The sequence below is a fragment of the Rutidosis leptorrhynchoides genome, chromosome 8 (genome assembly GCF_046630445.1).
Source record: "Rutidosis leptorrhynchoides isolate AG116_Rl617_1_P2 chromosome 8, CSIRO_AGI_Rlap_v1, whole genome shotgun sequence".
Taxonomy (NCBI): domain Eukaryota; kingdom Viridiplantae; phylum Streptophyta; class Magnoliopsida; order Asterales; family Asteraceae; genus Rutidosis; species Rutidosis leptorrhynchoides.
The window spans coordinates 289,030,217-289,102,305 of record NC_092340.1 but is presented as its reverse complement, the minus strand read 5'-3'; the positions used below and the strand labels follow the sequence as shown (position 1 = coordinate 289,102,305).

The window sequence follows — 72,089 nt, the reverse complement described above, 5'->3', positions numbered from 1 at the left end:
GTATGCTATTTGAGTTTAGTACAAGTTGGTTTGCGTGTATTGTACATGTTGGTTGCATGTATTTTAAAACAGGGGTACTTATTATATATATACGTTAAGTTTAGTTACCAGGGTACTCAATTTTGTAGAATATTTTGATAAACGTTTTGGATGAAATAACTGAAATTTTGTGACCCGCCTTTATATATAGAGTATGCGCAATATTAAAACTATGAACTCACCAACCTTTGTGTTGACACTTTTAAGCATGTTTATTCTCAGGTTCCTAGAAGTCTTCCGCTGTTTGCTTATACGTTATACAAGTTATGTGCATGGAGTCATACATGCTTTATTCGAGAAAACTTTGCATTCACAAAATCATCACCATGTATCTTATTTTGACCGCATTGTCAACGGATGTATTATTATAAACTATTATTTACGGTGATTGTCTATATGTAGAAATCATCAGATGTCGAAAACCTTGGAATTAGATATTCATTTATGGTGTGCCTTTTCAAAAGAATGCAATGTTTACAAAACGTATCATGTAGAGGTCAAAACCTCACTATGAAATTAATGAATAACATACCGCGTCAATAGCGATTTTGACGGGTCGTTATAAGGTCTATTGGGCATCGGTCTTTATTCTTCCGGACGCTATTATTAAGGATATCGAGAAACACCTTCGGGGGTTTCTTCGGTGTCAAGGTGATTTGAAAAAGGGGAAAGCCAAGGTAAAGTGGGACGATGTGTGTCTTCCAAAAGAAGAGGGTGGTTTGAGCATTAAGAGATTAAAGCATTGGAACATCTCATTGAGCGCTACTCATATATGGAGGATTTTAGCTAATAAAGATTCGTTATGGGTGCGTTGGATCCATACATACAAGTTGTTCGGTAAGAGCTTTTGGGATGTTTCTGTTTCGGCTAATGATAGCTTCAGTTGAGGAAAATGTTGTTGGTCAGACCTACTATTCGAAAGTTTATTATATCGAAGGTAGATAATGGTCAGTTAACAAATGCATGGTTAGAAAATTGGACTGGTATTGGCCCGTTTGCTGATTTTATTTCTCGTCATGATATGTTTGTTGCGGGTTTCTTAGACAAATCGTTGGTGTAGTGACCTGAACTTTTCCATGATTATATATTATATGTGATCTATATTTACATGATTAAATGTTTCCAACATGTTAAGCAATCAAACTTGTTAAGACTTGATTAATTGAAACGAATTTTGTGTTAATGTTTGACCACCTAGTTTGTCCGATGATTCACGAACGTTATAACTTGTATATGACATGATACTATATATATGAACATATATATATGTTTAACATGATGAAATGATAATTAAGTATCTCATTATGTATATTAACAATGAATTTGATACATAAAACAAGACTACTAACTTAAGAAATTCAAAATGATATCTATACGTAACGATTATCGTTGTAATAACGTCTTAATATTTATATATCATATTAAAATATATTAGTACATCATGTTATCATGATAATGTAACAATTTAACATATCATTAGATTTAATAACAATGGGATTAATTACATTGAATGAAATCGTTAATTTAAAGGTTCCGAATCAACATGTACATGTAACGACTAACGATGACTTAACGACTCAGTTAAAATGCATATACATATAGTGTATTAAGATGTATTAGTACACTTTTTAAATACTTCATGACACATATCAAAGTACTTCTACTTAACAAAAATTCTTACAATTACATCCTCATTCATTTTCATCAACAATTCAACTCGTATGCACTCGTATTCGTACTCGTACAATACACAGCTTCTAAATGTATATATACTATTGGTATATACACTTTAATGATCATATCTTAGCAGCCCTCATTTAGTCAACAAACATGTGAAACCATCATTTGGTAACTAGCATGAATTATTACATTAAAAATCAAAATAATGGAACCTTATATGCAAGTTGAATATCACGTTTTCATCATTCATCACAAACACATTCATTTTGCAACTTCCATGCATCAAACTACTCTCTCTCAAGTTCTCTTTTGATGTTCTAAGTATTCTTCATCATCTTCATCAAAATCTACATCAATCTAGTTCAAAAATCCTAACTTATAACAACTTACAAAACAACTACTCAAGAAAACTTCAAGAACACTTTCAAGTTTGCAAGTCTACTTCCAAGCTTTCTAATCCATTCCAATCAATCATATAAGATCAAGAAACCTTTGTTATTTACAGTAGCTTATCTTTCTAATTCAAGGTAACATTCATATTCAAGCTTTGATTCAATTTCTATAACTATAACTATCTTAATTCGAGTAGTAATCTTACTTGAACTTGTTTTCGTGTCATGATTCTACTTCAAGAACTTTCAAGCCATCCAAGATCCTTTGAAGTTCTAGATCATTTCTTGTCATTTCCAGTAGGTTTACCTACTATACTTGAGGTAGTAATGGTGTTCATAACATCATTCGATTCATATATATAAAACTATCTTATTCGAAGATTATAACTTGTAATCACTAGAACATAGTTTAGTTAATTCTAAACTTAATCGCAAACAAAGTTAATCCTTCTAACTTAACTTTTAAAATCAACTAAACACATGTTCTATATCTATATGATATGCTAACTTAATGATTTACAACCTGGAAACACGAAGAACACCGTAAAATCGGACATACGTCGTTGTAGCAAAACCGGGGGCTGTTTTGGTTTGGAAAAAAAAACTATCTTAATCTTTGAATTTGAAGTTTGTTTTCTGTAAAAATGATATTTCATATGAACATGATACTATATCCAAAAATCATGGTTAAACTCAAAGTGGAAGTATGTTTTTCAAAATGGTCATCAAGATGTCGTTCTTTCGACGGAAATGACTACCTCTTTCAAAAATGACTTGTAACCTGTATTTACGACTATAAACTTATATTTTTTCTGTTTGGTTTCATAAATTTCAATTCATTATGAAACCATAGCAACTTGATTCACTCAAAACGGATTTAAAACGAAGCAGTTATGGGTAAAACAAAATTGGATATTTTTGCTTGTTTTAGCTACGTGAAACTTTGTAATAAATCTATACTAATCATAACTTAACTAACTTATATTGTATTATACATGTAATCTAACATATATTATATAATCTTGATAGACCATAGACACGTATACAATGTTTTGACATATCATATCGACGTCATCTATATATATTATTTGGAACAACCATAGACACTCTAAATGCGGTAATGCTCGAGTTAGCTATACAGGGTTGAGGTTGATTTCAAAATAATATATATACTTTGAGTTGTGATCGAGTCTGAGACTTGTATACACTGGGTCGTTGATTGATTCGAGATAATATATATTGATTTATTTCTGTACTACTAACTGTGGACAACTAATTGTGGACTACTAACGTTGGACTGTTAACTTAACAAATTTAAATCGTTAAAACGTAATAAAAAATGTTGTTAATATATTTCGATCATACTTTAATATATATGTATATATTTGTTATAGGTTCGTGAATCGACCCGTGGCCAAGTCTAATTCTAGACGAATTGATAATCTGTGAAAGTGAGTTATAGTCCCACTTTTAAAATCTAATATTTTTGGGATGAGAATACATGCAGTTTTATTAATGTTTTACAAAATAGGCACAAGTACTTGAAACTATATTCTATGATTGAATCATTATACCGGATATCACCCTTTTAGCTTGGTAGCCTAAGAATTTTGGAACAGACCCCCAAATTGACGCGAATTCTGAAGATAGATCTATGGGCCTAACGAACCCATCCAAGTTATGGATGCTTTAGTACTTCGATTTTTTTATATACAGATGAGTGTACCTGTATATTGGGGATATTCTATGTGACGACCCGAAAACTTCCGACCAAATTTAAACTTAATCTTTATTTGATTTCGACATGTTAAGCAAAGTCTATTAAATTGAATCTCAAAATATTGAACTGTTATTATACTTTCAATTAACCTTTGGCTATTCTCGACGATTCACGAACAATAAATTGTAAATAGATATGTGTTTATGTATATATAAATAATAATTCGAAATATAATTTGAAGTATTATATATTGTTGTTATAAAAAAAATTAATAAAATAAAAATAGGATATTATAATAATTTAAAATATATCTCTATATATAATTAAAGTATATTAAAAATAAATATTATATTATTGTAATACTCGTTTGATGTTTCGATTGATATTAAGCAAGTTAAATTCAAACTTATGTAATTTTAAAATAAACGGTGATACGAAAATGAGTTCTATAAATTTTAGGCTTATTAAAAATGTATTTAGGAACTATTTGTTAAGTTTTAACACTTTTTATATTTCACCCATAAAAGAGAGGGACAGTTGATGTAATTTTTTTTTAATAAATTAATGATCGAATTTTATACCATAATGACCAAAATAAATAAATATAATTAATTTAAAAATATGAGATTTTTCTGAACACTTTTATCCGCCATTGATTAACAACGGACCACGATATATAACTCCGTAGAAAACTGTCGGCACAAAGATTTAAACTAGTTTCACGGATTATTTTTTCCTGTAACTTTTCACATACTTTTTCTTTCTTTGATTGTATGAAATAAATTATTTTATTATATTATATTAAATTATTATATATAATACGGGTACTGATATGAATTTTGAAAGGACACCACTTTTCATATATCAACCCCACTAGTGCATTTATTTTGTACCTTCCACATGCTCTTTCTCCATATATATCTATCTCTTCCACTAATACAACTTGACAACATATTTATCTCTTCTTACTATATAAATCTATATCTGTGTGTATCTATTTATATGATACATATATTCATTAATACATATCTATAATCTAAACAATCAATCCTTAAACTCTCGATCGATTTTTATTGCGTTTATCACTCTCCTAAACTCACTCACATATCAACTTCCAGTTTCACAATCACCATTGAGAAACACCACCATCATCAATCGAAAACCACAAAAAACATCAACCACTTGGTGCTCGAACTTTACTACCTCCAGCTATTTCTGTTCCAGGCTGAAAACGACAACATCAAACCACCACTTCGAGCTTTGTGGTTCGTTTGGCATCCCCACTTACACACCCCTGAACGCAACACCGTAACTAGCCTGAGGACTGCTGCTAATCATCTCTATCACTATGCAAGTAAAACGAGTCACCTACTACTCGATATCTGGTTTTATTACCTGTTTTGATACGAACATGGAAGTACGTGTAGGTCTGTATACTTGCATGACTTGAGAATGGGTTGTACATTTCATCCATGAACAATAGGTTTGTAACCCATGTGCATGTTTGTAATCTTTTGGTCGATGCTTTTTCAGAATTTTCTATATATAATAAGTTTAGTGGTAGTATTAGAATAAGCTAAATTGAATTGTGGGGTAGTGGGTCATGTATGTTTCCAATACCCTTAGTGCATATTATCACTTAATTAGTACGGAGTAGTACTTTATTTGATTAGGTGGTAACCATAGCTTTCATTGGTATAAATATGTACTTCATTTCCATGAAATGAATGATGAAGATAAAAAAAAATGATGGTGATAATGAATGACGATGAAGTAAATGATGGTGATGCTCGATGAAACATATATTGAGTGATGATGATAATTATGATCGAATAAGAAAAAGAATTATAGATAATGTTGATCGGAAGGTGATAATGATGATGAGCCATGATGTTTAACAGCGATAAAGATGATGGTAATGACGAAGTATAAAGATGATGAATTGGGTTTTGATTTAAGAAGAGGAAAACAGACAGATAGAACGGGTTATATAGATTAAATTTAGGATATAAATTAGAAAAGTTCAACAGTGTGGATGGTTGGGTACGTTGCTAGGTTAACAGGAGGTCATAGGTTAACAGGAGGTCATGGTTGGGTACGTTGCTAGGTTAACAGGAGGTCTTAAAGAGTGTGAGACTGTTGGGCCAAATAACTTGATTATTGGACTTCCGTATTTGATCTAGTTGTATATGGACACCAAATAATTGGGTTTAGCTACTTGGGCCGATGTATTTTATTGTATAGTGGGCCGAAGACTTGTTTTGTTGTTGGGCCGAAATGAAGCATAAACGGGTTAAATAAATATGGCCTGCGATTTGAGTCAAAAAAAGTAAGGAGCAAAGGAGTGGTTTGGAGTGTTTGCCTTTAGCGAGAGGTTGTGGGTTCGAACCCTATCTGGGGCATTTTTTTAGAAAAATCTTTAAAGGTAGTAATCACTTCTACTACTACTACTATTATTATTATTATTATTATTATTATTATTATTATTATTATTATTATTATTATTATTATTATTATTATTATTGTTATATTAATCAATGATATTAATATCATCATTTTTATTATTATCATTAATATAGTTTATATTATTATTATTAAAATAAGTATTATGAGTATTATAAAAAAAACTATTATCTTTATTATCATTTTTACAAAAAATATCATTTTCATTATTATTATTAAAATTATTATTATTAGTATCATTTCTATTAAAAGTAAAATTATTATCTTTATCCTTATTAAAATTTATACTTTTATTATTATTATTATAATTATTATTATTATTACTATCATTATTATTATTATCATTTTTACTACTAGAATTATTATTATTATCATTACAATTATATAACTATTACCAATACTACTATTAATATTATTGTCAATATGACTATAAAAATTAGTCATATAAAAATATATTTAACAAAACTATATTAATATTTTTACTTCTTTAAAGTATATAAAATAAATACATTTAATTAAGTTACTAATGAAACACCTAACCTACTAAGATAACACTTATAATATATAAATCGGTTCGATTACAATTAGAGGTGTTAATATATATATATACTTAATATAGGTCCGTGAATCCGAGGCCAACCCTGCATTGTTCAGTCTCTTCGCATGAATATTTTTACTACAAAATATTAGATTGTGAGTTTCATTACTCCCTTTTTAAATGCTTTTGTAATATATATTTTTGGGACTGAGAATACATGCGCTACTTTTATAAATGTTTTACGAAATAGACACAAGTAATCGAAACTACATTCTATGGTTGGATTATCGAATCGAATATCACCCCTTTTAGCTTGGTAGCCTAAGAATTAGGGAACAGACACCCTAATTGACGCGAATCCTAAAGGTAGATCTACGGGCACTAACTCCCCCCATACTGGAAAATGGTATGCTTTAGTACTTCGAGTTTATATTATACAGATGGATTTCTGTTTGGGGATATTCTATATGCATTATGTTAATGTCGGTTACCAGGTGTTCAATCCATATGAATGATTTTTAAACACTTGCGAGTGTATGATTATTGAATAAAGGAAATCTTGTGGTCTATTAAAATAATGGAAATGATTGTTTATGATAAACTAATGAACTCACCAACCTTTTGGTTAACACTTTAAAGCATGTTTATTCTCAGGTATGAAAGAAATCTTCTGCTGTGCATTTGCTCATTTAGAGATATTACTTAGAGTCATTCATGACATATTTCAAAAGACGTTGCATTCGAGTCGTTGAGTTCATCAAGATTATTATTAAGCCAATTATAGTTGGATATATTATGAAATGGTATGCATGCCGTCAACTTTCGATGTAATGAAAGTTAGTCTTTCAAAAACGAATGCAATGTTTGTAAAATGTATCATATAGAGGTTAAGTACCTCGCGATGTAACCAAATGTAATGTATTCGTCCAGATGGATTAGGACGGGGCATTAGAGTTGGTATCAGAGCGGTGGTCTTAGCGAACCAGGTCTTGCATTAGTGTGTCTAACTGATAATTGTTTAGATGCATTAGTGGGTCTGGACTTCGACCGTGTCTGCATGTTAAAAGTTTTGCTTATCATTTAGTGTCGAAAATTATTTGCTTATCATCCTTAAAGTCTAGACAAGTCTTACTGCCTCTATTGCATAGAAAGTGTATAGATAAATTCATATCTTAATGTATCTGTTATTGTTACCTTTGCCTGACAACTTCCGTAGATTCCTCCGTAACTTATGAGATTTTAATATTATATATGCATATGTAAATTATGTATTGCAGGGTACTAATCTACATCCTATAATCTATTTCTTATCGAAAATCCTTCATCTGATCGTACGAGATGAATCCCTCAGCCAGTTCGAGTCCCTCAGATTTCGATAGTTATCCCGACAGCTATTCCGACACGGATGTTCACCTAAGCTCCGAAAGCAGCGTCACCAGAATAAATCAACCAATCAGCCATCCTCAATTCATCTGATAAGTTCATAGGCTATTTAATCAATGGAGATGAGAAGAAAGCGATCCTTTCCACCAACCAACTTCACCTCTTGGCGATGAACCTGAAGCACTTACTGGCGAATCCATTCGAAACACCATTTTCACACTCATTTTCCGAATATCTCGCCACGATTACATTATATCTAAAATTCTAAACCTTATTCATCCGCTCGTTCCAACCGACAATCATCCCAGAATAATGGAAGAAGTCAACGAGCTTCGCGCCCGAGTTGTAGCTTTGGAGAATATGGTGCAAAATTTACCAGCTTCAGTGACACCACCGGCACCAACAGTACCAACAGTAACAGCACCAGTACCATCAACAATCCATGTCTCAACATCTCATTCTGTACCTCGAGCATAATCATTGTTCTACATGACGTTCTACATTATTTATCTTCGTTCGACATGGCAATTATGTAATCTCTAATATTTTAGAGATTATATATTCTTGTTCTAATGGTAAATCAAATGAATTTAATATCATATTAACTCATTAAATCCATGATTATATCTGAAGAAAATATATATGTAAGTATATTTTCATAAAGATTATAATTAAAAATTCTTTTGTACAAACTGTTAATGGTGAAAATATTTTAACGGGTAGGTAATACCCGAGAAATATTTAGATTTCACATTAATAAGTTACACTGTACATTCTTCGAAGCTGATTCAACAGTCGTTTACTATCCTACTTACATCCACCGATATACGAATCCGTTCACCACAGAATAACCATTTTCATTCAATTTCATATTTAGATTTTGACCTATCAGAATCCAACAAGTGGCATAATGAAGAAAACATTGGACAAAAATAAAATTTGTTAGAAACAAACAAATTAACTATGAGAAATTTTGTTAAGAATCCACGCTAACTGTTCCTAGCTAACTGTTCCTAGCTAACTGATTACATTTTATTTATCGCAATTTAATTATCGCAATTTAATTATCACAATTTATATTCTCGCAATTTTATTTATCGTCATTTAATTTCTGTTATTTATTTTACGCACTTTAAATATCGGGACACGTATACAAGGTTTTGACATATCATATCGATGCATCTATATATATTATTTGGAATAACCATAGACACTCTATATGCAGTAATGCCTGAGTTAGCTATACAGGGTTGAGGTTGATTCTATAATAATATATGATCGAGTCTGAGACATGTACACGGGTCACGATACATATTAATTAATTCGAATATTATATATTAAACTATATATAAATTATTGGACTGTTAACTGTGGACTATCGACTGTGGACTAATAATATTGGACAATTAAAATGAATTAAAATATTGATTATAACATATAAAACTAAACATTTCTTCAAGTTTGCCACTTGATTTCATCTTAAAACTCATTTGTATCTTGACGATTACAAATCTGCGTTCAAACCTTTCATGATTCTTGAAAACACCTCAATCGAGAGGATGAACCAACCGCACTTCATCTACGGAAGAAAAGATTTATGCATATAGTTATACATCTGAAAACACTCGAAACCTGAGTGTTTAACACATAGCTGTGCTATTTCCTTTAGCGTTATTATTACCCAAAATAATTTGGTAATCCCTTTCAAAGTAGCAAATTTTGTCACAGCTCCACCAAGACAACATCGACTTTTCAGTCAGACTAACCTTATTATAACCTCGATATATACGTTGTCATTTCGCCATCGGTACCGGAGAATCTTTTATATACCACCACATTATCAGCAGATGCACCAACAATTCCATTGATCTTTGATTTCCGAAAAATCATTATATTCATTGAAACCCTATCATATACTCATTCGCATTTTGTAACGAGAATTGTCATACCAATTACTAGGAATCAGCAATCAGTATCTTGAACCTAGCAACGTTTCTACATCAACAGTTATATGTATATATATAACATTTATCTTTTAGAATTATGATCTTCCGTTCTGAAATTTTGAAAAGCACCCAGTCTATGAATCAGAATTCGAAATGTTGAAAAAGTTGAATGAAGCAACAAAAACTGTAAACGACCTTAACAATCGAAAGTATGAGGATAAAGAATAGTGGCTAAAAAAGCTCAAAAGATGAGAAAATTTGGTACTGAAAAACGAATTGAGCAAACCATGAAGGAGACCAAGGACAAATACAAGGACCAAACCCTATATTTAAAGAATCCTGATGATTCTATTTCTGATGAAATCTTTAGCGAATACCTTACTCCTAAATCGCTCTAAATCATTGTGAATAAATTTCTTCATCACACTTTGAATCTAAAATTCTACGATGTTATCGTATCTTTCATTGTAAATATCCTAAATATTTCTGAAGATATCTTCATAAATATTCTCTTCCGATATTAACTATCTCTCTGCGCTATCTGTATTATATCATAAAAGGAAACTGTTTTAGTTTCTATATTCTGTGAACCTTCGAATTTAAAATATGAATGTTTTTGAAGTAGTGTTGGAAACTGATACATGAGTTAGTATAATATAATGACACTTGATCAACGTGATTATATTACAGTAAGTCATGCTGAGTTTCTAATGAAACATGATGATTCACAGATCATAACGCCATCATGTGTCATGTTACATGACTCTTACATTCTATCTAATCTCTAAACATATCAAGAACATAATTTCTTGATAGTTCTATCTTTTCTCTTGAATCCTGGTAATTTAACAAATCAAGATCATACTATTACAATTTCTCCCTTAGAACGTTAGTCATGTTCATTCGAAACTTCATACCTACGAAATTCGGGACCATTATTCGCTTGACTTAAAGTCGGGAAGAGAAAACCAAAGAATGGAACTCCAAAATATAAAGGAAACGAAGGGAGTAGATTTATAGTGAAATATCCGACAGAGCAATCAAAATAGATCATCGCATTTAATTGAAGAGATCATAATTTCCTTAATTATCGAAGAATCAAATCTTTTAGATTTCGAAGATTTTCTTTAAATCCCTTAAATTTCGGAATTCAACCATGATTAGTCAAAAGTTATGATGAAACTTGTCTTTCTCATTTCACTCTTTTGTGATAGCTTCACTCACCCGCTTCGAATAATCGAATTGTTTTATCAATATTACTCAATAGTGATAAAACTCTATTTACCAACTCATATACGTCATGAAAACATACTTATTGTCAACCATGACGATCCCAATCAAATTTTGGGACGAAATTTCTTTAACGGGTACGTACTGTGACGACCCAGAAATTTCCGACCAAATTTAAACTTAATCTTTATTTGATTTCGACATGTTAAGCAAAGTCTATTAAATTGAATCTCAAAATATTGACCTATTGTTATACTTTCAATTAACCTTTGGCTATTCTCGACTATTCACGAACAATAAATTGTAAATAGATATGTGTGTATGTATATATAAATAATAATTCGAAATATAATTTGAAGTATTATATGTTGTTGTTATAAAAAAAATTAATAAAATAAAAATAGGATATTATAATAATTTAAAATATATCTCTATATATAAATAAAGTATATTAAAAATAAATATTAAATTAATGTAATACTCGTTTGATGTTTCGATTGATATTAAGCAAGTTAAATTCAAACTTATGTAATTTTAAAATAAACGGTGATACGAAAATGAGTTCTATAAATTTTAGGCTTATTAAAAATGTATTTAGGAACTATTTGTTAAGTATTAACACTTTTTATATTTCACCCATAAATGAGAGGGACAGTTGATATAATTTTTATTTAATAAATTAATGATCGAATTTTATACCATAATGACCAAAATAAATAAATATAGTTAATTTAAAAATATGAGATTTTTCTGAACACTTTTATCCGCCAGTGATTAACAACGGACCACGATATATAACTCCGTAGAAAACTGTCGGCACAAAGATTTAAACTAGTTTCACGGATTATTTTTCCTGTAACTTTTCACATACTTTTTCTTTCTTTGATTGTATGAAATAAATTATTTTATTATATTATATTAAATTATTATATATAATACGGGTACTGATATGAATTTTGAAAGGACACCACTTTTCATATATCAACCCCACTAGTGCATTTATTTTGTACCTTCCACATGCTCTTTCTCCCTATATATCTATCTCTTCCACTAATACAACTTGACAAAATATTTATCTCTTCTTACTATATAAATCTCTATCTGTGTGTATCTATTTATATGATACATATATTCATTAATACATATCTATAATCTAAACAATCAATCCTTAAACTCTCGATCGATTTCTATTGCGTTTATCACTCTCCTAAACTCACTTACATATCAACTTCCAGTTTCACAATCACCATTGAGAACCACCACTATCATCAATCGAAAACCACAAAAAAAATCAACCACTTGGTGCTCGAACTTTACTACCTCCAGCTGTTTCTGTTCCAGGCTGAAAACGACAACATCAAACCACCACTTCGAGCTTTGTGGTTCGTTTGGCATCCCCACTTACACACCCCTGAACACAACACCGTAACTAGCCTGAGGACTGCTGCTAATCATCTCTATCACTATGCAAGTAAAACGATTTAAAACCAAAACCACCCAAACAATCACCTACTACTCGATATCTGGTTTTATTACATGTTTTGATATGAACATGGAAGTACGTGTGGGTCTGTATACTTGCATGACTTGAGAACGGGTTGTACATTTCATCCATGAACAATAGGTTTGTAACCCATGTGCTTGTTTGTAATCTTTTGGTCGATGCTTTTTTAGAATTTTCTATATATAATAAGTTTAGTGGTAGTATTAGAATAAGCTGAATTGAATTGTGGGGTAGTGGGTCATGTATGTTTCCAATACCCTTAGTGCATATTATCACTTAATTAGTACGGAATAGTAGTTTATTTGATTAGGTGGTAACCATAGCTTTCATTGGTATAAATATGTACTTCATTTCCACGAATTGAATGATGAAGATAAAAAAAAATAAAAATGATGGTGATAATGAATGATGATGAAGTAAATGATGGTGATGCTCGATGAAACATATATTGAGTGATGATGATAATTATGATCGAATAAGAAAAAGAATTATAGATAATGATGATCAGAAGGTGATAATGATGATGAGCCATGATGTTTAACAGCGATAAAGATGATGGTAATGACGAAGTATAAAGATGATGAATTTGGTTTTGATTTAAGAAGAGGAAAACAGACAGATAGAACGGGTTATATAGATTTAATTTAGGATATAAATTAGAAAAGTTCAACAGTGTGGATGGTTGGGTACGTTGCTAGGTTAACAGGAGGTCATGGGTTCGAAACCAGGGTCTGCATTTTTTTTTTTTAAAAGGCTGTCTTAAAGAGTGTGAGATTGTTGGGACAAATAACTTGATTATTGGACTTTCGTATTTGATCTAGTTGTATATGGACACCAAATAATTGGGTTTAGCTACTTGGGCCGATATATTTTATTGTGTAGTGGGCCGAAGACTTGTTTTGTTGTTGGGCCGAAATGAAGCATAAACGGGTTAAATAAATATGGCCTGCGATTTGAGTTAAAAAAAGTAAGGAGCAAAGGAGTGGTTTGAAGTGTTTGCCTTTAGCGAGAGGTCGTGGGTTCGAACCCTGTCTAGGGCATTTTTTTAGAAAAAGCTTTAAAGGTAGTAATCACTTCTATTATTATTATTATTATTATTATTATTATTATTATTATTATTATTATTATTATTATTATTATTATTATTATTATTATTATTATTATTATTATTATTATTATTATTATTATTATTATTTTATTATTATTTTATTATTATTATTATTATTATTATTATTATTATTATTATTATATTAATCAATGATATTAATATCATCATTTTTATTGTTATCATTAATATAGTTTATATTATTATCATTAAAATAAGTATTATGAGTATTATATAAAAAAAACTATTATCTTTATTATCATTTTTAAAAAAATTATCATTTTCATTATTATTATTAAAATTATTATTATTAGTATCATTTCTATTAAAAGTAAAATTATTATCTTTATCCTTATTAAAATTTATACTTTTACTATTATTATTATTATAATAATTATTATTATTATTATTATTATTATTACTATCATTATTATTATTATTATTATTATTATTATTATTATCATTTTTACTACTAGAATTATTATTATTATCATTATAACTATATTACTATTACCAATTCTACTATTAATATTATTATCAATATGACTATAAAAATTAGTCATATAAAAATATATTTAACAAAACTATATTAATATTTTTACTTCTTTAAAGTATATAAAATAAATACATTTAATTAAGTTACTAATGAAACACCTAACCTACTAAGATAACACTTATAATATATAAATCGGTTCGATTACAATTAGAGGTGTTAATATATATATATATATATATATATATATATATATATATATATATATATATATATATATATATATATATACTTAATAGAGGTTCGTGAATCCGAGGCCAACCCTGCATTGTTGAGTCTCGTCGCATGAATACTTTTACTACAAAATATTTGATTGTGAGTTTCATTACACCCTTTTTAAATGCTTTTGCAATATATATTTTTGGGACTGAGAATACATTCGCTACTTTTATAAATGTTTTACGAAATAGACACAAGTAATCGAAACTACATTCTATGGTTGGATTATCGAATCGAATATCACCCCTTTTAGCTTGGTAGCCTAAGAATTAGGGAACAGACACCCTAATTAACGCGAATCCTAAAGGTAGATCTACGGGCACTAACTCCCCCATACTGGAAAATGGTATGCTTTAGTACTTCGAGTTTATATTATACAGATGGATTTCTGTTTGGGGATATTCTATATGAATTATGTTAATGTCGGTTACCAGGTGTTCATTCCATATGAATGATTTTTAAACATTTGCGAGTGTATGATTATTGAATAAAGGAAATCATGTGGTCTATTAAAATAATAGAAATGGTTGTTTATGATAAACTAATGAACTCACCAACCTTTTGGTTGACACTTTAAAGCATGTTTATTCTCAGGTATGAAAGAAATCTTCCGCTGTGCATTTGCTCATTTTAGAGATATTACTTGGAGTCATTCATGACATATTTCAAAATACGTTGCATTCGAGTCGTTGAGTTCATCAAGATTATTATTAAGTCAATTATAGTTGGATATATTATGAAATGGTATGCATGCCGTCAACTTTCGATGTAATGAAAGTTAGTCTTTCAAAAACGAATGCAATGTTTGTAAAATGTATCATATAGAGGTCAAGTACCTCGCGATGTAACCAAATGTAATGTATTCGTCCAGATGGATTAGGACGGGGCATTAGATTCTAGATGCATTTTGTTAATGTCGGTTACCAGGTGTTCATCATACGAATAATTTTTTATTTTTTTTTTACACTTGCGAGTGTATGATTATTTATTAAATGAAATCTTGTGGCCTATTAATTACAATTTGATATATATAGGCTAAACCTATAACTCACCAACATTTTTGTTGACATTTTAAGCATGTTTATTCTCAGGTGATTATTAAGAGCTTCCGCTGTTGCATGCTAAATTAAAGACAAGATTTGGAGTCAGCATGTTTGTATGATAATGTTTAAAGAAAAACTGCATTCGAAAAATAAATTGTTGTAATATATTATCGTAACCCATTATGTAACGGTCGTATGTAAACGTTGTACTTTAGATTGTCATTATTTGGTAATCTACGCTATGTCTTTTAAACCTTTATCGATAAAGTAAAGGTTATGGTTTGTTTTAAAAATCGAATGCAGTCTTTGAAAAACGTCTCATATAGAGGTCAAAACCTAGCAACGAAACCAATTAATATGAAACGTTTATAATCGATATGAACGGGACATTTCAGATAGTGTGTGACATAGTTGCAAATAATCAGTGGAGATGGCCACAAGAGTGGCTTCAAAAATACCCTATACTTAAGGATGTCGACTTCCTAAGTCTGGTTGATGGAACAGATTCTGTCCTCTTGAAACTTAATGATTTTGAGCACGAGTTTTCGGTTAACCAAATGTGGCATGCTGTGCGTCCTCATGCATATGTTGTTTCTTGGTTTGCTACTGTTTGGTTTTCACAGAGTGTTCTTCGACATTCCTTCTTACTTTGGTTAGCTATTCGGAAGAAATTGAAGACTCGTGATCGTATGCAAGCGTGGGAGTTGCAAAAAGGAATGAGCCTAGGGTGTCTACTGTGTAAGTTTGGTGCAGAAACTCACAAGCACTTGTTTTTCGAATGCAATTTTTCAGCTGCTGTTTGGGCGAAGGTGAAGAGAAGGATTGAAAGGCAGCTGGATAGCAAGCGGGACCAGGTAATTTTCGAGTTGCTGTCTCCTTTTGCTGCTAGGAATTTAGTTGATGTTGTGGTGGCGAAGCTTGTTTTCGCTGCTACGGTGTATTTTATTTGGCAAGAAAGGAATAATCGTACGTTTAAAGGAAAGGTTCGATCTGAGCAATGTTTAGAGGATCTAATTCTGTCTACAGTTCGACTGAAGCTGTTATCGCTAAAATTCAAGTAGTCCCCGCAAGTTGTCAGGATGAAGAATAGATGGCTTATGTAATGGTTTTTGTTCTACGCGTGTCAAATGTCCGGCTAGGTGTTTGACTAGGCATGTTTGGTTTGTTGGTTGTTTAGTGGGTCGCAAGGCTCTCTTGTAACACTTGAACTCATTGTTATTATTATTTTTTAATAATATTCATCGGGGTAACCCTTTACCTATATATATATATATATATATATATATATATATATATATATATATATATATATATATATATATATATATATATATATATATATATATATATATATATATATATATATATATATATATATATATATATATATATATATATATATATATATATATATATATATATATATATATATATATATATATAATGATTGTTAACTGAAATAATTTAATTTTGAAATTAGTACAATACATTTTGAATTGTTTATAAAGAAAATTTCAAATTTCGTACATGATGTGACATTACACGTCTAGATGATTTTCAACAACTTTAGTTTTGTTATAATTCAGTAGGCTTATAACTACCTTTAATGGTTATAAGAACAAAGAGAGAAAAAGAGAGAAGAAGGAGAGAAGAAATATTGATATTGATATTTCAAGAGAAATGGTGCACCTTAAATGGTTACCATACATGTCTATTTATAGTATAAAATATTACTATGCAAGAAATATAATAATAATAAAATTAACATCCAATCTAGATATTTTATAACACAATCTAGATATTTTATAACACTCCCCCTTGGATGACAATTTTATTAGAGAATAACTAGTACTGCCTCGTTAAAAACCTTGCTAAAGAAAACCCATTGGGATAAAACTTTAGCTAAGGGAAAAAGAGTGCAGTATAGAGTTGACTCCCCCTCAAGTAGGCAACGCCTGAGTTGTTACATCTTCTGAACATGCCTCATGCCAATATTATGAACGTGTGTTCTGAAAATAGCAGTTGACAGTGCTTTGGTATAAAGATCAGCAGAGTTGTTGATTGAACGTATCTCATTTTAATCTGGTTGTCTTTTACGAGATCTTGAGTATATGAGAAGAATCTGAGGTTTTCATCTGAAACTGTATCATCTAAATCTTTTATGTACAAGTTTAGCCCCTGTGATTTGTCTACAGTCTCCTTCATGGTTTGTTCAAACCGTTGTTTCAGTTCCTATTCCCTTTCAGTCTTTTTCTGAGCCTTACCAATATACCATTCTTTTCCATCAAACTTATGACCGTTAAGACCGTTTATAGCTTTAGCGCCTCGTCAGCATTTATGTTTTGTTCTGTCATTTTTGATACTCTTCTTTCATTTGTATTATGTAAGCTGTATTATCTTCATAGATAGTTGTTACGCTTTTATAGCGTTCTAGTCCACAAGAATCAATAATGATTTGTATCATTGATCTTAACTAAAATCATTCCCGAGTAGCTTCATGTAATGCAATCACTTCGGCATGATTTGATGATGTTGCAACAAGTGTTTGTTTTGAGAACGTCATGATATTGCGGTGCCTCCATTTAGGAATACATATCCAGTTTGAGATTTAGCTTTATGTAGATCGGATAAATAATCTGCATCTGTATAACCAAACAAATCTTGTTTCGAGTTGTTAGAATAAAATAATTATAAATCAGTAGTTCCCCGAAGGTATCAAACTATTTGTTTGATCCCATTCCAATGTCTTTTGGTAGGGGCTGAGCTGAACCTTGTCAACAAATTAACTGCAAAAAAAATGTCAGATCTTGTATAATCTATAAGATACATAAGAACCTCAATTGCACTAAATTATAGAACTTCCGATCTGTTAAAATTTTCATGATCTTCGCAGGGATGAAATAGATCAGTGTCAATATTGAGTGATCTAACAACAATGAGTTTGTCTTTAAAAAAATGTTTTAAAATCTTTTCGGTATAAGTTGTTTGATGTACAAGTAAACCATTAGGCATATGCTCAATTTGCAATCCAAGGTAATACTTGGTTTTTTCAAGATCTTTCATTTCAAAATAATTCTTTAGAAGTTGAATGATTTCATAGATCTCTTTATTTGTTCATATGATGTTAAGAACATTGACATAAACAACTACGATCTCATATCCGAACATTGTTTTTATATAACATACGTGCAAAATAAGTTTATATTTATACCCTTTTTTTTATCAAGTAGTCATTTAATCGGTTATACCACATACGTCCCGTTTGTATAAACCCACTTAGAAATCTTTGTGATTTAATGGAATATATTCCCTTGGGTTTTACATTAGATGCTTATGATACCTTAACCCTTTAGGTATATTCATATATATCACTATTAAGTGATCCATACAGATAAGTAGTAACAACATTCATGAGATGCATTTAAATAACTACCAGGTTGATTAAGTATCTAATAAGTAATTGTATCCATTACAGGAGGATAATTTTTCCTCCTAATTCATTTCTGGTCTTTGTGGGAAATATTGAGTTACAAGTCTAGTTTTGCCTTGTAACTTCATTTGCACATTTCTTTTCGGATAAAAATTCATTTGTATCCCATACGTTTCACATCTTTAAAAGTGATAACGATTGATCCGAAAACTTTTCTTTTATCGAGCGATTCTAATTCAGCTCTTATTGCTCCTTTCCATTGAGCTCAATCATGTCCATTTTGTATATTCAATGACAGATTTTAGTTCCAGATCATCATCTTTATTCATGATGTCATTGTAACATTATATGAAAATATCTCAAAGAGATTTTAGTTTCATTTCGGTTCCATAATATTGCATAATTTATCGCAATTTTAGTATTTACATTTATCAATATCCTCTGCAGAAGGAATATTGATTTGTGGTTCTTCTTGAACACTTTCTCTTACCTCATTATCAGCTGATTTTCTTTTTCGAGGATTTTTATCTTCGGAACCAATTGATCTTCCACGTTTGATGCGTGGCAAAGACTCAACAGTGACATTATTGCCAGCTTTTGGAATTTCAGTTCGAGCTGGAGCATTTATCGCTGGTATATATGATTTAGTCACTTTTTTATATCTGTAAATGCATAAAGTAATTAATTTGCAAGTTCTTGCATATGCATTATTTTTGAACTTTCGTTTCACATTCTTTTGTGCGAGTTCAATATACCTTAATTGATGTTCACATCATGAAGCATCATTTTATTTTTTATTTTTATTTCTCCCCCTAATCTAGGGAACAATGTTTTATTAAAATGACAATCAGCAAAACGTGCTGTAAAAACATCACCCATCATGGGTTCAATATATCTTATGATTGAAGATGTTTTATATCCAAAATATATTATCATCTTTCTTTGAAGAACCATTTTATTGTGTTGTGGTGATACAATTGGAACATACACTGCACAACCAATGTTTTAAGGTAGAAAATATTTGGCTCTTGGCCAAAATCAAGTATTAAGTGAAAATATTTACGACTTCCACATGGTATAATGCGAATTAATGTCGCAGCATGTAAATTTACATGTCCACATATAAATATTGAGAGATTTGTACTCATTATCAATTGTCTAGTTATTAGCTGTAAGCGTTTATCTATTGATTCAGCTAAACCAATTTTGTGTATGCACATGAGCAACTGGATGTTCAACAACAATCCCTGTAGATATATAATGATCATTAAATGCTTGAGATGTTAACTCACCAGCATTATCAAGTCTCATCCTTTTAATGGTGTAATCAGAATAATGTGTTCTCAATTTAATAATTTGTGCAAGAAACTTTGCAAATGCCATATTACGGCTTGATAACATACAAATATGAGACCATCCGCTAGATGCGTCTATTAGAACCATGAAATATCAAAATGGTTCACATGATGGATGAATTGGTTCATATATCTTACCTTGAATTCTTTCAAGAAACATTTGTGATTCTTTTTCACAATATACTTTTCATTAATCACCATATGTGCTTTCCATTAATCACCATATGTGTTTTTTTTTTTTTATATAAATCACCATATGTGTTTTTTTTTTTATCATATATCCTTTTCACCATATACGCTTTTAATCATATGCGCTGTGTTTTTCACCATATGCGCTTTTAATCATATGCGATTTTCATCATATGCGTTGTGCTTTTCATCATATTCGCTTTTTATCATATGCGCTTATCATATGCGATGCGCTTTTTATCATATGCGCTTTTTATGTGAATAGTAAATTAATTAATTTCGTTTTACTATTCATATGAATTAATTTAGATTTACTATTTTGTTAATTGAGTAATATATATATACATCATATACTTGTGACTCCGAAGGCTCAAATGAATTTGACCATATAGTTATACGTTGTACCTTGCACATTAATTTTCAGTAGAAGCTTTAGATGCATATTATTTTCAGTAGAAGCTTTAGATGCACTTTTTTTTTTAAATCACCAAATACCACAAACACTTTGTTTGCGTTTGTTCATAGTCATCAATGAAAAACATTTTCTTTAATTTTATTTTATACAATAAAATTAACGCATCATTATTCTTTTCAGAAACAATAATCTATTGTTATTGTTCACTTGTGCCATGTTTAACAACAAAAGTCAACAACCTCTGTCTTGTTTGTTGTGGCAACCAAAAACAACCTTTGCTTTTGTTACCGAGAATCCAAGACCAAAAAAAACAATTAATTTTTAATTAATCTTTTATCAAAACCATAAATGATTTTATTGATCTACGTTGATATGGCCATAAAGAATTGACGGCTGACCTACTTTTGTAAGTGTATTTCGGCTATCATCCCGAAAACGCACAACGACCTTTTTTTTTTTTTTTTTTATGAACTATTTGTTTCATATCTAGCTTAGGCAATTATTGTGAACATTTGGTCCCTATAAGAGCATTTATTTTTTAGACTTTTAGTTGATTTGTACTTGTCACAATTAGGGATAGCACCCGCGGGTCGTGGATGCGGATCCATTGGATCCATCACCCGTACCCGCGAATTTTTTTTAAGAGACATCCAATTGAACCCTTGTTCGTTGAAACAATTTGACTATATTTTTACTCTCCATTATTAAACGGGCCATTTTGATGCACACTCTTAAAAAAATAATTTGTTTTTTTAAGTTTTATTATTCAACCTCCTTTTTTCAACGGTCACGTTTTTAACAAAACATTTGACAAGTTTGGAAAAAAGTTTTTTATTGATTATCATCAAAAGTTTTCTATTGTCACTCTACTGGATGGAATTATGGCATACAACCAAAATTGCAACCCAACACTACATAAGAACAAAAAGGTTGTTTTTAATTAACATATGTATATGTGTTAAACTCGGAATAATAATAACTTATTTTAGAAAATTAACATAAGACATGTTGAAACATTTTTGTCACATTTAGCTCATCAAGTCTAATACTTATCATTGATAGATTTTATCACGTCTAGGAGATGTTTACTTTTTTCTTGTATTAAGTCCTATTTTCATTTACCTTTGTTTGGAAAAAAGTTTTTTTTTTACTTTGCTTTCCCCCTTTCTGTAAAACTCATTTAAACACTTTCTTTGTTTTTTTTTTTTAAAAAAAACTTCCTTTTTTTTACGTTACCCGTAAATTATAAATATATAAAAAAAACTTTTTGTTTAAATTTTTTTTTCTAGTTTTTAAAAGACCACTTGACCAATTTTTTAATTCTTTCACAACACCTGATATCGTGATCGTGACCTTTCACCAAAGCAAGAGATATTCTTGATAAACTAAACACGTACTCGTGTTTGAAATTGTCGGCCACAAAAAAAATTCATTTGATAAAAGTATATATATTTTTTTTAGTTATAGAAGGAGACCACTTCATTTTCAATACTTCATTTTTGACAAAAAACTATTCCATTTTACCATCCCTTTTTTTTTTCTTACTTTAACTTTTAAGATATACTTTTAATAAAAATACAAACTACTTTTTCTTATTTTAACTTTTAAGATTTACTTTTAATAAAAATACAAACTACTTTTTGTATTTTAACTTTTAAGATTTACTTTTAATAAAAGTACAAACTACTTTTTCTTATTTTAACTTTTAAGATTTATTTTTAATAAAAATACAAACTATTTTTTTATTTTAACTTTTAAAATTATAAATTTAAGAATAAACATTAGTATGCATGAAATAAATAATGATTAATTGCATAAGTAATCATAAATGTTAGATAACATATAAAGACCCCGTCGTATTCGTATTGATCGGAATTAATCTCGACCCATGGTACCGTGTTGTCAAATGACGTGTTGCGTACATAAAGTACCGTGTTGTCAAATGACGTGTTGCGTACAATCATGAGGTCTTATTAACATAAATATAAATGTTAGTGAAGTTAATAAGAGTTAGATTACAGAAAATATAATTCAGGTGGTATAACCGACCATATATAACTTAAATAACATAAATATAAATGTTAGTGAAGTTAGTAAAAGTTAGATTACAGAAATATAATTCAGGTGGTATAACCGACCATATATAACTTAAATAACATAAATATAAATGTTAGTGAAGTTAGTAAAAGTTAGATTACAGAAATATAATTCAGGTGGTATAACCGACCATATATAACTTAAATAACATAAATATAAATGTTAGTGAAGTTAGTAAAAGTTAGATTACAGAAATATAATTCAGGTGGTATAACCGACCATATATAACTTAAATAACATAAATATAAATGTTAGTAGTCCAAAATTTGATATATTTTCGAGTATAAAAATTATTAATAATTTCATACATTGATTAGTGATTCGTGATCGTTTGAGATATCTTTTAATTACACTAAGCTTTTCGTGCTGATAACGTGTTATAATTCAGTAGGCTTATAACTACCTTTAATGGTTATAAGAACAAAGAGAGAAAAAGAGAGAAGAAGGAGAGAAGAAATATTGATATTGATATTTCAAGAGAAATGGTGCACCTTAAATGGTTACCATACATGTCTATTTATAGTATAAAATATTACTATGCAAGAAATATAATAATAATAAAATTAACATCCAATCTAGATATTTTATAACACAATCTAGATATTTTATAACAAGTTTAATGTATTCAAAATCGGCCAATAATATGCACCTAAAATCTACACTTAAAACACACTCGGTCTGTGTGGTTCTCAATCTACACGCAATAATCAGTGACCGAGACAAGGGGGACATGGTGTTGCTCAGCCACCATCAACGACCAAAGTTTAACTATTATTATTCACTAATTTTATTTCAAGTTAAATTAGTTTGGGATGATTTTAATGTTAGAAAAATACTCCGTAATTTGAAAAAACAATACTCCGTAATTGTTATGATTTTGTTTCTTTTATTCAGTAACGTATAGTAATATTTATCGGCACAATCGTTCAAAAGATGTGGCCACATTCCCTTTGTTATAAGTTACGATTTATAAATAATTTGAGCCCCCTTATCTTGAATTTCTAACTTTGCCTCGGGCAATAATGAAAGTGGTTCTTAGTCTGCACACATAATGAAAGTGGTTCTCCTTCAAACGACACACAAAGAGTGCTTCAATCTCAATTTGAACACAAACTAAGAGTGATTCACCCTCGATTTGCACAATATTTTTTATTTTTTTTTTTTATTTTTTTTTTTTGAAAGGCAATTTGCACATTATTTGAAAGTGGTTCTCTCTCAATCTACACACAGACTAAGAGTGTTTCTATCTCATTTTCCACACAGACTGCAAGTGGCTCACTCTTATTCCCTATACGAACTCAGAGTGCTTCTTTTTAAGTATGCACACTAACTAAGATTGTTTCTCAGTCTGCACACAAACGAAGATTGTTTCTCAGCCTACATAATAGAACCTATCAAGTGGTTCTTAGTCATTAGTTTGATTATCAATAGTCTTTATACTCAGTGTTGTAAATCTCCCGAGATATCCCCGAGATCTCGTTTTTAAAAGGCAACCGAGACGAGATGTTCATCTCCCGATATTTCTTGGTCAACGGGGTCAAACTTAGTCAAAGCCACGATTTCTCGAATTTTCTTGCTAATTTGTAAGATTTTCTTGTAAAATTCGTAATTTCTAAGATTTTCTTGCTCATTTCTCGGATATTTTTGTAAAATTTCGTAAAAACGTATATAAATATACATATATTTATGTTTTTATGTATATTTTTATTAAAAATACTATAAAGTCAACGTAAGTCAACGTCCGAGATCTCCCCGAGATTATTCCGAGATGCCGAGATCTCCCTAAACAAGTCCAAACGAGATCTCCCGAGATCCGAATTCTCCAACCTTGTTTATACTTCGATATGTGCGCAAATTCGCTCCTTAATCTTTCTTTAGTTCAAAGTCCAAATTTACCATTTAGCAAATAAATGACTTGAGATTGCTACCTCAAATTCTCAAATATTATAATTTTGTGCGCAAATTCAATCATTATTGTCACCAACAATTACTAACAATGACTAACTGAGTGAACTTTGGATCCGTCACCAACAAATCAAAAATTACCAATTTGAAGGTCACTAGTGACATAAGAGTGACCGGTCACACAATCTTGTTCTTCACTGTTGTATACTACATATGTATGTAAAGGTCGGTAAGTGTTAGGTAGGATTGTGTGATCAGTTTGAAGAACGGAAATTTTGGATCCATCTCCAACCCTCCTCGATGAAACATTGCTTTTATTAAAAATAGTGTCGAGTTTACTTAAGTCCGAGGTAAGGTAAACAATGGATTCGGTGTTCATGTACCAAACATCATCATTGTGTAAAACGTCAGCGATAAAGATAAACTCAAATAAACATGGTTATCTTAGATTGGAATAGATAATATGTTGAATACAGATACTTACACCTTGATAGCTCAAAACCCTCTGAAAGCATATAAAAGTTTACATACTTAAGCTAGTTTAAATCCCACACCACTATCTAAAACATTAGTGGAGTACGTTTATTTATAATAAATCTATAAACCGTGTAAACTGTTTGTTGATCGCTGGTCCAGAACGATGTTTGTACTTCGGCCGTCAGTAAAGTGGAAAGATGCACGAGCACGTGCCTTCCCTTCTAGTTAAGTAGTTAATACAAGAACAACCAAAAAGGGCAGACATATTAATTGAATAAACAATTAGAATATTTAGTTCCCAAGGCGTTGCAAAGTATGAAGTTGAACTGCAAGGTCACTTGTTACTGCCGACTTGCAATTTTTTATCTTCAACGTCATCTTCGATGTTGGCGGAGTGTAGAGGTTGATTAGACAACACATTAAACAGACTATGTCTTTGAGTTTTAGACATAATTTGTTGCCGCTAGTTCTTTGTGATCTTTTGTTGGTGGTTCAGATAGAACCATGATATAACTATCTTCGGCCGATAGTGCATTCAGTACAACTAAACACTTAGACTCAACAATAAATGTTGTTTCTTTAGTTAGAACAATTTTAGTAAACCTTGTTGGCCGCAAATAAGTATAATTAGTGTTAAATACCATATTTTATCATAAGTAAATCACTAACAAGATTATTGACTCAACAACAAACTAAGCAAGTAAAATTATCACGTATATCTTAAAAAGCATACCGAGTACCTCTCAAAAACCTGTTTAAATACAAAACTCATGAATAATATCTCAAACAATTCTCTATACAAACAATTCATAAGGATGTTTACGTTCAACATAGTGATGGAGTCGGAATCGTTTAACGATGATTAGTTTACTGCATGGTTTTATATCTGATTTTTAAATCCGTCTCTAACTCGATCAATTTACGGTATTTTCGGATCTAGTTTGAAGTATTTTTATCTGACTCTGATTTGTTAAAGATTTATATGTATGATATTTGATTTGGAAATGAGTTGTTTGAGATTTTTCAGATCTAGTTTCATTCGGTTTTATTTAAGTTTTGGATTAGAAGAATGGTGGCAGTAATGGTAATAAGAATAAAAAAACAGAGTGAGGGTATGTGTCATTCAATTTTCACTTTCTTCATACATTTTGAACTCATCCCAAGTGTCAATCAACTACCCATTTTTCATCGGAAAAAGGAGTAATCCGTCGAATGTTGCAAATAAAAAAAATTGATTTCCGGCAAGAAATATGTGGAATTGTTTAGGGTAATTTGATTGTAGTGAAATGAGAAAGTCGATAACTTTTCAACCACCCATATTATTGGTTTAAAGTTGTTTGTAGTTTGTTTGATGGTTGATGATGCATATGATATTATTAGACCATTTGTAGTAGTGATGGCGTGATGAGGTGTTTTTGTGAGGTATAGTGATGGCAAGATATGCTATTATTGCATGATTCGTTTAGTAATTGGCATTATAGTTGTATTGATGTATGTTGTCTGTTTGTTGTGGTTTCGTGCATGTGTTAAGCCGACCTCGCTTTGATCAGGTTGGCGACCATCCTTGCTTTAGATCAGGCTAGAGACCAACAACCTTTCTTTGGATCAGCTTATGAGAGATCAACCTTTCTTTTGATCAGGTTGGACTCGATGGTTGCAGATTGAGGAGTATAAGTCTAAATGACACATCTCCCGCATGTTGAAGTCTGAATGACACGGGTTTTCGGTAAACCCTGGTCCGATCAACAAGTGGTTGTGTGTCTGGCCAGACCGCCGAGTCTCTCAAGGTCACTCTTGATGTGGTTGTTTTGGTGGTTGTTGTTGCATACTCTGTTTGTCTGTGACTGTTGTATAGTTTGTGACTGTGTGCGTTAGTCTGTTAGATTATTCTATTCACTTAGCTTTATGTTAACACCTCCACCTTCCCCTTGCAGGTTGTACATCTTTGGTATGCTAGGATTTGGGTGAAGATGGACGTGTTGAGTTATGTTTGACAAGTCTAGAAATCTGATGTTATTTTGTACCTAAATGCAGTTGTTAACTTAACACCAGTTTCTGACATGTTTTGTAATTTATAACTCGTATGTTAAATAACAGCCTTTGTCATGTAATGTTTATTTTATGTGCATGTCTTCCGTTGTGTTAAAAAAAAAAAAAAAAAAAAAAAAAAAAAAAAACTAGGGTGTTACACTAAGTATAATAGATTCAAGAAACATGTGCACGAGTTATTCGCAATCTGGATCAATCAAACCACCTCTATTCATATCCAAAATCTTGATTGAACCAAAAAGATTAATTAATTCTAAACAAAATTCCTCTCTGCTGAGTCTAGGAAGATTAATGAAGCTTTTGCTGCTTCAATCAACCAAGGGGTTAACTGACTAAATGGCTGTCGACATGGTCAAACTCATGGTTAAACCACAATTTTGGCCATGAAACCATCTGGTGTGTATATGGTCCCCATTTCTTATTCTGTTCGCTTTTCATTTCCAAATCGCTTCCCTCAAGATCTTCCCACAAATGGGGAACTCATAACTCTTGCGTTTAAAGCCCAAATTCCTGAACTTATGTAAGCGATTATCTTCATTCCAATCTTGTATGATAATCATAATTCATTGTTCATAACTATGTTTGTTTGTAAAACCCTAGTTTGAATTTGTGCTCAATGTATCATCAATTGATGCTCATACAACCCGTTATATACAATAACGTACATGTCACTGTTTGATGATTACATACTAAGAAAACCTCTTTCACGATTTTTGAAGTTAACATGAGTTAGGGTTTATAATTCAAAAAATAAGTTTGACATTCTTAGTCAACATAAGTTTGACGTGCTTCTTTAAAAAGACTGACTGTCCATCGGCGCTACATCATAAGTTATTTAGAAAGTCTAAAAAAACACCAACCATAACACACTTCTCAAAATGACTAGGACCTATTAATCATCATTTAATTAAAAACAAACTTTTTAAAATAAAGGGAGGTAATCTTCACAAACCACTTTTTGATCCATTTATATTTAATTTACTATTATAACCTGAATTATATTTAGGATAATAATATGATCTCAACTCGCTAGATTAGTTTAGGGGTATAACTGTAAATTTATGAAACAAAAATGTAGATGGATTAAAAAGTGGTGTGTGAGAATGACGTCCCTAAAATAAAATATTATGGTTTGATTTGATGTATTGGAAAATCCAAATAGGTTTTAAAATCGGCCCACCCAACCCACATGGAACCGTCTTCTATGGTTTATAATTAGAAGAAATCAGCTTTTGTCTACTGAAAGATTGAGAAAGAAGCAAATACCTATGGTGTCTTTTTTAAGTTGAGAAATGAAGACATACTATTAGTAGTCTAAGTACTCATTAATGTTTACAGTCATTTATTTTTTAATAAAAAATTACGCTGTTGGTACCTGTGGTTTGTTTACGTTATCATGACAACACCTAAACTTTATTTTTTGCATAGTTGATACCTAGGTTTAGATTAAGTTTCTTGGTTGGTACCTAACCTAACGTTCGTAAAATATGATGGTTAAGTCCTCACATGTGACACGCATGTGAGAGTAATTTCCTCCGTTTTGTTTCATAACTCATTTCCTGAGTCAAATAATCCAACTTTTGCTTCATCAATTTATGATTATAATGCAATACCTGCAGATACTTTTTCCCATTGCAAACACTTCTTCACAAATCAACCCATAATTTAAAAACAAACTAATCACCTCCTTCATTCATTTACCTTTATAGCGATCGGAACAAGATCACATTTTTCTATCGACAACTTAAGCCAAATACCTCTCTTGCCCCTCTGCCTTCCAAAATGAAATATACGAGCAAAGGATGGATGCAAAAACTTCAGTGTCAAATGATAGTTTCTCTGAACTTACAATAACTCCACCGTACTCATCATCAAATGCGTCGAGAACCTTATCGACACCCTTGGGTTATGGACTTGTTCTTGTCAGGACAAGATTCCGGTCAATACCTTTGGGTTGGCGATCGGAACAAGATTTCGGTCAGTACTTGTTTTTTTTTTTTTTTTTTTTTTTCTCTCTGACATTTATACAAACACCTTATCGGCATTCTTGGGTTATGGACTAAATAGTCCATTATTCATGATTTATGTGATAAAGTACTAATCTTTTACCTATTGGAATTTGGGTTTCTAATTAACGAACCATTCATCACAAATTCTTGATAGTAGTAGATTGAGAACCATTGTGTTTTGACCATTTACAGCTTTTGTTGAACACGTGGCATTTGTGAACATCTCTTATCAGGAACACTATACCTTATCAGGAACTCATATTTAAATTAATTAAATACGTACTTACATATGATAACTAAAAAGTACTCCGTGCTCACAAATAAACATCACAAAATAATAGATTCCGATCATAAATATATATTAAGATTAAATATGCTAAATATTGGTGTCTAATACTTATATGAAGATGTCATTATTGAATAGTGCTTAGTTACACACATATGCAATCAAGAGTAGGTAGGGAAAGGATTGAAGCCATCTTGCAACATTGTTACTAATGGTCCAAAAGTTGGTTCGGGCAGGTTTTTCAAGTCGTACCAATTCCAACCGTCACACTTATCAGGTTCGATATTTTGAGGTGTTTGATCCGGGTCAGATAAACGTGCACTCATGTATATAATATCGAGACACACTTCATTTGAAAGAGGATTACTGGTTTTTGTTAACCACTCAATATTTTTTATGTCTAAACCAGTTTCTTCCTTCACTTCTCTTAATGCACATTCCTCAAAGGTTTCACCTGCATACAAGTAGGTATATGCTATAAGTTTTGCTGGTTAAATGTATACATTTACATTTCTTATTTTAAATGTATCTTGATGTTGAATTATTCTTAGCGTTTTGTAATGCATTTTCTTTTTTTTTTTTTAAGTTTTCTAAGAAATTAGGACATCTTTAATTTGTTTGTACATAATAATTAATCACCGACTGCATGGAGATAATCACCACTAACTAATAAATTGTACTCGTATTACTCTATGATGCATCGATTTATCTTGTAATAACAGTCCTAAGTGTTGTCAATAGAAAACTACTACTTTTTTTTATCCTTGCTTACAATTAATGTAAACGGGAGATGATATATCCACACTCCTTTTTTATTCATCCACCATTATTATAGGTAAACTTCCTAAAATACCCTTGTGTTATAGCAGTAATTACTTGTTTATTTTGTTATCACCATCTCTCTAAAACATTGCATATGTTCTTCAACAACTCCATTTCTTCAAACAATTCTATATATGTTATCTGCTTATGTTCTTAATACAATAGCTTAAGTTGCACCCTATTTTAGTAAGATTACTTCTGGAACGACAAAAACATAAAAGATTTTCAATTTGCTAAGTTAATAGTACCTTACCAACATATATATGATATGAATATTACAAAAATTGTTAGCTTTTTAAATTCTGGGTAAGAATTCTTTTTTATCATATACATGTGTTATCTTTTTCTTTCAAAAATTTACAAAATGAGAGTGTCTGAAGCTAGTAAAAGAAATCACAAATTCAGCCGGAAAGAAGTTTCCGGTCAAACTACGGTAAAAATCGGTGCAAAATTTCTTGACGATGTAGGTGTTGGCTACGATGTCGACAAAATAATCCCTTTTATGTTGCCGGAAAAATACAAAAGGTTGCCGGAAAAGTTAATTCCGATGAAAAAATTTTGGTTGAGCTTGAATGGCGCGTCAGAAGTCCGGTGATGGTGAAATCATATTTGGTTGATTCGGGAAAAAAAAAATCAAGTTTAATAGTGGTAGTGGTTTCAATTTGTTCTTAAACAAAGATGGATGATGATCTATTAAATGATGGGATGGTTTTGGATATTAGGTAGATAGAGAACAAAATGATGGGAAGTGATTTTGGGGTGTACCGTATGGTAGTACTCTATTTGACAATTCCAGTAATATGATAGGGGCATTTTAGGAAGTGAACAAAAATGATGGTGGATGTATAAAAATTGAGTGTGGATATATCAATTCCCTAAACGGGGGGAATGTAAAAAGTATATGATAAACAAAAGAAAATAATAATGAAACATAGAACAGAATTGAAATTTTAAAATTAACCAGTTGAATAGGTATTCTAGAGTAAAGTGGCGGATTCAAGAATTCATTTTGATGGGGGTAAAAAATTTTCTACTAATAACTTTGGATTAAAAATTAAATAATACATTGTCTAAACGTTAATGAACAACAAAATAGCTTAAAATGACCAATTTTAACATATCTTCTCTTATTATATCTAACTTTAAAATAGACTAGTTTTTAAATCTATAGTATGTAAAATATTAGTTTATAAGAATGTTAATTCTTGATTAGTACATTAAACAATAATAGTTTTTCTTTTCAACTAAAATTATTTATATAAAACAAAACTCTAACAAGGGGCTAAAATATTAAACTATTTATTGAACTTACAGACAACTTTTTAATTTATTTACACTTTTATTTTATAAATTTACAGTTATACTCTTAAATTAATCTATGAAGTTGAACTTATATTATTGTTTTAATTATAATAATTAAGGATATAATAAGTAATTAGGTGTAGATGAATTAAAATTAATGTGTAAGAATCACCTTTTTACTTTTATCATAAATGAAGGATTAAATAATTAACTTTTGAAAAAGTAAAAATTACACGCGAGTACAGTTGTTTTTATCGACACATTTAACTCATCATTTCTTTTCAGTTTTGTACGATTTTTCTCACTCATCTTATTCACTAAAGTCACTCATCTCCATTATTTCATCAAATCTTAAGCTTATCAGCTTCACATTTAACAAAAAGCTTCACATTTAACATTAAACTCATAAAAAGTATATAAAAGACGAATCAGATGGTCAAAGCGACACTCATAAAAATATAAAAGAAGAATCAGATGGTCAAAGCGACACTCTTTAAATGTTAAATGTGAAAGGGCATTATCGAAAAGTATCTACAAAAGTTTGTGAATCTATCTAAAAACTTGTTTGAAAATATGACCTCTCTTTTTTAATATCTTCCCGAGAAGTTATGGTTTTGGCCTGAAAATTTCACCACTTTGTGTCTTTCTCATGGCGGAAAACCAGAGTTATGATTTTGCCCCGAAAACTTCACCGTAAAAAGACTTAATGTCACTTCATCATATTTGAAGACGTGGAATTATAGATGCCCACATGACTTACTGATTTACATATGATCACATATTACATCAATTGCAAGTTTTTCAAAAAATATTCTTTAACAAGTGTAAACGACGAATTGACGAATCTTAGGTCGCTTGTGATCGTGACTAGAGGCGGAAAATACTAGAAACGAATAAAACCGAGATACGGGTCGTGTCGGGATCGATTTGGTCAAACCTAGGGTAGAAACTAGATTAGATCGACGCCTAGACGATTGATTTCAGTGGTAATTGGTGTTAGGGATCGAATGAGACGAATGCCAGTCGATTAGGGTTATTGGAATGTGTAACCTCAATAATGAGGCTTAAACCCGTTTATATACTGCAGCCCAGACACAGTCGGTCGACTGTGTAAGACAGTCAGTCGACTGAGTCACACACTCGTCGACTGTGTTTGCAGTTTAACTCATTGATTTATTCAAATAATTAAACACAACAAACACATATATAATCAATAGTTCAACAATCTACCTTATTACATGACCAAATGTATTAAACGATAAATTCATCTACGCCTGGGGATTATATGCACCAACAACAAAGGCAAAATTGAAATTGGAATGTTTTATGGAGTAATACAAAATTGAAATTAGAATGTTTTATGGAGTAATATTTTTTTTATATAAAAATCTAGTCTTTTATGTTAGTTTTTGAACTATTTACTAAAATTTCTTAAAAGGACAACCAACCCTACCCCTAGTAGTTAAGAAGTTGTAAAAATAATTATGTAAACTAGTGAACTAGATGGCTTAGCTTTACAAATTAAGGAGAGCTTACCGAACTCGAGATGGCCACCGGGGAGGCCGTACGTGTAGGATATATGGAGGTGGCAAGACGACGCCCAAATAATACCTTATTATCCTTTAATATAAACACCCCAACTCCAACTTCAGTAGTCTTTGCTTCAACTGTTTTGGTTTTTACTTCTGAAGGAGACTTGAAGTGTGCCTATATTTGTCAAAGCAAAAAATCGTCGTTAAACGAACATAATACAAAATATTTGGCAAAAAGTAAAAAGTAAGTATAAATTGATAGGGACATCTTAACCTATGTTTCATACTAAAAGGTAAATGGTACCACTAACTCACGGCTCATTGGTTAAGATACATTACATTACACTATACATTATATAATAACACATAACATATAACACATAGTGACATACCACACATATATATAATAAAGTAGTGAAAATGATAGAAGAAGGGTGCGATGTTTACGTGCAAGGTGGGATGATTTGTAGAACACGTTGGTCCGTGGCTTTGTTTAACCATTTCTATCCTGGTAACTGCAGGTTGGTGTTGAGATTTGTAAATGGGTTGCAATGATCCACTTTTTATGAATGAGAGACCATCTGGTTTCAATGCAGACAATATTCCTTGATGCCATAAATTCATCATTGTTGCCATTTTAGTAATAAAGATGCAGTAGGTACGTATAGAATATACAATTGCTGAGAAGTGTTTAATTTGGTAACTTCTATTTTGGGATGAGCGAATATATATACTACTATATCGATCAACACAAATATACATAAAATTCCTATATTACCCTTAAACAATTATAATTTAAAATTTTGAAAATCACCTATTTAATACACCTCCAGATTCTTTTATATTAACATGTGTATTCAATAATTTTTGAACTAACTAATTCCACGGCGAGTACCCACTTTGCGAGTAGCATAGAGTCATTGCAGGCGAACTTCTGTGAACAAAGGAAGAATAACTTTGTAATTCCATGAAATCGAAAATTCGACCTTCACATTGGAAGACCAGAGTCTTACCATGTCACCACCACTCCTATGGTTCTAACACACCTCATGTTTTTTCGAAAGCAAGGATCCTCTATTAGACCATCTTTGACCATGGCGGACGTGTTAGCGTGTTGATGTGTAGAGGTGGGGTGCTTGGCGGACGTGTTAGTAGACTGAAAAATAATGGAGTGCTGCGGTGAAAAAAAGGCTCGAACACGCTGCGTTAAAGATGGTCTTAAAACACATATGTACTTTTAAAAATATACCAGTATATCATTAGTTTTTAGTTAACATTTTTACTCTTTACTTTTTATTTAATTATTTCCTTTACGTGCACATATTAAGAGTATAAAGATATTTACCTTTTTATTCTTATTTATTTATAAAAGTTGACATCTAAATTGAAACTATCAAAAATAAGTATGGAATGGTAATTTCGATTGGTTAATAACAACAACAACAACAACAACAACAACAACAACAACAACAACAGACCCAATCCCACATGTGAGAGGATGTTTAAATTTCGAGTGTTTGATATTAAAGCAAAAACAACCAAATTGAATTCATTGTTATAATTCAGTAGGCTTATAACTACCTTTAGTGGTTCTTGACTGTAGAAGGTATATAGAGATAGATATACTGTAAAACGGAGAAAACAAAGGTTGAACAAAAGGTATGAGTAATTGGTTTTTTATTTATAGAAAAATGTACAATGAGAGTTTGGTGGCATTTGGAATCTAGAGAGAGAGAGTGTTTTTGTTAACCAAAAAATACATCCCATAAACTCTAACTCAACACACCTATTTATACTCAAAAAAATATACTATGCAATATCTATAATAATAATAAAATTATCATCCAATTATTACTTTTATAACACTCCCCCTTGGATGATAATTTTATTAGTGAATAACTAGTACTGCCTCGTTAAAAACCTTGCTAAAGAAAACCCTTTGGGATAAAACTTTAGCTAAGGGAAAAAGAGTGCAGCATAGAGTTGACTTCCCCTCAAGTAGGCAACGCCTGAGTTGTTACATCTTCTGAACATGCCTCATGCCAATATTATGAACGTGTGTTCTGAAAATAGCAGTTGGAAGTGCTTTGGTGAAAAGGTCAGCAGAGTTTTTGCTGGACTGAACATATCTCATTTCAATCTGGTTGTCCTTAATGAGATTTTGAGTGTATGAGAAGAATCTAGGGGGTATGTGTTTTGTTCGGTCACTTTTGATATACCCTTCTTTCATCTGTGTTATGCAAGCTACATTATCTTCATAGATAGTTGTTGAACTTTTATTGCGTTCTAGTCCACAAGAATCAGTAATGAGTTGTGTCATTGATCTCAACCAAAAACATTCCCGAGTAGCTTCATGTAATGCAATCACTTCGGCATGATTTGATGATGTTGCAACAAGTGTTTATTTTTGAGAACGCCATGATATTGCGGTACCTCCATTTAGGAATACGTATCCATTTTGAGATTTAGCTTTATGTGGATCAGATAAATAACCTGCATCTGCATAACCAACCAAATCTTGTTTCGATTCGTTAGAATAAAATAATCCTAAATCAGTAGTTCCTCGAAGGTATCGAAATATGTGTTTGATCCCATTCCAGTGTCTTTTGGTAGGAGCTGAGCTGAACCTTGCCAACAAATTAACTGCAAAAGAAATGTCAGGTCTTGTACAATTTGTAAGATACATAAGAGCTCCAATTGCACTAAGATATGGTACTTCTGGTCCTATGATATCTTCATGATCTTCACAAGGACGAAATGAATCAGTGTCAACATTAAGTGATCTAATAACCATAGGAGTACTTAATGGTTTTGCATTGTCCATATTAAAACGTTTTAAAATCTTTTCAGTATATGTTGTTTGATGTACAAGTAAACCATTAGGCATATGTTCAATTTGTAAACCAAGGCAATACTTGGTTTTTCCGAGATCTTTCATTTCAAATTCTTTCTTTAGAAGTTGAATGGCTTCATGGATCTCTTTATTTGTACCTATGATATTAAGATCATTGACATAAATAACTACGATATATATCTGGTCATTGTTTTCATAATTAAAACACATGTGCAAATAAGTTTATATGTATACACTTTTCTTATCAAGTAATCACTTAATCCGTTATACTATTGTATCAACCCATATAAAAATCTTTGTGATTCAATGGAATACATTTCTTTAGGTTTTGCGTTAGATGTTTCTGATACCTTAAACCCTTCAGGTATATTCATATATATCACTATCAAGTGATCCATATAGATAAGTAGTAACAACATCCATGAGATGCATTTAAGTAACTACCAGGTTGATTAAGTATCTAATAAGTAATTGTATCCATTACATAAGGATAAGTTTTCCTCATAATTCATTTCTGGTCTTTGTGGGAAACCTTGAGTTACAAGTCTAGTTTTGCCTTGTATCTTCATTTGCACATTTATTTTTCGGATAAAAATTCATTTATATCCCATACGTTTCACATCTTTAAAAGTGATAACGATTGATCCGAAAACTTTTCTTTTATTGAGTGATTCTATTTCAGCTCGTATTGCTCCTTTCTGTTGAGCTCAATCATGTCTATTTTGATATTCAATGACAGATTTTGGTTCCAGATCATCATCTTTATTCATGATGTCATTGTAACATTATATGAAAATATCTCATCAAGATTTTTCATTTCATTTCGGTTCCATAATATTGCATAATTTATTGCAATTTATGTATTTACATTTATCAATATCCTCTGCAGAAGGAATATTGATTTGTGGTTCTTCTTGAACACTTTTTTTTTTACCTCATTATCAGCTGATTTTTCTTTTCTAGGATTTTTATCTTTGGAACCAATTTGTCTTCCACGTTTCAGACGTGGCGAAGACTCATGAGTGACATTATTGCCAGCTTTTGGAATTTCAATTCTAACTTAAGCATTTACTGCTGGTATATATGATTTAGTCACTCTTTTTGTATCTTTAAATGCATAAAGTAATTAATTTGCAAGTTCTTGCATATGCATTATTTTTGAACTTTCGTTTCGCATTCTTTTGTGCGAGTTCTATATACCTTAATTGATGTTCACATAATGAAGCATCTTTTTATTTATTTTTCATTTCTCCCCCTAATATAGGGAACAATGTTTCATTAAAGTGACAATCGGCAAAATGTGCTGTAAAACATCACCCGTCATGAGTTCAATATATCTTATGATTGAATATGTTTCATATCCAACATATATTTCCATCCTTCTTTGAGGAATCATTTATTGTGGTGGTGCAATTAAAAATACACTGCACAGCCAAATGTTCTAAGATGGAAAATATTTGGCTCTCGACCAAAATTAAGTTGGTAATGGAGAATATTTATGACTTGCACTTGGTTTAATGCGAATTAATGTCGCATCATGTAATTTTACATGTCCCCATATAAATATTGAGAGTTTTGTACTCATTTCCAATTGTCTAGTTATTAGCTGCAAGCGTTTATCTATTGATTTAGCTAAACCAATTTTGTGTATGCACATGAGTAACTGGATGTTCAACAACAATCCCTGTAGACATATAATAATCATTCAATACTTGAGATGTTAACTCACTAGCATTATCAAGTCTCATCCTTTTAATGATGTAATCAGAATAATGTGTTCTCAATTTAATAATTTGTGCAAGAAACTTTGCAAATGCCATATTACGGCTTGATAACACACAAACATGAGACCATCCGCTAGATGCGTCTATTAGAATCATGAAATATCAAAATGGTTCACATGATGGATGAATTGGTCCATATATATTCCCTTGAATTCTTTCAAGAAATATTGGTGATTCTTTCTCAATGTGCTTTTCATTAATCACCATATGTGATTTTCATTAATCACCATATGTGTTTTTCGTTAATCACTATATGTGCTTTTCATTAATCACTATATGTGCTTTTCATTAATCACCATATGTGATTTTCATTAATCACCATATGTGCTTTTCATCATAAATCATTTTCACCATATGCGCTTTTAATCATATGTGCTGCGCTTTTCGTCATATGCACTTTTCATTATATGCGCTTTTAATTATATGCGATGCGCTTTTTATCATATGCGCTTTTTATCATATGCGCTGCGCTTTTCATCATATGCGCTTTTTATCATATGCGCTTTTAATCCTATGCGCTTTTCGGTGCTACATAGATATTTCTCATTTTCGATTATCATTGACTGATAATCATATCCACTATGATATATATAAGAGAAACTTAACAAATTTCTCTTTGATTTGGGAGAAAACAAGACATTGTTTACCAAAAAATTCGTACCATTTGGTAATATGAAATTTTGCCTTTTTCGTTTCTTATATCAAGTTTGCAAGAGCTGGTATAGTATTTATAATTCCTTCATTTGATTTAAATCAATGAAATATTTCTTAGATTTGATCATAGTGTGTATGTTACTACTATCTGCAATACATAGGTCTTTACCATTTAATTGATGTTGTATTTCTGCAGGATTCATACTAAAACTTCAAATAAGATAAGCAAATAATGAGTTATATTTCAGCAAGATAATCAAATTATATTACCTGCAAACAAGTTATAATCTGAAGTACATAAAAGATAACACTTAATAAAACATATGCGTTATGGTCTAAAAATGAGTGATACATAAAAAAAAACTAGGCATCTTAGAAAATTCAAACCATTCAAGTCTCAAGGTAGCTCAGGGTTAATTTAATCAAGATTTGTCAACAGATTCACTCTCGTTTTCTTTTCTTTTGGGACTTATTTGTAGAGCTAAACAAGATGTTCATGTATTCAAGAAATACTAGACTGATGATCCACGTTACCAGATCATTAATAAGAATCTCCGGAATTCTTATAAGAGCGTCTACTAATATCTTTAATTTTATTCTTTCATGGATCACCGTTATTATTATTATTATTATTATTATTATTATTATTATTTTTTTTTTTTTTTTTTTTTTTGAACAAATTATTAACGTATCTATCTTTGAGTATTTTCCATAATACACTTGGATTTTCGATCATATAATATGTAGATTCTAAGGACTCGTCAATATGTTTGCTAAGAAAAATACTTACTATTGCTTTCTCTTGTTCGGAATAATTGTTATTTTCATTCAGGGTTTCTAAAATACCGTTTGATTCGAGATGTTTTTCTACATTCATAACCCATGTTAAGTAGTTGTTCCCACTTGTTCTAAATGAGCAAATTTAAGCCTTTTCAAATTCGACATTTTCTATTATCAAAAAGATGAATAACATAAATTATAATCATAATCAACTTCTATTCATAGACAAATAATAAAATGAAATTAGAATCATTTTAAATTCATAAGTAGCAAACAACAGAATAATGGTATGATTACAAATAATAAAACCACAAGGGCAGGATAGAATATAGGTTCACCCGGTGGTATATTAGCAACAATGATGATAGTTAATATGACCAATACAATAGGAAAAATCATCCTTGTGTGAATCATTTTTACAAAAACCTTTTGAGAGTAGTAATCTGAAAAATAAAGATTGATTTGTGAAAATGTGAAAACGGAGATGTTTATTTTATATTTGAAAAATATAGTTGTTGTAACGTCGTCAGTTGACGTTAACAACCGTTATGTATATATGACCGTTGTAACGTTATTAGTTGACGTTAACGAATAAAGTCACTATATCAAAACGCGTATGAGTAATATAAAGGACAAGATTTTTTTTTCTTATTTTAACTTTTAAGATTTACTTTTAATAAAAATACAAACTACTTTTTCTTATTTTATCTTTTAAGATTTACTTTTAATAAAAATACAAACTACTTTTTCTTATTTTAACTTTTAAGATTTACTTTTAATAAAAATACAAACTACTTTTTCTTATTTTAACTTTTAAGATTTACTTTTAATAAAAATACAAACTACTTTTTCTTATTTTAACTTTTAAAATTTACTTTTAATAAAAATATAAACTACTTTTCTTATTTTAACTTTTAAGATTTACTTTTAATAAAAATACAAACTACTTTTTCTTATTTTAACTTTTAAGATTATAAATTTAAGAATAAACATTAGTATGCATGAAATAAATAATGATTAATTGCATAAGTAATCATAAATGTTAGATAACATATAAAGACCCCATCGTATTCGTATTGATCGGAATTAATCTCGACCCATGGTACCATGTTGTCAAATGACGTGTTGCGTACATAAAGTTCCGTGTTGTCAAATGACGTGTTGCGTACAATAATGAGGTCTTATTAACATAAATATAAATGTTAGTGAAGTTAATAAGAGTTAGATTACAGAAAATATAATTCAGGCGGTATAACCGACCATATATAACTTAAATAACATAAATATAAATTTTAGTGAAGTTAATAAAAGTTAGATTACAGAAATATAATTCAGGCGGTATAACCGACCATATATAACTTAAATAACATAAATATAAATGTTAGTGAAGTTAATAAAAGTTAGATTACAGAAATATAATTCAGGCGGTATAACCGACCATATATAACATAAATATAAATATAAATGTTAGTGAAGTTAATAAAAGTTAGATTACAGAAATATAATTCAGGTGGTAGAACCGACCATATATAACTTAAATAACATAAATATAAATGTTAGTGGATTTAATAAAAGTTAAACAATTTCTTACCTATATTAGTGACGTGTGCTTGCTTAGATAAACCTTGATTATACAGAGCACTTCGTGCTGATAACGTGTTATAATTCAGTAGGCTTATAACTACCTTTAGTGGTTCTTGACTGTAGAAGGTATATAGAGATAGATATACTGTAAAACGGAGAAAACAAAGGTTGAACAAAAGGTATGAGTAATTGGTTTTTTATTTATAGAAAAATGTACAATGAGAGTTTGGTGGCATTTGGAATCTAGAGAGAGAGAGAGTGTTTTTGTTAACCAAAAAATACATCCCATAAACTCTAACTCAACACACCTATTTATACTCAAAAAAATATACTATGCAATATCTATAATAATAATAAAATTATCATCCAATTATTACTTTTATAACATTCATAAATTAGTTTTTTTTTTTTTGATTGATTTGAAAGGGTACATCCCTTAGGTTTTGGTTACATATTCGGTATTTCTGGCGAAAAAATTCTTTACATGCAACAATCATGTACCACAAAAAGTTGGTATTTTCATTTGGAGAGCTAGGCGAGAAAGACTTCCGGTTAGATCTGAGTTGGATAAGAAGGGCATTGATCTCAACACCCTACTTTGTCCAGTGTGTTATAATGCGATCGAATCTGTGGAGCATGCTCTTATTTCATGTAAGTATGCTAGAGATGTGTGGGATGGTATATACAAATGCTGGGGAGCAAATGCACCTGTTTCGGCCAATGTCAGTAACTCATTTTTGGGTATTGGCTATCATGGATTATCGGGTTTTTCAAAAAAAATTTGGCAAGTGATCGAGTGGGTAACCGGATACCTCATATGGAAGAATAGAAATCTGAAAGTGTTCCGCAATGATGAATGGGCGTCAGCAAAGGTCATTAACGAGATCCAAGTCAAAACATACGAGTAGATTAATAATCGTTCGAAACGAAAGGTCTTCGAGTGGCTACAATGGCTGCTCGACCCTTCTAGCTTGGACCAACCTCGTATCAACAATCTGGATCCAGGGTGACGGACTCAGTTTCTTACATGCGCGATTGAGTATTTGTGTTTTTCGCTACTATCATGTATATATAGTGACTCGAATACAGTAGCTTGTTTATATTGTCTGGTGGCTACTGTTATCCAAGATGTTGATCTTCTCCAACATTGTAATTGTTGTATCTTGTATCTTGTTTATAATATATATATATATATATATATATATATATATATATATATATATATATATATATATATATATATATATATATATATATATATATATATATATATATATATATATATATATATATATATATATATATATATATCGTTTGGTTAAAATAAATATTGAACGGGCCTTAGCAAGGGGCACTACCCTTTTAAGCCCCAATTAGGAATGGCAATGGATCGAATATGGATCGGGTGATGCCATATCCATTTAATTTTTGTTCATCCATATCCATATCCATATCCATTTAATTTTTGTTCATCCATCCATATCCGTATCCGTTGGATTAAGCGGGTTAATGGATATCCGTTGGATATTAAATGAAACGATAATCTAACGAAAATTTTGACAATTTTATATCGAGCATAACAAATGTAAATATTTAATCTTAATATTATTGGTTTCTTACTAAGGTTTGGATGTAATTTGTCTCCGATTTTGAGTTAATTGAGCAAAATGCGTTATAATATAAGTAAATATACGTTTAAACTAATATAAATGTGTTACTTTAAGTGTTGTTATTAACAAATTAATAATTGTGTCGATCATAACCCTTATTTTTGTTAATAAATTAAGAATTTGTATATGTATATCGATATGTAGATGTTTATAAATATATTTAGTACGTTTATATCAATATATAAATGTATTTCGGGTGGTAATGGATATATCCATGGATGACATATTGTCATCCATATCCGATCCACGAAATATTTAGATCATCCATATCCATATCCATATCCATTAATCGTCCATTTACATCATCCATATCCATTATAAATGGATCGGATCGGGTGGATATCCATGGATGGAACATCCATTGCCATCCCTAGCCCCAACCCCTTTATATCAACGACAATATCCAATATCTCTCCAAACTCGTTATGCATAACTAAGTAACTCTTGCTTTCAAATAAATTATAATTAACCAAAAGAATTATTATATAACATTAATCACTCAAACAAGAACAACTAAAAAGTAAATACAGTATATCAAATTGGAACGAAGAGAACTATTTTGTTATTTGAGAAAATAGTGGTAAGTGTTAGATAATTGGTTAGACTCAAATTCAACATGTGAGCTTGAGTCTATTAAGTCGTTTAGAGTTTTCATATTCCTTTGTAAGCGCTATAAATATCGTATCAATAAAACATAATCACCAACGGAATTTTCATTAGTTAACATGGTATTAAAGTAGGTATGATCCTGATTAACTAGTCGTCAGGGTTGGGTTTGAGGGCGTGCAACACGTGCCTTTGTACATGGCTCATAATTCAAAAGGGTCATAATCCAACGATATGTAATAACTTATGAACAATATTGTTATGATTGATGCTGATACTTAACTCAATTTAGTATTTACTGAACATGTATTTAAAATTTTGTATACAAAAAGTCTATTTTTTATTAATTGGACTATAATAAATTGGAATCGATCTGCTAGTCGGCTGCTGCATGTCGCTAGCTCTAAGTGGCCCAGTCAATTTTTTCTATATCTCATATCAGAAAAAATAAAAAAGTAAAAAAAATAATAATAACAAGCACCCAATTGTTGAAAATTAGAGTCGTCACAAAATTACTTTAACAATTTTAGCCATCATATTACAAAGGAATTTTATCACAAAAAGACGAAAGTAGCTTTGACCTTAGACCAGTTGTCTTACCCTTCAGTGCTGCCTAGATTAATATATGGGTGATGATTTGTATACAACTCATTTTTGTTATATACACAACTATAATCCTTCACAGTGTTGTACAATATAACATTGTAAAGCATGATGATTGTGTGCATAACAAAAATTAGTTTGTTACATATCACTCCCCTTAATATATACTCCGTATCTTTTACTCAGTATATATATTTTTTTCTTTTCTAGTTTTGTTTTTTTTCTTTCTTTTTTTTTTCCCCCTTTTTCATCGTCTAACCATAATCGAATAATGAGTGTCGGAATGAGCATTCTAGTTTGACTAGGTTTTTAACAACGTAAAAAGGAGAAAAAGCCCTATTTTGCAACATTGAAGAACATTGGTATTCTCGACAGAATTCTATCTCCATGTCCTGCTTAATCCTTAGGCAAAATAAACCACGGCAAAACGTTTCAGAAAATAATACGCATTCAAAGAAGACACAACCATATCAACGAATGCCAATCTATTCAGCGAATGCCAATCTATTCAATGTAACAAATAAGAGAAACTAGTTATTTTTGTTTAGTTGTAAGCGTTTTTTCTTTCAGACCGAACTTTTGCGAGTGTTAGTTGATAGGTTAGGTCTAAGTTCAATATGTGAGCTTTGGTCCATTAAATCTTATGGAGTTTTTCAGTTCATTTTGTAATCACTATAAATGTTACTACGTATATCAATAAACAGAATCACCAACGAGGTTTTCTTTATACGGCAATGAGAATCGTTAATCATAAAGTAAAAATACATATAATTTCATCATTAACATTTATCATTATTAACAATATATCATTTGAGCACTTAACTTTACTGTATTCATCAACTCGTAATTTGAAATTTGTTTTAAACCTTATTCACTGCAACCCCACAGATGAATATGATAAAAAATTCAATTAAAGATTCAAAGTGTAAGGGTAGTGATTGTCATAACTCACAAATTAGTGGTGCAACTTGATGATCAGACTTGTCAAACTTGGTATGATAGCAGAAATCAAAATCATCTCCTACTTAACATCACCCGGGCTGCAAGAGCAATATGAGTTGTATTACAATTAATGAGTTGCAACTTGAATCACTATTTCGTTAAAATATCAAGCGTACAACTTTGACTTTCAAAGTCGATACAACAAAATTAGAACATGTGCTCAAAACGTTTGATTATCAAGCCTTGCCAAGTAAAACATTACTTGCATAGTCCAAATCTGATGTAGATTACGACGTTATGTAATAAGCATTAGGTCATAAACTTTTTTAAAAGCGAACGTAACGTTTCATATATAAGAAGGCAAAAGGTGAAACTCATCTGTCTTCGGCCGCCTCATATAACCTATCCATTTTTATTATTGAAGTATCTTAACTTAAACAATACTATTAACTACACTTTTTCTCAATTGAATAACTTCAGAAAATTCTTGGAGATGGTCTTTATCAGGGGATGGTATATTCTCAATGAAATTTTATTTGTGGCGGCAAAATATTAAAATCACCAATGTAATTTTGACCATTCTAAGTGATGATGTAAGGATGATGGTGTGGTCATGTAAATACTATCACCTCAATTAGTTTGTTAAACCTTATCACATATATTTATATCAATATATTTACCGGACGAATACTCTTTACCCAAAAAAACCTTATCACATAATTTCCCATATATACATTCTAAGATGATCTAGAACTTTCCTCTTTAACAGATTGCATGTAACCGAATTCAATGTTAATCAGATTCAATCTATTGTTCATCATCATCATCTCCATTCATCATCTTCACAATTTCATCATCTACACCTATAGTGATGCGCATAGCTGCACATCCATTGCGCAACATCAGAATGGCGCGCATCATCCCTTAATAACCGCGCAAAACCGTGTCAATGCGCTTGCTTGCGCGCCATCTGATTGTGCCTTAATGATATGCCCTGAACATTGGTCGCACAGTTTAAACATGGCGCCATCTAAATGGCATGGTTCAGGCTGAATATGTATTATGGCGACACTAAAGCAAAAGGAAAACCCGTGGCAGGACGGCACGATCCTGACATTACATAGCGGCCGAAAAAGGACAGCAGGATATAAAGGGGACAACAATAAAATAATGGCAGCACTTTTACAGCCTTTTAGAATAAAAGAACAAAGATAAAACGACGTTGCACCAACATGTCCTTTTGTCCCCCTACGTGGCACTAAGGGACAAAAGATCACATGTATAAATGGATGTAACTTGAGCTAGAAACATACAACATTTTTGGGGAATCATCTTCACTTCACCAAGAATCACTCTCAACCACATTTGCCACTCTAGCTTACCTGCGCGACCGGAATATCTCTTTGATACACTTTGCGATAACAGGTAACGTTTATACAACATAAAACCTAACATCGCCCTTGAGCCATCAATTCCGGCTAACCCGAATGATGGTAGGTCATGTTTAACCAACCTTTTTGAGATCATCATCTCGTATGAGGGTTATTCACGGTACTCCGGACCGGAGAGTTAAACTTAAGGAACCCTTAAATCCCCCTTTATTATTGATCTCGCATGAACCGAACCCCTTGGACCATTTTATGCTTGATCAAATGGCGCAATCCGTGGGACTCTAAGTTAAAAGGTTTTGTTAAAATCTTTTTTCCTTAAAGTTCTTTACCTTCAAACACTTCTTTTTTGTGTGTGTATTTCAGTCCCAGGTAATTCAAAGCATAGCGCGAAAGAAATGGCGAGTCAACCGGAGGTTTCGAAGGCAGTTTCAGCACGACCGCAAGCATCGCGAGTATCCAAGCAATCGGGTACACAGACGAGCAGCGGTACGAGTGCACTGCCAACAAGAACTACCCTTCCTCCTTCACCGAAGACTTCGGAACAAGGTTTCAAAAATCCTGAGACTACGCGACCTATACCGTGGGTGGCAGGCACCACTTATGTGGGAACCATTCCCATCTACGTTAGTGCGTCTGGGTCACCTGTGCATGGTACTAATGCCAAGTTTTCAAGTATCGAATAGCGCACACCCACTACGCCGGCTAGCGCAATGGAAGCTTTGCAAAATATGGGTTTTTACACGCAAGAGTTGAACATTCAAATGAAACCCATTGCGAGTATCCAAGCAATATGGGTTTTTACAAAGCATTCAGTTGGCGCCGCCAACAGAATCAAGCCCAACCCCAACAGTCTATGTGTCTCAGCAGACACTTCTCAACACAATGTCGAATTCTGCGCCAAGCACCCAAACACTTGAAGAGCGCGCCCAAAACTAAGATAACTTGATTTACTCGTTAATGAAGGCTGCACCAGATGACATGGTTAAAGAATTTGAGCAACCATGGAAGGCAGAGCTGACGGTTAGGAACCTATACGTTGGCATGAAGGGGTTCAGTGTTAAGCCAACTGATGTCTGTGAGGTGTAGTACGAAATAGATTATATTTTACTATGAAATACTATTAAATACGATACAATTTACACAAGTTATTTATTTATTTATAGAATGGGATATACCTATACCTTGCTACAACACATATAGGCAGTGTACCTAATCGTAGAGTAGTGTAGTTTTTAGTAAGTCTGGTTCGTTCCACAGGGAGCTTACTAAGTTTAACGCTATATATGTTTTAAACTATATTTGTATAAATATATATATATATATATATATATATATATATATATATATATATATATATATATATATATATATATATATATATATATATATATATATATATATATAAGTAGTATTATTATTATTATAAAAGGGGGGTTTTACCGTTTAATGACCGGTTTGTCGATTTTAGAACTTAAGTCACAATTAAAACCTAATGTAAAATATTAAATATAAATATAACTTAATTTAAAGTGTAAAGTAAATAACGATAAATAAAAATGTGATAATTAAAAGTACGATAAGTAAAATAACGATAAATAAAATGACGGTAAATAAAAGTACGATGAGATATAAATTAAAGGAATTATGCTTATTTAAACTTCCGTAACCATGATGTTTAACGTGTTGATTTTAATTTATTACCATGGGTTAATTGTCCTTTGTCCTGGATTATTCGATATGTCTATCTGGTTTTGTCCATAATAGTCCATCGGTCATAATTATAAAGTGCGAGAGTCTTCGCCAAATTAACCTTATACCCGAAGTCAAATATTCCAACTAATTGGGGATTCAAACTGTAACAAGGTCTTAATACTTTGTTTAATGAATACACCAGGTTATCGACTGCGTGTAATCCAAGGTTTTAATAATTTGTTAACAATTACACCAATTACCCTTGAATGTAATCCACCCCTGTTTTAATGAGTCCAGTAACTATTAATCAATCCCCGTGTCCGGTCAAATGAATAAATATTAGTATTTATAGATATCCCGCCCACCGTACCCATTCAAGCGTATGTGGTTATATATAAATACGTCAAATTATAAATCTCTATATTAAATCAACGAGATATCATTTAATTAATATAAAGCCCATTAATAGCCCATAGTCCAATTTCCACAAGTGTCGATCTTTTGTCCAAACCCCAATTATGGTCCAAAGCACAATAACCCAGTCTTAATATTTAGTCCAACATCACGATTACTTCGGCTTAGATAAGCATAATAATAACTTAGCTACGAGACATTAATTTAAAAAGGTTGAACATAACTTACAATGAGTATTATTCGCGTAGTGTTACACGGACAGAATTTCGACTTACAAACTTAAAACATTCCCCACTATAACCTTATTATTATTAACTTAATATTAAAATTAAAATCATAATTAAAATATAAATATATATTGAGAGAGTGAGAGATAAGATTGAAATAAGGTGTACTGAACTCGTCCATTTCGTTGGCTATTTATAGCACCTGACCACCAATTTATTGCCATGCGATCACATGGAGATAAGGCAGCCAGGCCATGCGATCGCATGACCTTCTGATCCAGCTCATAATCACTTGTCTTCTTGTTTTCCGACGGTTTTTATAATATAATATAATATATATAATTTTATATAATTATATATATATATTATATTATATTCATGTGCATAGTTGACTTGTAATTTTAGGCCCGTTGTGTCGCGCATTGATAGTTGGTTCATGTCCCGGTTTCGGATTTTCGAACGTCCTTTCGTACGATTAGATATCTTGTACTTTGCGTTTTGCGGCTTGTATTCTTGTAATTTCTAGACGTTTCTCATCAATAATTTGAACCACTTGGATTGTACTTTGTACTTTTTAGCTTTTTGGTCGTTTGCATCTTTAAATCGTCGAATTTGTCTTTTGTCTTCACCTTTTATTATTTAAACGAATATCACTTGTAAATAGAACAATTGCAACTAAAAGCTTGTCTTTCTTGAAGGATAATGCTATGAAATATATGTTCGTTTTTAGCATTATCAAATATTCCCACACTTGAGCGTTGCTTGTCCTCAAACAATATAGAACTTGAATATAACTTTACTAGAATCACTTCTTTATTTTTCACACTTTGTACATCAGTGATTTTAATACTGCGGTATGAACAATGATTGTAACGTTGTGGTTTACAGTCCCACATGACTATAAAAATTTAGATCCGTTAGGAAATTGGATCTTTATGAAAACATTTGATCTTTTAAAAATTCATTCTAGCTTTTACTCTAGATAAGTTTTTCGGAATAACCCTTCACCGGTGTTTGCAAAATATTTTTGTGGGTTTTGTGGGTTTCAGATTTGAAAATTTTAGCTCAAAACTTGCAGTTTTGTGTCACCCACTTGCTAACCTTGTATTAGGAAAGCAACACGTCCAGTATACTTGCTCCGTATATTACCTTTTGTTAAACAACCGTCCGGTTGTAAAGGAAAGCGTTGAACAAGCAACTGTTAAGGCAATGTCTAATGACATGCTTTTGATTATGGTCTACATCGTGTCGGATGCAATTACTATCCTTTGTAGGAGCAATAGTAAAGATCACCCTATAGTTTTTCGGTCTGGCACAAGGTCCTGTCTTCGACCATGCTATGCAACCACCGTTCTTACAGTTGACACCCGATTTGGTTCAGGTGACCTAATGAATTCCAGGTGAATTCTTAGGATTTTACGTTCAATGGTAATGAACGCATTAAAAATAGGGTTTTAGAAAACAAATCGATTTGTAATTTTGATCAAAATATTTTCTAGTTCAAGATCGAGTTTAGATATCATCGAATTCCATGAGTTTGAATTCTTAATCTTTAAGGTCAATCTCAAAAATTGAGTAATATCAGGCTTAAAAGCTGATTTTTGATCTTTAAGGAGATTATCCTTTCTGGGGATCTGATTCATTAGTCTTATAAGCTAATTTGCATGGTGCCCCCATTGTACGAGACAGATCCTCTCATGGTTAGGATAAGTCTGACCACTTGGCGACCCTGTTTGATGCTGAGGTCCGTGGATTTCCAGCTGATTTTCGAGAAAACTTTTCAAGGTTTTTCGTAGACTCTACAACTGGTCTGGACGACAACTTCCTGACCTAAATCAAGAAGCGCGTGTCTTTTTCTAGGAAAACTTTACTTCCTTTTAAATTCCATTTATATTACAATAAACTGGGTAAAACTGATTAACATCGTCCAAAACAAAAGTATCTTCAATTATTTGTACAAAAATATGTGATATATGTTCTAAATAACTTGGTAAATTTTTCCCACACTTGGTTTTTATTTTTTCTTTCTTTGCCTTTTTATTCTCTTCTATTCCATTTTAAATGAATTCAAGCGTTTTGGGTTGTTTCTCAATTTATGTCCTTTCCGAGGTAACAATAATTTCGGTGTTAACATCTAGTTTTATCGTTCATAAATATGTATAAACATGATTTTGATTTCATTTATTTAAAAATTTTTTAAAAATTTTACTAGAAGTGGGTAGTCAGTATATAAGACTAGGGCTGTTCTTTATTATCAAAGAGCACTAGATTCTAATACAACTACTGCGTTACTGGTAAAGTTTAATGGTGGCTATTAAACCAAGTATATAAGTCAAATTTTTAAAACCGAAAGAATTTAATCCCTTCCTACACTTAAGATCTTGCAATGCCCTCATTTGCAAAAAATCATTAACAATTTAAATTATTGAGGGTGATTAGCGTAGAAAAATGATTGAATTTTACCAAAGTTTCCAAACATATTGTTGTTTGTTTGAATGATAAATGGTGCACATCATTTGTTCATTCCTGCAGTTGTTATATCACATTTATTTTGCATCTTGTCATCAAAATTAGTTGCTTTTGCTGAACTTAATGCCAGTATTTGAAAATGCGCTGTTTTACCCTGTTGTGTGCATGAGATAAAATACATACAATACAAATATAAACATGCATGGTATTTTGAAATGGAATTTAATATCCCACTTTCAAATTACAAAAATGAAATATTAGTACAAAATAATAAAAATGTTAAACAATACATAAAAGTATCAAAATGTTAAATGTTTAACATAAATAGATAAAAATAATAAAAGATAAGAAATCACCAATGGAACACTATTGATTTGGATAGAGATTCCAGTTCATATCATCGCTCGGGTTCCATGGTTGGTGATAGGTGTCCTGGTAGGCTTGATTGGGGTGGTACAGGTCAAAGGGTGGTCGCATGTTAGGCTGATGTGGTGGATAGTAAGCAGGCCGAGTCGGGATATAGTTATTTGGTACCTGATATGATAGTTGGCTCATGATTTGGTGCTGATGAACTTGCCAGCTATCGTGTTGGCGTCGCCTGGAGTTCTCATACTCATTCGCGGCTCTCCACTGCTCATACTGATGATGCCTAGCCTGGTTATTCATTTCCACCTCATCTACATGCTGGAAAACATCAGTATAACTATCCCTAATGACATCCCTAATGTCATCTGCTTCCTCCATCTCCTCATCCGAACCTCTCTCTACCTGTGGATGGGTGCCCTATGGTATTGGCATATTATGCCTCCGTTTTAGTACCTTTGCACCCTGATAAACCTGCAAGCCTATGCTCTCGGCTTGTTCCTCAATCTCTACCATCGGACCCCCATAAGTACTCTCCAATGAGAGTAACAAAAATACCTCCCCCTATAATACTTCCTGCTTGCATACCCTCAACAACTTTAGACAAATAGTGGCCTACGTAATAAGGAATGTTAACAAATTTCCTCGGGTCTCGAATACACTTAAGGTAAAATAAATCGTTTAAGGTCATTTTTTCTTTGTTTCTACCCCGTTGTGTAATCGAGTTCGCTAAGAATCTACGTATTATCCGAAGCTCTGCTCTATCAATATCTAAGTAGGAGTGTCTTCCACCCCGCTTAAATTCCCTAAATTGTGACATACACCTCCATATGGCATTAGCGTCAAAATTCCTATCTACTCTTTCACCTTCAGTAATTAAACTATTACAATCAGGTGTAATAATCTCAGCGGGGGTGTAGATTAATAGAGATCTAGCCATGTCTAACATGGACATTCTGTACATTGTACCTCCTAAAAGAAATCTAATAAAACTTTTATCTCCTATCATAGTAACTTCATTATTTAACTCTATAGTGCTAAGCAATTCAATACACCATTCTCTATATATAGTTCTACGTGTAGTAACTAAGCGGATCCAATCGTTAAATGTAGAGCTACCATACATCTAGACTAGTAAATCCCTAACCGGTTCGGCTAGGTAAACCGCTTCCAAAGGCTCCCAATCGATTATCCGAGGCATTTCAATATTTTTGTGGTAAAGAATGTGCATGTTCTTTTGAAATTTCGGGTATTCAGTCCAACAACGATCGAATCTTAGGTTTGGATGTAACTGTTGGTCATCGATAAGTGGGTGCATAATCCTCGGGTGAGGTTGAAATTGACGATAATGTGTGTAAAACATTGGTTTCGCCTCATAATATAGCATGTGTTGATCATTATATTTTTGTTGTTCAGGTTGTGGTTCCGGTTGTGGTTCTTGATCAGGTTCTTATTCAGGTTCTTGTTCATGATGTCTAGACGATGAAGCACCGTCTGTATCTGTATTTCTCTGCAAAACACATTAAACACAAAATTTGTGCATCCAAATATGCATTAGTGTTAGCAAAATAACAAATTAAAACAATTACAATAACATGTTTAATCCATATTAAACTTATACTCATTTTCATATTTTTATCAATTCTACAATTTTTCAAATAAGCATATATGAAAAGGTATACAAAGTTCATAAACATTCAACTCAAATAACATGTTAAAATAACCATTACTAGCAATTAAACAAGTTTCAAATGGCATTTATATCAAAATAATCAAGTTCATGAATTTTAGACTTAAAAAGTCCACTTTGATGTTCAAAAATCATGTTTAGGATCAAAGTTTGGATCATTTAGCTACCTAAACATGTTACACTACTTAATTTAGCAATAATTCATAACAAAAATCGGTCATAACCTGTTTATATCAAAAAGTCCCAAATTGCTCAAGAACACAAACCCTAGATTTCTAAAATTTTTGAAGTTTAAGGCTTCAAATAATGACAAATAGCATCAATCTAGGTTATACAAGCATAATATACTAATAATTTAACTCTAATTAAGCTAGAAATCATCAAAATTAAATTAGGTAAAATAGTTGTAATTATCACTAAAACTGAGAAATTAAAGAGTTTAGGGGTGAAATTTCTACCTTTTTGCTTCCCCATCTGAAGAAAGGCATGATTGGAACGGATTATAGCACGAAATTTGGATGATTTTGGTGAAAAAATGAAGATTTTAGGGGTGTTTTTAGAGTGTTTTCGTATGTGTGTGTGTATTTTGTGAGGACAGAAGCAGCAGCTCGTGGCCTTTTGTTTCTGATCAGCATTTCCAGCCCATGCGATCGCATGGGTTGGATGTGTAAACCCCATGCGATCGCATGGGGTGTGGTATTTTTTTTAAACCTTTTAATTATAAAACAACTGTTTAATTTAAAATTTTGTTTCTTTTTAGATTGAGGTTGTTTCGGTACGTTTACCTAGTTCGTCTCTCGACAAAATTTTAAAATTTTTCATTTTAAAGCGATTGTTTTAAAAGCAAAGATTTTTGGGTTTTTTAAATGTTTTTGGCATACTTTAGATAAATAAGATTAAAAATAATGATAATAAAATTTCTCGTCCCGCCAATGGGTAAAGCAATTTCGGTTCAACGACCTAGTTTTCAACTCACGATAAATTTTAGATATCAAAATTTTAACTTAATGAAATAAAGTAAATTTTTTTGTTTTTAAATTCACACCAAACTTAAATTTAAAATGCATATTAAAATTTCATATAAATATTAATAATATTTATATACATTAATTTTACAAATTTTCATTTAAAATATTATAATTATATATTGGTTTTAAAAACAAGGTAAAAATAAAATAAAAATCTTTTTGGTCTTTTATCCCACTTTAATCAATCAAATATTAACAAAAATATACGTCCCTCTTTTGGGTAAAGTAATTTCGGCTATATTATCTAGTTTTACTCCTGACAAATTTCTGAAATATTTTGAATTGATTGATTAAAGATTTTTATACCTTATGAATAAACGGTAAATTTCGCAGTGATGCATTAAATTTTTGTATGATATCAATAATTTCGGTTTCGCATACCTAATTTTATTGAATATCAATTTAATACTTTATAGCGAACGATTCAGCGTTTATTATCAAAAGGTTAAAAGCAATAAATAAAAATAAAATAAAAACTGTACATACTTACCTGTGAGATAGAATTCTCAGAGACCTGCTTTAGCCGACTCATAAGAGAGTCGTTCGATTTGGTTTTCCATAGCTACATAAGCGTAACCTCGAATTTTCAATAACTTTTCTTCTAAACATATGAACGGTCCTTCTCTGCATAGAGTAATGAACTCGGTATTGGAATGTGTTTGATTGTTCGAACATTTCCTTTCGTGTGACCATTTTCCGCATTTATGACATCTTTCAAGGTGTCGTACTCTTCTTTTTGTTGCAGATTTTGATTTTTCTTTACCAAAATGTGTCTTATGATGATCTTTCCTGAGTTCTTTCCTCACTTAGTCCATTTTTCCTCTTATGAATGATACCAATTCACTTGAGAAAGTGTTATTATTACGTTTAGTAATCATAGCGTGTAGTAGTAGACCATGGGTCAGATCAAAGGAATTCTTCATCTCGTAAAACTTAAAAGAAATAAAAATTCAGAATGGAGGGAGAAGACTAGTTCTTTAGGGTCTGCTAGGGAAAGATCATTCGGATTCCATTCTCGAGAACTACACGAAAACAGAAAATCTAGCATTATATTATCCTTTAAAACATTTGAATCTCCCCACACTTAGTTAGCTGTGGTATCGAAATTGTGATTAACTTCATTATTAACTTCAATTGGAACATCAACAACTTGCATATCTCCGACTTTTGCTTCAAGCCATTTGTTGATTTCCTCTATAACATTCACAAATTCAATTAACATCGCCTTTTCTTTAGGCGACAAATTAGATACTAATCGGTTATGTAACTTAAAGTTCCCCTTAATCCTAGCATCTTGAATCCGTTTATAAAGTTTCTTCGTTGAACTGTTAAAAACGGGTTCATCTAATTTCGTATCAATAACGGGGTTCTATGTTATCAGGTCATCATTGGGTGTTACTTCATCTTCCCCAGACTTAGGCATTTTTATTGGTTCAACAGTTTTGGTTGGTGGAGATCTAAACTTTCGGTTCACAAAGGTGACCGATTTATCACCATGCCTAAGTATCATTCTACCTTCTCTTACATCAAAGAACGCCTCGGTGGTTGCTAAAAATGGGCGACCTAAAATTAGAGGAATATCAAGGTCTTCCTCCATACTAAGAACTATGAAGTTTACAGCGAAGGTCAAACTTCCCACTTTAACAAGTAAATTGTTGGCTATTCCAACCAGGTGTTTAATGGTTTGATCAAATAATTGAACACCTATTCTGGTTGGTCTTAATTTACCTACACCTAATCTTTTGTATAAGGAAAGAGGCATAACATTCGCACTTGCTCCTAAATCTGCGAGCCCATTATACATAGCACCATCATTAAGCAAGCAAGAAATGATAAATTCACCTGGGTCTCCTACTTTAGTAAGTAGAGTTGGTTTGTTAACCTTTTCCTGGTAATCTTTTCTTGGTTCTTTCACTTCTACTTGAACTTCTTATTCACATTTTTCTCCGTTTCTTGGAATGGGAGGTTTATATAGAACTTCTTCTTCATCACTCTAATTTGAAGCCTCCCCGTCTTCCAATTTTGGTTTTTCATATGTCGTCGAAAACATATTTATGTTTTCATTCTGAGTGTTTTCTTGGGTGGTGAAATTATGATTGACTTCATTGTCAACTTCCCTCGGACCATGAATATAGTGTTTAACTCTGTGACCATTAAATTTAAATTCAATCCCATTTGAATTTATTAACTCTATTGTTCCGTATTGGAAAACTCTTTTGACTATGAATGGTCCAGACCATCTTGATTTCAACTTTCCAGGAAATAGCTTGAATCGTGAATTGAAAAGAAGAACTTTGTCTCCTTCCTTAAATTCTTTTGAACTTCTGATTCTTTTATCATGCCATTTCTTCGTCCTTTCCTTATAGATTAAAGAATTTTCATATGCATCATGTCTTAATTCTTCTAATTCGTTTAGTTGACTTAACCGTAGACGTCCAGCTTCATGCAAATCAAGATTACATGTCTTCAAAGCCCAAAATACTTTGTGCTCAATTTCTACTGGAATGTGACATGCTTCTCCGTAAACAAGTTTAAAAGGTGTGGTGCCAATTGGAGTTTTGTAGGCTGTTCTAAAAGCCCAGAGTGCATCCTCCAATTTCATGGACCATTCCTTCGGATTTGATCCTACAGTTTTCTATAGAATACGTTTTAAAGCTCGGTTGGTATTTTCAATTTGTCCACTTGTTTGTGGATGATAAGCAGTTGAGATTTTATGAGTTACTCCATATCTTTTGAGAACTTTCTCAAGTTAATTATTACAGAAATGAGTACCCCGATCACTTATTAAAGCTTTCAGTGTTCCGAACCTAGCAAAAAGACGTTTTAAGAAGTTGACTACAACTTGTGCATCGTTAGTTGGGAGAGCTTGTGCTTCCGCCCATTTAGATACATAATCAATGGCAACGAGAATGTAGAGATTATTATGAGATTTTGGAAATGGACCCATAAAGTTAATACCCCAAACGTCAAATACTTCACATACTTGAATAACATTTTGTGGCATTTCATCACGTTGACTTATTTTTCCGGCCCTTTGACAAGCATCACAGGATTTACAAAGAAGGTGTGCGTCTTTGAAAAATGTAGGCCAATAGAATCCAGCGTCGTAGACTTTTCTTGCTGTGAGTTGAGGCCCATAATGCCCTCCTGTTGGTCCCGTGTGACAATGGTTTAAGATTTGACTAGCTTCATCTCCGAATACGCATCGACGTATTATTCCATCGGGACAACTTTTGAATAAATGTGGATGTTCCCAGAAATAGTGTTTTATATCACTAAAGAATTTCTTTCGCTTTTGGTACGACAACCCTTTTTCAAGGAATCCACATACTAAGTAGTTTGCATAGTCTGCAAACCATGGAATTTCATTATAATCGATTTTCAATAGATATTCATCAGGAAAGTTGTCTTGTATAGCTGATTCATTTAGAACTTCTAATTCAGGATTTTCAAGACGAGAAAGATGATCAGCAGCGAGATTTTCTGCTCCCTTTTTGTCTTGGATTTCAATATCGAACTCTTGTAAGAGTAAAATCCAACGGATTAATTGTGGTTTAGCATCTTGTTTTGAAAATAGGTATCTAAGAGCAGAATGGTCGGTATAGACCACCGTTTTTGCTAGAACGAGATATGAACGAAATTTGTCAAAAGCAAAGACAATAGCAACGAGTTCTTTTTCAGTAGTTGTGTAATTCGTTTGTGCTCCTTATAACGTCTTACTAGCGTAATAGATAGGTTGAAATTGTTTTTCAATCCTTTTTCCTAAAACGGCTCCCATTGCAAAATCACTTGCATCGCACATGAGTTCAAATGGTAGATTCCAATTTGGAGTTATCATAATCGGCGCATTAGTGAGTTTTTCTTTAAGAATATTAAAAGATTTGATGCATTCATCTGAAAAGATGAATAGAGCATCTTTTTCAAGGAGTTTATTCATAGGAGTGGCAATTTTAGAAAAATCTTTAATGAAACGTCGGTAAAAACCGGCATGCCCTAGAAAACTCCTAACTCCTCTAACATGATGGAATTCAACATATCAATAAGTTCATAATGTTAACTTGATCATAAAACCCATTCATGTAGAGTTAAAGCAAGCGGAAGCATGAGTATTAAGAAAACATGTTTATATGTTTAACCATTTAAATTGAATCCCATATATGTATCAAGTCATGAACATATGCTCACAAATAAAAGAAGGAAGTAAGATTGTACCTCCTCAATATTAATTGAGGGCTGAATTTGGATAGCAAGATGTTGATGGAGATGATGGAATGATAGCTTCTAACTTGAAGCCTCAAGTGTGTTAATACCCCAAGCTTTTGATGCACCAACACCACCTTTGATAAGTTAGGATTTTAGACACTTATTCAACCAATTAAACAAGCTTGAAACCCCTTATTTTCTACTCCAAACTCACGGCCAGCAGGCTATAGGAAGAAGAAGAGAGAGTTTTTCAAACTAAGTGTATTCTTGAGTCAAAACCTTGGTAAAAGGATAAACATCTTGTTTAGGAAGTGTGCTCTATTAAAAGTAACAAAATAATGAAGCATGGGTTGTGTCTTGGAGGCATCAAAACCGTCCACCACCTTAGGGACTTTTAAAAGAGTAATTTTTCTTATAAAACTTGATAAAACCATGCATTTTATTAAGCTACTTGTTAATTTTATAAACCATTTATAAAATATAGCACAATGTAATTATTTAAACCTATAAATAATTAATTCCTTAAGATATGAATTATCCAAATAACTTGACTCAAGTGATAATATTTTAGAAACCCGATTTTCTAAAATCTAAGTGTCGCGTATGTATTTAACGGTCTAATCGTTAAAATAAATACATATAAAGTGTTGGTAAGCTTGTTATTGGGTATGACCCGACTTGGATCATAACATAGTGGCCACGTTAATTTAATATGTCTCTCGGGCATACGAAATACCTTCAATCTCCCACTTGAACGAGAAACATAAGAAATTAATGCAAGTGATGGATACCACCTAACGACCGTTCATCACCCCCAATATGTTATGACTTTTGCCATTCAATAACATCATCCTTTTCAAGTTCCTATCTCGAATATGAATAGGTGAATCTTTCATTAATCCTTTCATCCTAGATGTCATGTTAAATTCAAGAGATACAGAGTGATTACTCTCTTATAGATTTAACTTTATCAGGCCTTAGACATCTGACTCTCAACGAATAAGAGGGATAAATTCCATCTTGTCTACATACGTCCTAGATATATACTTTGTATCATACCTGAGCTCTTCCTTATAAACTACCATATTTCAGAATAGCGAAGGAAAGAATCAAGGCATAATACTTAGTGAATATCCGAACCCAATATGTCTCTCAGGTCAGAGGATACAATGATATTTGCCTTTACTCAAGATTACATGTGATCAACCACAAAGGCTCCATTTAGTAAATCTTGAGGGCGGGTCTTCCAATATTTGTGTCCCACAAATATCTATGAACCTTGGTTGCAACCTTGCCCCACATTCATCCCGTGAATGTATACTAATCCAAGTTCATAATAGTCTAAACCTCACACTTGTTCCCACAAATGTGATCAACTACGGAATTTAGAATAATTACTTATTCATGGATAAAATATGCAAAATAGGAACATGACTCAATATTAATAAATTAATACCATAATTATATTAATGAGTTTGAACAAATTTCGTTCCGTTACAATACTTAAAACAGATCATGACCAATCACTAGAATATCGAAGCCCTAATGCACAAACATATCCTGCATGCTTTGCTCCATGTAAGAGCTTCGTGAAAGGATCTGCTATATTAAGATCTGTGTGAACTTTGCAAATACATATCTTTCTCTTTTCAACTTCATCCCTTATGTAGTTGAATCTCCGCTCAATGTGACGGGTCTTTTGGTGAGCACGAGGTTCCTTGATTTGAGCAATCGCACCCTCGTTGTCACAAAAGATCTCAAGAGGGTCCTGAATGAAAGGGACTACTCCTAAGTCGTCGATGAATTTCTTCATCCATGCAGCTTCCTGAGCTGCTAATGAGGCGGCAATGTACTCTGACTCTGTAGAGGATAATGTAACAACATCCTGTTTTGAACTTTTCCAAGAGACCGCACCTCCATTTAACATGAAGACATAACCGGACTGTGATCGAGAATCATCTCGATCAGTTTGGAAACTCGCGTCCACGTAACCTTTTACAGCGAGTTCCTCCTCACCAGACCCATATATTAGAAACATATTCTTAGTCCTTCTAAGGTATTTCAATATACTTTTAACCGTAATCCAATGACTGTTTCCTGGGTTATTCTGGTATCTACTTGTCAAGCTAAGAGCACATGACACATCCGGTCTAGTGCATATCATTGCATACATGATTGACCCAATAGCAGATTCGTATGGGACTTTCTTCATTCTCTCTTGTTCATTATTTGTGGTAGGGCACTGAGATGAACTGAGAAGCGTTCCCTTTTGAATAGGTACCAAACCTTTCTTAGAGTTCACTATCTTGAATCTTTTCAAGATTTTTTCAATGTATGTACTTTGATTCAAAACTATCAGTTTCTTGGGTCTATCCCTGTAGATCCCAATCCCCAAAACGTATTGAGCTTCTCCAAGATCTTAATGGAGAAGCATTTACTTAGCCAAGTTTTAACACCTTGCATTGCCGGAATATCATTTCCAAATAACAATATATCATCCACATATAGTACAAGGAACATGATTGTGCTCCCACTGGCTTTCTTGTATACACAAGCTTCATCACCATTTTTAATGAAGCCAAATTTATTGGCCTCCTCATTAAAACGATGATTCCACATTCTAGATGCTTGTTTCAATCCGTAGATTGACTTCTTTAACTTGCCTACCTTTTTAGGATATTTTGGATCAACAAAACCTTCAGGCTGAACCATATAGACATCTTCCTCAAGATGTCCATTTAAGAAAGCGGTCTTGACATCCATTTGCCATATTTCATAGTCATAATGAGCAGCAATGGCAAGTAATATCCTAATAGACTTCAGCATTACCACAGGCAAAAAAGTTTCATCATAGTCAACCCCTTGAGTTTGAGTGAAACCTTTTGCTACAAGTCTAGCTTTATATGTATCCAAGTTTCCATGTATGTCGGTTTTCATTTTAAAAAGCCATTTACAATCAACTAGCCTTGAGCCAGTAGGTTGTTCAACAAGTTCCCAAACTTGGTTGTCATACATGGATTGCATCTCAGCGTTCATGGCTTCCTGCCATTTATCCTTATCAATCCTTGATAAAGCATCTTGGTAGTTTGTTGGTTCATTCAAATCAACCACATAGCAACCATCCATGAGAAACCCATATCTCTCAGGAGGATTACTAATCCTACCAGATCTACGAACGTCTTGTGTATTTTGATAATCCATTTGATCACTCTCAACATTTTCATGTTGAGTGCTAGTCAACTAATTGTGTATCATCTACTTGATCTTGAGCCTCTTCAAGATCTATCTTCCTTTCACTATTTCCTTCCATTAGGAACTTAGTTTCAAGGAATTCAGCCTTTCGAGCAACAAATACATTTTGCTCGGTTGGATCATAGAAATAGTATCCTATATCATCCTTGGGATATCCTATGAAGATACACTTCGTGGATCGAGCATTCAACTTATTAGGGACGTAATGCTTAGGGTAAGCTTCACATCCCCATACCTTTAAGTGTGATAGAGATGGAGGTTTTCCAAACCACATCTCATGCGGTGTTCGTTCCACTTTCTTGGTTGGGGCCATATTTAAAATACGGGCCGCGGAGCATAGACAATAACCCCAAAATGATAGAGGTAACGAGCTTCTAGCCATCATAGATCGAACCATATCCATTAGGGTTCGGTTCCTCCTTTCGGAAACTCCATTAAGTTGGGGTGTTCCAGGAGGAGTGAGTTGTGAGATAATCCCACAACTATTAAGATGATCTTGGAAAGCATCGCTTAGGTATTCACCTCCTCTATCGGTACGAAGTACCTTGATTGTCTTATTGAGTTGATTTTGTACTTCGTTTTGATATTCCTTGAATGCTTCAAAAGTTTCGTCCTTGTGTCTTAATAAGTAGACATATCCGAAACGACTAAAGTCATCAATGAAAGTAACGAAATACCTTTCACCATTCCTAGTTATTGTCTTAAAGGGTCCACATACATCCGAATGTATTAATCCCAATAAGTACCTAGCCCTTTAATAGGTCCCTTTGAAAGGTGCTTTAGTCATTTTGCCTTGTAAACAAGATTCACATACATCAAACGAGTCTAGTTCATTTGATTTCAAAAGGCCATTCTTTTGAAGTGTATGCATTCGATTCTTGTTTATGTGACCAAGGCGACAATGCCATAAGTAGGAATCACTGAAATCCCTTTTGAGTTTCTTGGTGTTTGCATGGTATATTGAGCTATTGTATGATGTGTCATCATGAACCAATTCATAAATACCATTCGAAGGCGAAGCCTTGAAATAGAACACATCATTTAAAGAAACATGGATATCATCATTAATGAAATTAAGATTAAAGCCTCACTGTTTCAAACGGGATACAGAAATAATGTTTCGAGATAAATCGGGTGCATACAAAACATTTTTCAAAATAAGCTCCAAACCACTTGGTAGCTTCAAAACAAAGTCTCCTTAAGCTTTCACTTGCACCCTTGCTCCATTTCCCATGAAGAGACTTGTTGTTCCCGCATCTTGATTACTTCTTTTGAACCCCTGCAAAGAATTGCAAATATGAGTTCCACATTCTGTGTCTAATACCCATGTATTAGAAAAAGTAATACTAAGCTCAATGTATACCATATATACTTTACCTGAGGTTTGCCCTGCATCCTTCTTTTCTTTCAACTCCTTAAGGTAGATCGGGCAGTTGCGTTTCCAGTGACCCATCTCACCGCAACCAAAGCACGGATCTTCCTTGGGGTTAGCTTTACCGGCAACCTTTTGCCTTTTGTTCTTGTTGGTTGGGGTAACCATATTCCCCTTTCCCTTGCCCTTGCCTTGGTAGGCGGGTCCTTTCCTCTTAGCCGCCTTCGGCTTAGAAGTGTTATTGGTTTTGGACCCGCCTTCATTGATCATAAACATGGGTGAAGCCCTTTTACCCATGCTCGCTTCGGCCGTCTTAAGCATGGCATGCAATTCTCCAATGCTCTTATCCCATCCATTCATGTTGTAATTCATTACAAATGTGTCAAACGTCTTTGACAAGGAATTAAGGATAAGGTCCGTGGCTAATTCATTAGACACGTTGCAGTTTAGATGGTTTGCTCGATCAATTAGGCTTTTCATCTTAAGGACATAAGATGAAACAGATTGGGAGTCATCCATCCGACATGCATGAAGCGCTCGAACCGTTTCGAAGCGCTCGACACGAGCTTGTTGAAGGAACATCTCCTTCAATTGTGTGATCATGTCATATGCACTATGATGCTCGAAATCCTTTTAGAGTTTTGGTATCATAGTCCCAAGCATGAGGCAAGAAACTTGCACCGAATCGGTGCAATATTTCTCCCAATAAGCCATGCCTTCCGTATCATCCTCGTCCGGTTGATCGGGAATGGGGTCTTCCAACACATACGCCCTATCCTCAAGTTTGAGGACAATTCTTAGATTGCGAAACCAATCCATGAAGTTCGTATGGTTGAGTTTTTCCTTTTCGAGGATTGACCTCAACGATAGGTTGTTAAAGTTGATAGGTGAGTTTGGAATGTTGTTGTTATTGGCAGCCATATACAAAATTTAACAAAGTTGTTTAAGTATTAATTTTAATTTAACAATCAATACCCTTTAAATCCAATTGATATTTATTAAATTTTAGAATCCAACGGTAAACCAAATTTCGGTTAGGTGACCTTTATCCCATCATTTGATTTAGCTAGGTAGTCATTATATGACAATTGCAATGCTTTTGCAACTTCTAAGTTATGGGATCATGCAATCCTTTTGCATGGCATATTCATCCCATCAACGCCTATTTGTTCCTCATGCTTCGGTGACCCTAAGTTCATGATTCCCAAATCAAGTCGTCCTACTTGTGTAAACGTGTAAATTTAACATACAAGTGGTTAGGTGACCTTTATCCCACAAGTGTGCGAAATTCACCTTAATCATATTAGTTTGCTCATAACGGTTAGGTGACCTTTATCCCATTATGAGTCCCTAATATTTCTTAAGTGCCACACAAAAGGATGGCGTTTAACTTGTTTGCCTTGTTTATAAGGGATTTTAAGTTTTCGTAATTTCTAGTTTTAGAAAACTTTTATGCCATACACCAACATGCATTTAGTGTATGGTACTTATGAAAAACCATTTTCATATTTTTGTAATTAAGCCAATTACTTAATATAAACCATTTTATATATGTGATCCTTTTATGCTCTTAATAACCGTTTATCAATGTCCTTATGCCATTTTTAATTTAACCAATTAAATTATCGTTTTGCATGTCGTTAATAATGTCAAATTTAACCAATTAATTTGTCATTTGCTTGTTGTTAACTTGTAATATACTTGTAGCAACCAAACATACAAACATAATCAAACAACAAAACAACCACACATGTAAAAATAATATGTTCACAATCTAGCCTTTTGGTGGACATTTGTTTAGCCGAAAATAAATGTCACCGGTTAATGGGTCATAACACAAAGTAGGAGATTTAACATCTCCCACTAAATCTTGCATCCAAATGCACGTGTTCTTCTTTTGCTCCATCTTTTGCATCTTCATACTCTTTACAAAAAATATATCCTAATACATTTTTCTCTAGAAAATGAAAATACAACCTAATCTATTTTACATACAATATATAAAATAAATTACATAACCAAATGAATAAATAAATTACATGCCAAAAGAATAATTAATATTACATACCAAATGAATAACTAATCAACAAAACAAGCATGCAACCAAACAGAAGGTCAAGGCAAGATTGTGAACATCAACATGCAACCAAATATAACCAAAGTGGAAGACCCAAAAACCCATTTTGGGTCTCTAATAATTCGGGCAACATGAAGAACCCACTCAAATCCATTAATTTTGCACTTTACTTTCATGCATGTTAGTAGAATGCAATGTTGATGGGATTTAAAGACCATAAATAAGAAGCATATTTCATAGACTTCGTCTCTAGATACCATTGATGAAATTCAACATATCAACAAGTTCATAATGTTAACTTGATCATAAAACCCATTCATGTAGAGTTAAAGCAAGCGGAAGCATGATTATTAAGAAAACATGTTTATATGTTTTACCATTTAAATTGAATCCCATATATGTATCAAGTCATGAACATATGCTCACAAATAAAAGAAGGAAGTAAGATTGTACCTCCTCGATATTAATTGAGGGCTGAATTTGGACAACAAGATGTTGATGGAGATGATTGGATGACAGCTTCTAACTTGAAGCCTCAAGTGTGTTAATACCCCAAGCTTTTGATGCACCAACACCACCTTTGATAATTTAGGATTTTAGACACTTATTCAACCAATTAAACAAGCTTGAAACCCCTTATTTTCTACTCCAAACTCACGGCCAGCAGGCTATAGGAAGAAGAAGAGAGAGTTGATAGGTCAGATCATGTTGAGATTGAGAGAAATGATAAGATAGAATGAGATTCGATATGTAGGAAGGAGACTCGGTATGAGAGAGAATCGATAAAATTACATTCCACAGCTTCTAGAACTCGGTTACAATACAATGGCTATCTAATTAGGACTACTTAGGTTCCTTATATAGCCCTCTTCTAAGGAACCTTCATTTAAGCTTAATTCACATTAACACTATACAACTTCGGGGTCCTAACAATCTCCCCCTTAGTGTTAAATGTGAACTTTACAATATAATCCTATCGTGAAATCTTGAGAGGTCTAAACGTTAGTTTCCATCGTGAGCCATCTGGTTTTGAAACTTCTACTTGATTTTCTGAAATTTGCTTAGAAGTTTTCCAGACTCCCCACGCTTTCCTTGGATCTCCCTCATGTAATGGATATTCATCCATTTCCTTGAAATACCTTCTCTTTCTCTAGCCACGAAGAATCTCAAATTGTCTTGTACGAATTCGGAGCTTTAAACAATCTCTGATATGCTTTATAAACTCTCAAAGACCCATTTTTGTATCAAAATCATCAACCTTGCTTTGATGAATTTTAAGATACTTCAGTGCAGCCTTAAGTGTTCCATCTGAATATTTGTTCAGCTCTTCAGTACGAATGAACACCTTTTCTTTTTGAGAATTTACAAATACAAATCCTTCAGGTTCGAATTGTATTTGAAACATCCTCATATCCTTCAGTTCCTCCGTAAATTGATTTGGACACGTTATTCGAATCTTTTTCCTATTTGCTTCGAGACCTATTTAAAAATCTTCACGTCTCATCAATTCAATTGTCTCCATCATGTATCTTTTCACAGCTTCCAAAGCTTGAGCTATAGCAAAAGGTCGAATGGTGATGATACTGAGGTAGTTGTAGATGTGAATGATGTCAAGCATATCAAGATTATGAAAATCTGCTTCTGTGAACTTGTACTCTTTCTCATCTTCTGTAATAACGTGGAACTGACTGATGACGTCTTTCTTTTCACTTATCTCTACTCCAACTCGAGCAATATTCAACACTTCTGAAATACGATATTTTCTTTGAAGCCACAAATCATCTTCATCTTTGTTGATATGTTTCCTCCACATAAACTCATACCAATTCCTTTCAGTTGCTGGAAGCAATCGTGAACCTATATAAGCAAACCTTTTACTCCTTGGTGTATCATTGATGCAGAAGATCTTGTAAGCATTTTCTTCGATGAATGTGTTTCGTAACGTTATAAAATCATGTTCAACTCCCAATAACAATCTTTTTTCCTGATTCTTAAAGAATATTCCATGGTTGTATTTGAATCTGGAATTTACTGTTTCACTTGATGTAGATTTACCAGAAGTTGAGCTTTCATTAGCATTTGTTGGATGTGAACTCGATGAGGGTGTAGAATTCGATGAATGATCAGTAGGATTTGTTGCATCATCATTTGGAACATCATTATCTTCAATATGATCAAAGATATCATCATCATTTGGATTAGCATAAAGATTGTCTTCATCGTCATCAGATGAATCCATTTCATCATCACTTTCTATTACTGGATCAGGATTCCCTTCATCTACAATCTCTACATCTTCCGGAATTGAAGATACTGAAGATAACTTGCTTAAGATGACAAACCCATCATCATCCGTCTACTGGTCCAAATATCAGCCTCATTATGAACAATTGGAATTATAACTTGCTCAGGCTCCTTATTATCAATTTCATCATGTGTAGAAACCATTTCCGATTCCGTCTGAACTTGTTGAGCTTGTAAAGCTGATGAAGACCTCACACCACCACCCTTGGTTGAAATGTTCACTGATAGATATTCTCCATCTACTCCTATCTCCCCCTCATAGCTATTCTGAGGATCAGAATCGTCATGTTCATCATCACGGTGAGGACTCAAAGGAGAAGAGCAGGAAGTAAGTGGATATCGAACACGAGCACGAAACAATGCTTGAAGCGAAGTGCGTCGAAGAACATCAAGATTGACTCTAGAAAACGTACGACTGAAATATTCTTGCTCCAAAGCATCATAGAAATGTGGTAAACGAGAGGGTGATGGTGGAAAAGTAACAATGGGAACAGCAGCAGCAACATCGGTTAGAGGCGATGTCGATGGAAGTGTTTGAGTTGCCGTGAGGGCAGGTAAGGATGATTGTGCAGTATTATTCTTATATGTAGGGCTGTACATACTATTAGTCAGATTCGTGATATCCCCTTCTGATGGAGGTTGGGTAACAACCGGAGTTGTCACCGGCTAAGTTTCTTTCGAAGTATCCGCCTCCATGAATTTAGTCTCATGGGACTATGACAGAGTAGCAGAACTACCCGTCGGTTTAGCTCTCGCAGAGATATTGCTATCTCCGACTCCTGAAATCATTGATATACCATGAGGTGGCACATCTCTTTCAGTTAAAGACTCTTCCTCCAAACTCCGAGTTTCAGAATCCGGAAGAGAAGTGGTTTGATCCAATGGATCACTTTCTTGAACCAAGGGATCAGTCTGCTGGAAGTCTGATAAATATCCTGAAGGATTGACATGTTGACTCGTTTCCATGGGACGCGGCAGATCTCCCTCATCAAGATAAGCCGGACCTCCAGACCATGTTGTACATTGAGGCATAAGAGGATTTCCAGCCGATACGCAGGGTGCCTTTTCAAGATTTTTCGGCTCTCTTTCGGCCGTTTTGGACTTCAATGATTGAGTTTCCTCAATCGATTGAGTCAACGCAGACTTTACTGCAGAGGAAGACTTTACTTCCTTAGATGCCGAAGCATCTTGCTTTGTAGGATTTATTCTTAAGTCCTGTTTAGATTGGATGGGCTTAGTGGTCTTTTTACCATCCGTGCGTTTAGATCTCTTTCTTACCGAAGATTGTGCTTCATTTAGCGTAGGGCTTACTGTTATTATTGGATGTGATACGGAGATGGGTGAGGGTGACCTAATTGGCTCTAGGTCTTGGTCCGTATCACCAACGGTTGTAGTAACTGTCTGGCAGACGATAGGTGTTGAAGTCCTAGATCTAGTTACTCGTTGGGTTGGCGGAGTCTGAATCATCTCATCAGGCACATATCGAGTTCTCTTAGGAGAATGTTTGGGAGACGATTCAGATGCTGTTGCTGAAGTGTCGGTGTCACTGCTCACTTCAGGTGTTGTGGAAAGGGTTGGTTCAATCCTAGTTGAACTAGGTTCCCTGATCCTCACGGGTTGAGCTTGGTGTGCTACCCTAGATCGTTTGAGGTTCACCCTAAGTGGAGGATTAGCTGGTCCGGTTGGTTGAACTACAGGTTCCTCTACAACCTCTGGGGCTGGAACCGCGGCAGGTTCAACTTGTTCTTGTTGTACCGGGTTCGGAAGAGGTATTCCTACAGCCTCAAAATAAGAATGCATACGAGCGTCTTGGGGTTCAGCTAGCCTCACTAGCCAATTTGGAATCGGCGCGGTGAATTAATTATCAGATACCATCGGGGTATTCATCTTCAGCTCCCCAAATCGTTTCATCTGTAATCCATGTGTACCTGGTATAAATATATTTGCATTTCTGCAAGCATTTATAGCATCATGGATAAAGATACAGAAAAACTTTTCGCAAGGGATGTATGAACCCCTTGGCATATCAACTTGAGCTTGAACCAAATCCCATATTAGTTCTGCATAGTCAGGAGATTCTACTCTTATGAAAGAGTAGAACAACTTCAGCATTGGCACAGTCAGGCTGTCAGATCCACTCCTTGTCATCAGTAAGCATCTGTTGATGATTGAGAAGATCACATACCACCTTGAGTGCAGATATTTCTTCTGAAACTTAGCCGGAGGAACATTGCGGGCTCCAACATAACCAAGATCAAAGACAGATGACATCATCTACTGAGTAGTAGGAAAACCAGGAGCATTCTGCACAACAGGAAGTCTGAATATCCTCCTGAAATCAGCCTTAGTGATACTCCTCCTCCCTTGAACTCCTCTCAGTTGAAATTCAAAACGAGCTTGTGTTCCCTCTGGATTTTCAGCAGTAGGTTGTGTAGCTTCCACAAACCTAATTGTTCTGTTAAGTAGCTCCAGATCTGTTACAGGTACACTGACTGTAGAGTTTAGAGCAGGCCACCGAGTGTACCTCTCTAGAATTACAGTCCAGTAGTTGCAGGGAATGTTGGTTTCAGAGTTGATGAAGTGATTGTTCGTCATTTAGCTGTATAAATAAGAAATAGAAGACCACAAGATATTTAACATAAAGCATATATCTCTATTCTTATTTGCCTTTGAAATCCTTTGTATATGTTTTATCTTTTATATTTTATGTTTTTTATGATTTTTCAAAGATATAAAAATCCTTTATTCTCAAATATGAACAAGTAATTGACAATCAAGACATTCATATGATATTCATCACAATACAAATTCATCATGCAAAGTCAATTATATAACACAAAGAATCAGAACAACACTTAGTCAATTTTTTAAACACAATTCAAGCAGATTCGGTAGTCATGAAAACTTAAGATTCTGTAACCAAATAAGCTTGAGTTTTCAGATCAGAAAGATATAGAATAAACATGTTAAGTGTTTGAAGATAAAAATCAGAAAGTTTCAAGGTACCAAAAGTCAGACTCGGTATCAAGAGAAGAACAGATTCGGTATCTCCAAAATTAACATAAAGTCACTCAAACATGCATATTCTATCATGTAAAATCACAACCATAATCAATTAACCACTTAATTAGAAGCAGAACAACATGTTAATCATATGAACAGACTCGGTACTGTAGATAGAACATATTCGGTAGATACAGAATCCATCAAACAATCAATTAAACATGTAATCAAACTTGGTCAAATGATAGATCAATTAATATAACTCTGACTAGACAAGAATTCGTGTTAATTAACCAAATCAATTGAGTTTAATCAAATATTAGTAGAATACGACTCAGACTCGGTATAATCAACAAAATTTCAAAATTGAGAGTCATAATCCAGTTATTTTGATCTTTTTTGGTTGAAAAACATTTAATTATCTCAGATCTACACGTATGTATCTAAAGCAATGATTAAAATGAAATTATACCAAAGATTTGAAGAAACAGAGGAACAGACTCGGTAGATTAGGCAGATTCGGTATGTTCAGTAAAACTCGGTAGGTAATTAAGCATAGTAAGAGAGTTAGTTTGACTTTGACCCTCCTTCTATAGATACCGAAGATAAAATACCGAATGGGCTTTACCGAATGGGCCTATTTTACATAATACAGTCCACTATTCAAAACTTTATCAATTTAACTTCAAAATCTTGACAAATTGACTTTTACTCTTAAAATTCATTTCAATCTTTTCATGGAAAACAATTCTGAGACAATTTTTTGAAAACATTGAACTTACCGAATCTGTACTGTTGGATGTCAGATTCAGTATAATGCTAAAAATAGCATTTATTCAGTAAAATCAAATATTTTTGGATTTTATCTTTTCCAATTTTTTTGAATTTTTCAAAATAAGATTTGTACTTAAAAGAACTTTGAATTTGTGAACAAAGTACAAATCTTCAGTGATACCAATTGTTAAAACGGGTTGCATACTGAGATGTATACAAGCCTTAGTGAATTATTTCAGATAAAAAACAAAGAATTTATGAATTCACTTTTGAAAAACAATATTTTTGAGTAATTTTCTCATTTTCTCCCTTTTTCTCCCTCTCAAAATGTGATATAAAAGAAAGTAAATCAGTATTTTGATAAAATTCCCAAGAAAATGAATTAACTCCCCCTTGAAATATGATATCAATGAGTTACCTCCCCCTTACGTAACCATTGAACAATTATGTCTAGGAAGTTATCATAAGACTAAAGGCTCTCCCTTAAAAGATGATATCCAAACCATATGAAAGTAGTTGCTCCCCCTAGAAAGTATCTACTCCCCCTAAACACAAGATCCCAAGAATAAGTCCCAACAGATCTAAGGAATATCAAGCACTATACTCTACCATGCCAATCTCTTTGATCAAGAACTTTAGCCTAAGTTCATCTAAGGGCTTAGTTAACATG

General features: G+C 32.6%; 1 protein-coding gene across 1 annotated transcript; it reads right to left on the bottom strand.

The window, feature by feature from the left end:
- Positions 1 to 30,151: 30,151 nt before the first annotated feature.
- On the bottom strand, positions 30,152 to 34,319 carry LOC139864299 (geranyl diphosphate phosphohydrolase-like). The gene is given in 4 exon segments (XM_071852877.1): positions 30,152 to 30,481; positions 33,688 to 33,729; positions 33,732 to 33,858; positions 34,182 to 34,319. Coding segments are annotated over 4 exon segments (600 nt in total). The 3' UTR covers positions 30,152 to 30,188.
- Between the last annotated feature and the right edge of the window lie 37,770 nt (positions 34,320 to 72,089).